This window comes from Gossypium hirsutum, chromosome D06 (assembly GCF_007990345.1).
Source record: "Gossypium hirsutum isolate 1008001.06 chromosome D06, Gossypium_hirsutum_v2.1, whole genome shotgun sequence".
NCBI lineage: Eukaryota > Viridiplantae > Streptophyta > Magnoliopsida > Malvales > Malvaceae > Gossypium > Gossypium hirsutum.
In genome coordinates this window covers 15485396-15557484 of record NC_053442.1, presented here as the reverse complement: position 1 = coordinate 15557484, position 72089 = coordinate 15485396, and the positions used below count along the sequence as shown (strand labels likewise).

Sequence of the window (72089 nt, the reverse complement as noted above, 5' to 3'; positions counted from 1 at the left end):
GTGAAACCCGGAGCTAATTTTTTTCATTTTAAAACAAGTCAGAGAGTTACACAGAAAAGGCACACGGCCGTGCGGGAGACGCGGTCGAGCCACACAGTCATATGGATGGTCACACGAGCGTAGGAGAAGTGAAGGAGGGTGCATAGGGCCATGCGACACGGCTATGTGAAGACTGGACTGGTATTTTTTAACGCATACGGGCTTTAAAACATCCATAAGGCTGTGTGGCCCAACACGAGCCTCTACACGACTGTGTCACCCTTAAAAAACCCTACCCCCAATTTTATTTTTTACTTTTGTCTTCTTCCCCAACTTCCCCAACCCTAGCCACCGTTGCTCCCCTACCTCCACGCTCCAGCCACTATTGTCACCCCCTCCCTCATCTTGCCAAATCCTCTCCCTAGGCCCAGTCTTGTTGCACCACCCCCACGACCTATCGACCACATCTCTGCTCCCCATCTCATCTTCTTCTTTTCTTCCTACCTTCGAATCACCTACGCGGCAACCCTCCTCGTCGCCTCACTCCTCCCTCGGCCTTTCCCTTCTCCCGTCAAACACCAACACCCCCTCCTTTTTCCTTTTCTCCTCTACGCACCCCCTAACCCTCTTGGCCCTTCCCTTTTTCCCTGACGCACAACACACATCCATCGTTCACACACCCACGCGCAAGACCCGACCCAACCCACTAGCACTCCACCGTCGTGCATCTTCGGCTAACCATCGTCGGTCCCCCACTGATTGCCCATTCTTTTTTATTTTATTTTATTTACTTTATTTTATTTTATTGATTTGTTTATTATTTTTACTTGTTTATCATTTATTTTTAATTTTCTATTCCTATTATTATTTATTTGCTCTATTCTGCTTTGATTTTAGTTTTCGTTTAAGTTTATTTCTTATTTCGTTGCATTTTATTATATTGTGTTACTATTACTTTTTTTATTCTATTTGTTTTTGTTATATTTATGAATACTATTTTTAGTCTAGCAAAGTTGGTTTCAATTGTTATTTATGATTTTTCTTTTTTGCACTACTATTTATTGCTCTGAAAGTTTTTTAGTTTATTTTGATTCTTACAGTTCTCTTATTATTTTTAGTATATTTTTCTTGATTGGTTAATACTAAGTCCTATGGTATTTGAATTTTGAATTTTTGTTTATAGTCTGTCCACTATTGCTTTCTTTAATTCGTTTAGTTATTCGTCTATCTGTTTTGTTTTGTTTTAATACTTGATTGCTTGATTTTCTTACAGGCACACCATGACAAACACTCGTGGCAAGTCTAAGGTCGCCATCCTTGCTTTGAAAAAGTGGAAGACACCTGACACGACCTCCTCTTCAAGCGCTTCCACTGAGGCCCGCTACCCTTATCTCCGATTTTCAACGGGTCCCCAAGAGGATTTATTTTAGCTACTTCAATAGCGACCACTCGGCCTAGGCCAATGTATTGATTGAGCCGCTTTGGAGTAGGTCTTCCTAGCTGATGATATTTGCGCTTTTAATACTACATTATTATGGGAATAATTCTTTTCCATCATCAAGCCCACATACATGGAGCTGACGTTGGAGCTTTGCACGACATTTATTCTACAGCAAGTCATGACGACTCATGACAAGCCAGGCACCATCACTTTTCAACTCGGTGGTTTGGTGCGCCATATGAGTGTCTCCAAGTTCGGCGCTGCTATGTGACTCTACACTGAGGAGTTTGTGAGTGTTGAGAACTTCATCCACCTACATCAGCACATCCATTACTCGCCATCTTGTTGTTGGACAGATCTTACGGCGAATACGACCCTTTATGATGCGAGTCGCTCGAAGGCGACTTCTCTCCTTCCGGCTTTGTGATACATTCATGCTTTTTTAGCTCATACTTTGACGAGTAGGAGAGAGAGCACCGGCGTCGTTAGTACTACCGATGCTTATTTTATATGGAGCATGACCACCGGGCATATCTTTGACTTGGCCTATTTTATCGCCCTAGCCTTCTGCCATCAGACAGATCGCCATAGGAAGGGCCCTATCTGTTTAGGTCCTTACGTGGCTTGACTTGCTCGACACTTCGGTCTCCTCAACACACTGGAGCAGTCCTCTACACTTCTACAGGGAATCTCGACCATGATCCATATAAGGATGATAGAGCGACTTCGTGGAGTTGATCCTCCTCAGTACTGTTTACTTCATTCTGACTTTTATTATTAGTTATGAGTCTGTCAATATGATTTATTATTCTAGAACTTGCATCGAATATACATGTCGAGGCCACACATTTTGATTTGATATACTGAGATGATAAAGACATTTAGGTTTAACCCACTTATCCCATAAAAAGTCTACCTACATAATTAACCCTTAGTTAACCCCGTTAAGCCTAACACATCGTTTATTAAATTACCCATTAATGTTAACCCATCACTCATTCTTTTTAATTCATTGAGAATTTCTCTCGCTCTATTGACTCCCTTTTTATAGAGATTTGATTTGGTTAGTTACCTCACTATGTTCTTTTTGTTAATTTGCTAAGTTGATTCTTGTTCTAAAAAAATATTGATTATTATTTAGTTTTATGATTGAGTTTGAACAGTTAAATTCATATTTTGGAAAGAAGCTCGTGTTATTCTTAAATAGTTTTCAATTAATGTAATTGTGTTTTAATTCAGCATTTGTTTATTTTTCTAGTTTGATAATTTATCAATTCGATCTCGATTTTAACAAAATTTTTCAGCCTTTCTCCACACCCTTAACCTAAGCCCCATTACAACTTTTTAAAGACCTTTTGGTTTCTGTATCATCTCATTTTATAGTGGTGGACATTTGATTTTCATGCAAGCCTATGGTAATAACTTTTCATGTTTGATTATTGAGTGCTTATTCTTAAACCTTAAACACTTTGGTAATTACTTAGATAAGGGGAAATACCTATGTTTTCATGCTTTAAAAATATTCGACTTGGATTGTTTTAATCTTTAGTGCTCTTTTAGTTGAATTATCAATGTATGATTATTTGTGAATTATGACGAAACATCATTGATGAGAATTATGATTTGAGGAAAATTAATTTTAATTGTAAGTTGAGGATTTTGCTTGAGGACAAGCAAACGCTTAAGTGAGGGGATATTTGATAAGCTATAAAATTAACATATTTAATCCCATTCTTAATGCATTTTTTGGATGATTAATGATGTAAATTAGTGAATTTGATGTTCCTAATCCCTTAAATTCATGTTTCTATACTTAGGAGAGCATTTGAGAGTGAAAGGAGTGAAAACCGAGCAAAAATCAGATGACTAGAGCTGTTTTCAGGATCCCATAGCCTGGGTACTTCCACACAGGCTGGCCACACGCCCATGTGCCAGCCCGTGTCGATATCGCACCTCATTTCCCAAACACGCGGAAAAGCCCAAATTTTAGGCTTTCTGAGCATTCTAAAGTCTATAAATATCAACTAGAAGAAGATTTAAGGGGCACGTAGAGTAGATTGAAGAAATTACTCAAAGAACGCCATCGGAGCCAACCTAGAAGTAGATCTCCTTCAAGATTGAAGATCTTCTTTTAACTTCTTTCGAAGTTTATTTGAATTTTTTTATGTCTTGTAGTTTTTTGACATCGAGATGTTTTCTTTTCAGATTATGAACTAAATTCCCTAGATGCCTAGGGAAGATGAAACCTATGATGAATCTTATTATTTGATTTCTGATTTACATGATAGATACTTGATTCTTGTTCTTAATTATGTATGTTTATTTTGTGTTTTAATATTTTCAGGATATTAATTCATGTTTAATATGCTTATTTCAGTGGAGTAAAAGTCCTTTTTTAAGAGTAGATCTATCATAATTGAGTGGAGTTGCATGCAATCTTAGAAATATGACGACATAAATCTACCAGATTAGAGTCAAATCTAATAGGGGAATCCATAGATCGAATTAATGCGACAATAAGGGTTTTAATTTGAAAGATATTTTAATTAATCAACCTAGAGTCAATTTTTCTTACTTTCAAAAGAGATATTAACATAATTTAGGGATTTCTACGGATCAAGACACAAGTTAATAAATCGTTTAATTCAGATTCAGAATAATAGGTGAAGTCTAGGTGGATTCTTACCTGGGTATTGTCTTTCTCATTGGTTGTATTCAGTTATTTTTCCCAATTCATTCTCTGCTGCGTTCGTAGTTAAATTAGATTAGTTAAATTAGATTAAAAATAATCACTTCAATTATCAGTTAAATAATAGAAAAATGATAATTACTAGTACTTTTAGTCCTCATGGATACGATATTCCCTACTCACCATAGCTATATTATTGTTCAATAGGCGCGCTTGCCTTTGTCGTAATTATAGTTAGTTTAGTGACCATCAATATGGCTCACTAAGAAAAGTGTTTGCACTTGAGATGCTTTAAATGACAAGTGATATGAATGTGAAATGAGTGTGTGTGCATAAACTAGAAAGCTATTCTGTGAATTGGATATATTGGCCTTGTGAACCTTTGAAAACCATGAATATAGTTGGCATGTCATAAGATTTAAGTACTCATATATGTGTTTATTGTTTTGGCATGTGGAGGGACAAGGGAATATAGAACATTGCTCTATTCATGGTCATGTTGGTGCATAGGAGAGTGCTAGCTTCGTGCTACACTTTATGGGTCTGATATAGACTCTATGGGTCAAGTGCGGGGTAATGGAGATTCGTGTATCCAATGAGTGTTTTAACATGTATTTTCATTCTCACAAGTAGCCAATGTATCAATATGATATGATGTTAATGATGCCATGTGTTAATTGTTTTTAAATATTGTATTTGTGGATTATTGTAGCATCTTAAATACTCATTGAGCTTGGTTAAGCTCACACTCTTTTGAGAACATTTTTGTAGTGACATAAATAGAGTGAAGTGGTGGAGTGAGAAAGTTGATGATCCAAAGGCAATGGCATCTTTAATTGTGTTTGTGAGATAAATATGGAAATGTGGGTGCAAACTTGAAAGACTAGATTTTACTTTTGATTTGGATTTGTTATTGGAGTTTCTATGGACTGTTTAAGGACTTTTATAACTGTTTGTGTGTTTATACTGCCAGAAATATGCTTGAAAAATGCTGCAGTGTTAGATAGATTGTTAAATTTTCAAATGTAATAAGGGGTCCGCCATAGGGTTCGCAGGTATTTAGTGATAGGGGTTTGCATGTGTCCGATGATAGGGGGTATTTAGTGATAGGGGTTCATAGGTATCTAGTGAGAAGGATTCGTAGGTGTTTGGTGATAGGGGTTCGCAAGTTACATGTTACGGTTCGAAGGTGTCTATATGTTTGCTTCTTTTACTAGTATAAATTAATTTTTGTTAATATGATTAGAAAAGCATGTTTAGAACTTTCACATCTTAATTTAATCCCTTGAATTTTAGTAGGGTAGCTTCAATTTCTTAAAATAACTTTTTCAAATATTTTGGAAAAATTACGATTTAGTCATTAAGATTCCTTTTAGAAGTAAGTGAGTTTTAAAGATCGTTTTAAACCGAAGTTTTCACAAATGCTTGAAAATAAAATGCTCAGGATATTGGTTTATTCAAGTTTATGATTCACGTATTTAATGTTTACGATGTGTAAAAATGACAATTTTACCCCTAATGTTTTTTTGTTGTATTATGATGATCGAAACATGATGTATGTTGTTTGTTTAAAATTACTTATGTAAGCATGTTTTAAATTTAGTATGATGGTTGGTTTGTGGTATGTTGGTTGACCGGTAAGGAGAGTCACTTCGGTGGCTAATGTGACATTCGAAATTTGGGTCGAGCCATCTCAGTCGGGTTTGGGGTGCTACAGACATTATATCGAGGTTACCCGTCTGGGCTAAACCTACAATATGTATAACCCGAGAGTTTGCAACAAATCTAAAATATCATAATAACATGTAATATCCCTGATAAAATGTGCGTATAACCCTGATGGCATGTCATACGCATCCTAACCTTTTACTAAGTTCACACAGGTATCATTTCCTTAAATATGTCAATGCCAATCCCTGTACATGATTACATATTTCATTCACGAGTCCTATGATCATTCAACATTCATATTTGCACATTTTACTATTTCATAATAACCAATATTCACATGACTATTCAATTAGTCCATTTAAGTCATATGTGTCAAAATTATTGAATTCTACTTAATTCTAACATATAGATAAATTGAAGCATAATTCATAGATAAAATAAATAGGGTGGTAAGTTCCATATGAACCTAACTGCTCAAAATATGTAAAGTGGATAGTTTATGGGCTAATCTGTAATTTTATTTTTCACCCAATTAACTCTACTTCGATCTAATCTTGATCTAAATAATCATTTTATATCATTTTTTATGATAAATCAATACCAATTATTTCCTTTCTATGTTATGATATGTATGAATCTATATGAACTTGATTTTTCAATATCCCTAAAATTTTGCATTTTATTCACTTTAGTACTTGAACTTGGGATAGTCATAACTTTTGATTCTAGCTTCGGATTAAAATCCGATTTCATATATTCTTATTAGGGACCTTAAACTTTCTATTTCTAACATAACTTTATGACAAGTTTTACATTTATTCAATTTGGTCCCTAATGTAACAAATTTAATAAATAAGCTAAATTAACTTTAGAATCTAGTCTTTTTTATATTCTAAGCTTAAAATCTATCAATTTTGAGTCTAATTCTTTAAGAAATCAAAAGTAACAACTTTTTAAAACTTTAACAGTTTTACAAATTGATACATGGTCTAGCTAAATCAAGCTCCCATGACCTTAAATCTATAAAAATTTCATGAAAAATGACCTAATTACCTTAGTTTCTCCTTGGTCGAATGCTGCAATGCTTGGAAGGGTTTTTCTTTGGTTTTATTAATGGTGGACGGTGCTTGAAGAAGAAGATAGTGGAATTTTCCATTCTCCTTGGCCAAATGCTGCAAAGCTTGGAAGGATTTTTCTTTGGTTTTATTAATGGTGGATGGTGCTTGAAGAAGAAGATAGTGGAATTTTCCATTATCTCAAGCTTTTTATATTTTAATTAATCTATGTAATTTAGTTTAATTACCTTAATTTGGTTTAATTAACTTTAATTTAATTATCATTTATTCATAATAAGACATGACACTCATTTCCACCACTTTATGCATTGTCTAATTGCTATTTTGGACCTTTGGTTTATTGTTATTTAGGTCCCTAAACCTTTGACCAATTAAAAATCTGTAACGGTTGGAATTTTATAATTTATTCATTGGGCCTCAATTAACTATAAATTTGGCAAAATTATTGGACCAATATTTAATAAATTTTTATTTTATCTTTGTAAATATTCATATTTAATATTTGCAGACTCGTTTTATGAAAATCTGTTTCCGAAACCATATTTTCTGGTACCATTAAAAATTGGATCATTACATTGGCATAGTTAGCAAAGATTGAGGCTCAAATCTTGAAAGTCCGGTTCTTTTCATATTAGCTTAGCATTTGTTTGTTGTGCATTATAGTATTGAATTCTATATTGTAATTGGTTGAACATGATCAGATGCATTCATAGGAAGTAAGGTGACAAGGAGTAAAAGTACCATAAAAGCCTCTGCACTAGAAGATAGACAGCATTTTGCCCCCTTTACTCAAAAAATGAGTAATTTAGTCTTTTTATGTTAGATTAAAAAGCAAGTATGTCATTTCTGTTAAATATTTCATCCATTTACATTGTTAAAAATTGGTGTCGCTGACAAAATAACTAGATAATTACATGTGGCATGCTACGTATACCTTACACTGATGTATAAGGACCAGTTTTTAACAGTGAAAACTGATGTAATTTTTAACAAAAGGACTAATTAGTTATTTGATCTAACATATGGTGTTAGAATTGTGTGACCCAAATTCTAAGAGATTGCTTGCAAGTCAAGTTAAACAAAAATATATTTTCTTTCTAGAAGATTTAGTATTTATTAGTATAATATATTTAGCATTTATTAGTATAGTTTATTTGACTTACTAATTTAGCCTATAAATAGGATCTTTTACAATCTTAGAATAACACACCCATTAGATTAGAACTCATAACACATTTAGAGAATTTTGTGTTTACATTTTGAGGGTTCTTTGTTTTCGAGTTTTCGGGGTTTAGTTGTTATCTCCATCTTTTATACTCTTCGTTCTTTTTCCATTATAGTAAAATTATCTTTACCCGTGGTTTTTATCCTCTTTGGAGGGGTTTTTCCACGTTAAATTTGTGTGTTCATCTTCTCAATTTCTTCTACTATTTTTACTTGTTCGTTGCTTAATCGGGACGATCCTAACAAGTGGTATTAGAGATAGTTCAATTTTCATAGATCAGCCTGTTTAGATATGGCAGCAACAAGGTTTGAAATTGAGAAGTTCGATGGTGAGACAAATTTCAATCTATGGCAAGTTCGGATGATGGCAATTTTAGTTCAAAATGGCTTGAAAAAGGTTGTTACAAGGAAAAAGCCTGAGAATCTAAATCAAATAGAATGGGAAGAGCTTGATGAAAAGGCCTTATCTGCAATCCAGTTGTGCCTCGCGAATACAGTATTGCAGGAGGTATTGATGGAGAACACCTCATCCACCTTGTGGAAAAGGTTAGAAACTCTTTATGCGACTAAGTCTCTGGCTAACCGTTTAGTGTTGAAACAACGTCTATTTACGTTTCGCATGAACGAAGGTGAGCTTCTTAGAGATCACATTAGTCAATTCATTGCTCTTTTAAATGATTTAAAGAACGTTGAGGTTCATATTAACGATGAAGATCAAGCTATGCTATTATTGTGCTCTTTACCCTCTTCATACAAGTCTTTCAGGGAGACCTTGATTTATTGCAGAGACAAACTCTCGTTCGAAGATATGAAGGGTCATTTGTTGAGTAGAGACAAACTCGACAATGAGTTTGGTTTGAATAGCAAAGTAGATAGGCAAGCTTCCATTTTGGTAGCATCAAAGAAACGAGACAAAATGTGCCGCTATTGTAAAAAGTTAGGTCACGTCAAAGTAGATTGTTATAAACTGCGAAATAAAAGAGCTGCTGAGAGTAACGAGGAAGATGTAGTTGGTGCTAATTTGGTCGATGAAGGTGGTGATTTCTTGTTAGTGTCAACGAGCGATAACTCCAAGCTTACGTCTGAGTGGATCCTAGATTCAGAATGTTCTTTCCACATGTGTCCCAATAGAGAATGGTTCTCCACATACAGTTTAGTTGAAGGTGGAGTTGTGCACATGGGAAATGATTCATCTAGTAAGATAATCGGTATTGGTACTGTTAAAATTAGGATACACGATAGGACAATTAGGACACTCTCAGATGTCAGGTATGTACCTGATTTACAAAAGAATCTCATCTCTTTGAGTATTTTAGACTTGAAAGGATGTAGAATCAACATCGAGTCGAGCGACATTAAAGTATCTCATGGAGCTCTCGTTTTGTTAAAAGGTAAAAGAACTGGCAGCCTTTATATTCTGGAAGGTTCTACAATGACTAGTGAAATCGGACGTCCCTCGTCTGTTACGGAGTCAAAGTCAACTCATTTGGAGCGGAGGCAACTTGGTCATAGGAGGGAAAAATGTATGACCGTTTCGTTGAAGAGAGGTTCTCTTTTGGATGCAGGTTTTGAAAAGTTAGGGCACTGTGTTCGTGAAAATCAGACCCAGGTTAGTTTTGATTTGTCAGTGCACAAGTTGAAGGCTAGAAGTCTTCCAGCTTCTAAGCATAGATTTGACTCAGTTAATTCCTTGCATAGTTCAAGATAGGCCCATGGCGGGTTTTGGCAAAGATGGCATTGAAAGAATTCGTGTCAAGGTGGAGATTGTTAGAATTGTGTGACCCAAATTATAAGAGATTGCTTGCAAGTCAAGTTAAACAAAAATATATTTTCTTTCTAGAAGATTTAGTATTTATGAGTACAATATATTTAGCATTTATTAGTATAGTTTATTTGACTTACTAATTTAGCCTATAAATAGGCTCTTTTACAATCTTAGAAAAATACACTCATTAGATTAGAACTCATAACAAATTCAGAGAATTTTGTGTTTACGTTTTGAGGGTTCTTTGTTTTCGGGTTTTCGGGGTTTAGTTGTTATCTCCATCTTTTGTACTCTTCGTTCTTTTGCCATTATAGTAAAATTATCTTTGCCCGTGGTTTTTATCCTCTTGGGAGAGGTTTTTCCACGTTAAATTTGTGTGTTCATCTTCTCAATTTCTTCTACTATTTTTACTCGTTCGTTGCTTAATCGGGATGATCCTAACATATGGGGACTAATTTTGTAATAACCTGATTTTTAGTAGTGCCGAAAAAGGCGATTTTGGAACCCCATTTTTGTAAATCAAGTTCGTAAATACTAAATTAAAATATTTATTGAGTTGGTATGAAAGATTTTCAAGGTTCAGTCCTTCAATTGTGTTTATTAATTGCTTAATTAAGGTACATGGACTAAATTATAAAAGTCTTATCGCAATAAGTTTTTAATTAGAAAAAGACTTAGAGACTTAAATTGCAATTAGCCAAAGGTCCAAAATGGCAATTAAACCAATTTCTAATATATGTTAGTGGATGTTGGTGGATTAAAACATTAAAATGTGATTATTAAGTTAGTTAACACTGTAGCTTAGATTTATTTACATGTTTAGGACCTTTAACTTGCTTGTAATGACATTTTCATCTCTAGTTTAATACAATTTCAGTTTGTTCTATTTTCATCCATTAAAAATCTCATCTTTACATTTTTGCTCATTTACTTTGTTGTTAGTTGTTTCTCTTTCAACTTTTTTCAAGTAAAAACCACAACTTTCATCTTTTTATTGAGTTTTATGTTAATGGCTTTCTTAGTTGCTTATTTGATGGTTGATAGCTTTAGTATTGTAATGGGTAACTAAACCCTAGAAGGTTGGTTGATGGAGATGTGGGTAAACTAATTTTTAGGTCAAGGACTAAATTGTAATAAATTGGACTAAATTGAATGAACCTCAAAACTTAGGATTGACACCCCTAATGGTAAATCAAGACAAGTGAGACCGAGAGGTAATCTTATTGGGCATCAATTCATTAGCCTCAATGTTAACTAGTGAGATCGAGAGATAAACTAGACTAATTTGTCTAATTTGGTAAAATTGAGACTGTGAGGTAAAATGGAGCCATTTTATGAGTTTAAGCAATTTAGATCCCTAATTCGATAATTAGTGAACCACATTGAAGCCATCCAACTACTATTCATATTTGATTTAATAGTTTTATATCTTTGTATGCTTTATGATTTAGTCATTTTATTAATTAGTTAGTCAAACAATTTTCTTAAGCTCAATTTCATGGCCTGCCGTACTATGCTATTGAGCGAGTAGCTATCTAGACTCTTCATTTGCATGTTTGAAGCTAGAATTTGCTCAAATAAGAAGTACTCCTGTATCTCGTTGTACAAATTATATTACAATTGACCTGTCACACTTGTAGACACCACATGTAGTATTTCTTATTTGATTGTTGTATTTTTGTTGATTTCTTTCAACCCCAATGTTCACGTGTCGCGCGTCAAGAGGCGGTCACCCAAAGTTTTTAAAACTTTACAAATTGGTCCTATTTCGAGTTCAGGTTGATAAAAGAGCTTTCATAAGCTCGATTAATACTTGATTTTGATTGTTTAACCATAAATGAATGTGTTTCGCATTGAATTGCATGTACATATGAATATTTTACAATAAGTTGACTGTAGTTGCTCCAGCAATGAATATAGCATCCTGTAGCTCGAACACGATGATCGGGTCAAATGAGGGGTGTTACAAATTTTCCTATTTTAAAGTAGAAAAAGAAAAATACAATTCAACTCGTAAGATAAAGAACTTCATGATACTTTTACCAATAAAGATCCCATTGCAATTGATACATTGATTTGAAGGCCATATCAAGTTGGTAGCCCAATCTCATCTTAAGGCCAACTAATCCACTTTGTAAACCTACATCAACTATTTTGGTCGATGTTATTAAGCTTAAGACTATCTCAACTGTAGTATTCTCAACCATCGTTAGAGATTTTAGCACTATAATCTATTAAACTATATATAAAAGGAAACAAACTTCCTTTTTATTGACAATGGGAACTTTCATATTTTTTTATAGAAACAAATGTTAAAGTTTAGTTTTGATCCTTTTAATTTTCCTATGTTTGGGATTTACTTTATATAATTTAATTTCTAAGTCTTTATATTTTTATAATATTATATAATTAGTCCAAATAGGTAATATTGTTAACTTTTTATTAAAACATGACATGGTTTTATATAATTTAAGGGTTAGTATTCAGTACACTGGCAGTGTACTTTTTTATTCCACAAGTAGCCTTAAAAAACTGTCATGTGTCTTTTGTTAAAAAAATATTTATTTATTTTAATTTTTTACTATAGCCCTAATAGACTTGATCATGGGTCGGACCAGGTTGAGTTCGGATCAGGCCAATGCAAAACTTTAGGCCCATTTTTTAGACTTGGGCCAGGATAAAAAATGCTAAACCCGTGCCCGACTCACCCGCATTATTTTTTATATTAAAACAAAATTTAAAAATACAATACATAAAATACACTAAAAACATTAAAATAAATGTTTCCCAACAAATTGAAAATACATTAAAAATTGTTTTTACTTAAATAACACTAAGATAGTTTCAATTTAGCAAATAAATACCTTTAAAATAGTAGCAAAAGTAATAATAAAATAAGAGTTATATAATATCCAAAAAATAACAATAAAATAGTAGCAATATAAAAGCAAAATAGAAGTAAAACAACTTCAAAATGGCAACAAACAACAACAAAACCACAACAAACAGCAATGAAAAACATTTAGACAAATTCGGGCCTGACCCGTTTACAAAAACGTGCCTTATTTTTTCTCCAAACCCATTTTTCAAGCTTATATTTTTTCCCAAACCCTCCCACTTTTCGAGTGGACCTTGGGGCCTAAGTGGGTGGCCCAACCCATGATCAGGTCAACCTCTATAGGACACTTGTCATCCCCTAACCCCATTTGTGGAGTTTAAAAATTCTATTGGTAGTTTATCAAACTTAAATACCTTAAAAGTCTTAGAAACTAAAACATGACTTCTCATTTCTTTTAGTTTTGCATAAGTTTTTTTGACATTATAAGACAATGGTCAAATTTCAAAAATTGACCCTTAAACTATGTTGAAACTTGAAATTTAATCTATATATTTTAATTTTTGACATAATTTATTCCCTTTACTCTTATAATATCATTAATTAGTCTAAATAGTTAACATTGTTAACTATTTCAATCAAAATGCTAAGGTCAATTTTGTGTAAGAACACTATTCTAATAGAAAAAAAAGGTAAACTATAAAAATAGTCATTTATGTATAGTTTAAATTACAGTTTGGTCATTGAACTTTAATTTGCTAAATTTTAGTCATTAATGTTATTGATTTGTAGTATTTTAATCATTATGTCGTTAAAAAAATTACGGAAGTTAGACATGACAAAATTGTGTGATTAAAATGTTAAGACTCTAATGATTGAAGGCACAATTACCCCTTATCCTTCTCTTTCTTTTTCACCTAAGATCAGATAGGTTTTGTAATTTTTTTTACATTTCATTTTTCACTTAATTTTGGTTCTTTTTATTTCTTCTTTTTTTTATCTCTTCTTCTCATTTTCTCTCTATTTCTTCCCCCTTCACAACCCTAGCCGTCGCCCAACTATTGCCACCGTCGTCCGGTGATATTTCTGACCAAACTCACCTCCAAAATGCTCCCCTCTTCATCATCTTTCACTTGAGAGCTTTGAAAACATAAAGCCAAAGATCGGGAAAGAGTGACCTGATATGCCTTCCACTGTCGTCCAACCGCCACGATGCTTCAACTGTGTCTTATTATTATAACAACGCCTTCTTTCACAATAGGGATTCTTCGACAGATACCCCGAAACTTATGAAACCCACAAACCCAAATGGGTCTTGGATTTACCTTGATTCACTTCTTCTCTTCTCTCTTATTTTTTTTCCTAATTTTCGATTGTTGATTTTTTTTTTGGTTGTTGGCTTCCTTCTCGGTAGGTTTCAGGAAAACCTCCTTTTGTTTGTTTGTTTGTTGTTGTTGAGTAGTGGATTGAGAGATTTTATTTCGGTTATAGGTGTTGTTGACACCTTTTTTTGTGAAAACGGGTCAAATTGGGTTTTGAAAATGAAAACGAAGATGGGAGTCGCCACCAATCCTTTTTGATAAGGTGTGATCGGGTCACCTTGAAAAGTGATTGTTTTTAATAAACAATTTAATTTTATTAAAACAACGATTTTGGTCCACAAAATTCAGAAAAACAGGTTCGGGAGTCGGTTATGTACGAGGAAGGATTAACACCCTCGTAACGCCCAAAATTGGTACCTAGTTGATTAGTTAGTGTCTTAATGTTGAAAATTGAAAACTTTGAAGAATTTTAAAAATACGATCCTTGTATTGAAATGTTGAATTTTTTTTTGAAAAGAAGCATATTTCACATTAATCGAGAAAGAGAATCATATCCAGTAAGTTAGGACACAATGTCTCGAATTCCCGATACGCGAAAAAAATACTTATTTAAAAGATATTTAGTTATCTCGGATTTTAGAAAAAGGGGATCAGGCCCAATAAGTTAGGACTTGATCTCTTCTTAATTTTCGAGGTCGTTTAAAGCTTAGGTTTAAAAAAAAATACTCGTGTAATAAAGTTTAAAAGGATATTCAATTGTTTAAATCAGATAAGAAATCGCAACCCAATACGTTAGGGCACAATTTCTCAAAAATCTAAACATTGAATATTGCCTTTATTATTTTAGAAAAATCTTCATCTCGGGAAAACAACATGTCATATCTAATGCGTTAGGACACGACGTATTGAATTCCCGATAATGAGCTTTTTATTTATGTTTTTATAAAAAAGAGTAGTCTTGATTATTTAGATTCAACGAAGAAAATCGAATCCCAATACGTTAGGGCTTGATTCTCTCGAAGATCCCAAATACCGAGTATTACTTATATCTTTAAAATTTCTTTTTTGAAATAAAAATGGGTGTAATGGAATAACAATGATAATGATGTAAATAAAATAATACAAGCAAAAACAAAAGATAAATAAATAAGAAGTCACACATATATATAAATAAAATCAATCACGTATGTACAATAACAAGTAATAAACAAATGAAAATTCTAAAGCATAACAAATAATAACGGACATGTAAATAAATAAATAAATGAAGAAAATAAATAAAAGATATATATATATATATGAATTATAAGATATTAGAAATATAAGTATTTACATATATATGTATATAGATTATAAAATACAAAAATATATAAAATATAAGTATGTACGTTATAAAAACGTGTGTATGTACGTAAATTTATAAAAACATGAAAAATATATGTATATGTGTATTCTAAAATTATTATATAAAAATTATATATAAGTAAGCATGTACATATATACCTATATAACTATCATAGAATATAAAAAGTATGTATATAGGTATATATATGAATTATAAAATATGAAAATATAAAGAACATATATGAAATACATATTTTAAAAATATGAAGAATATGTAAGTATGTATATACACGTATATGTATATAAAATGTATATAAAAAGTATAAAATATAAAATATATATATGTATATATATAAATAAATAAATTATAAAAAATATGTACGTATAACATAAAAATGCAAGCATGCACATATATATAGCAAAATTGGAAATTGCAAATATAAGTATATATATAAATGAGGAAATAAATAATAATAATAATAATAGATTTATTAATAAAATAACCAAAATAACGAAAAAGGATCGAATTGAAATTTTAAAACAAAATTTGAGGTCAATCTGAAATAAATAAATAAAGGAAGGGCCACATCGAACGCGCTGAGAAACTAGGAGGGGCAAAAGGGAAATAATCCCATTCTTGCAAAACGCAGAGTCTTAGTAGGAATTAAATTGAAATCTCTGTAAAATATCGAGGTAAAAATTAAAAATTTAGAAATACCTAATTAAAAAACATTAAAAAAGCAGAAGGGCTAAAGGTGAAATTAGCCCTTCCATCTTAAAACACGCGAATCCCCTGGAGCAGGCGTGTAACACCTCTTACCCGTATTCGACACCGGAATAGGGTACGAGGCATTACCATAACACATACACTTGTAAACATATTGAACCGAATTATAAAATTTCATCCAAATTAAAATTTTCAAATTATTAACATACTTTTATAATTCTTCACAATATTTATAATGCAACATTTCCTACCAACCACGATTTCAAATAAGGAATTTACCCAATCGAGCTCAATATCAGATGCCAACTTATATTCCAACATTTAGCTTCACTTGCACTACAAATACTTGTCAAATTAAGGATCGTCTTATAGATTTGAGTACATCGTTTGCCCGGCACCACGATTTGCTTGAATATTTCACAATGCTATAACTCAGTATGGTTTTCTTCATGGAAATACCATACCTACTTTTCACAACTCAGTATGGTTTTCTTTACTGAAACACCATACCTACTTTTCACAACTCAGTATGGTTTTTTTTACCGAAACACCATACCTACTTTTCACAACTCAGTATGGTTTTCTTCACCGAAATACCATACCTACTTTTCACAACTCAGTATGGTTTTCTTTACCGAAATACCATACCTACTTTTCACAACTCAGTATTGTTTTCTTCATTGAAACATCATACCTACTTTTCACACTTTGTCATGGATCCACCATGGACTTATTCGTCAATTCATCACTGGCTACTGAACGCACATACTCAATCCTGTGTATTCCTTAATTTTAACTAACAATCTCATTTTCTTCTCATTTTTACCATAATCATAATTCAACAACAATATACGAATTGTTACATTATATCATTCACATGTTAACAATTAATTATAAAAGTTCAGCCGTATGAACTTACTATTTCATTACCTTTCCACACCCGTTTTCTATGCACATCACACAGAATATAAACATATCATTCAACCATGGTCGCAAGCTAGTGTATTTAAACATAACTCTTTTTGGGGCTAACCACATGATAAACCATTTCACTAGAGATTACATAATTTAAATCTTACCGCCCTTTTCATGATCACAAGCATATTTCCAATTAGGCACTTACCATTTCAGTGCATAACTCATAAATTTAAAGTGGCATAATCCAACCACTACTTGGCCAAAGCCAACATGTGTTAATTCATAAACCATTCATGACATTACTTCATGCCAAATTATATACGGAGTATACCATATACACATACTATGAAACTTTATTTTCACACATGAGCTTATATCATGACCAATAATGCCCAAATATAAGCATCATTTCTATTTCATCGTTTATCAATTAAAATCAAGCATATGACCAATTTACACAAATCATTCATATATTTTCCAATTTTCCTCCTCCTCCTCTTCATTCCACATCCTTAATGTATATAACACACTTAAACAACATTAACTATAATTTCACTATTCACTCACATGTATATTCAAAGCTATTTATCCGAGTCAGAGTCACTAAATTATTTTTATCTGGAGTTAAAGAGCTCCAAATTAAGATCCATTAATTTTCCATGAAACTAGACTCACATATCTTATTACCATAAAATTTTCAGAATTTTTTGTTCAGCCAATTAATACAGTTTATTCTTTAAAGTTTCCCCTGTTTTGCTGTCTGACAGTTCCGACCACTCTTCACTAAAACTAAATTATCTAATTGTACAAAATTTAGATGATTTTTCTGTTTATTTCCTTTGAAAATAGACTCATCAAGGATTCTAAAAATATAAATTATAACTCATAATTATTTTTATTCAATTTTTTATGATTTTACAAAGTCAGAACAGGGGAACCCGAAATCATTCTGACATTGTCTCACAAAACTTATTATATCTCATGATTTACAATTTTATTGCTTACACCGTTTCTTTTCTAAGAAACTAGACTCAACAAGCTTTAATTTCATATTTTATTAATCCTCTAATTAAATCTCTATAATTTTTGGTGATTTTTCAAAGTTATACTACTGCTACTGTCCAAAACTGTTTTAGTGCATGATGTTAATTACCATTTTTCCCCTAAGCTTTCAATAAATGATAATTTCATCCCTGCTCAATTAACCTCTCAATTGAGCTGATTTTTCTCAATCAACACTTTATTCTATCACTTTAAACTACTTTATAACTTTTGGAAATCAAAATTTTAGCACTAGACTTTAATTCCAAACCTTTTCACAATTAGGTCCTACAAATCAATTTCTATTGAAATTACCTAATAAAATCATCTCTTAAACAAATTAAAGCTTCAATTTCATTATATATCATCATAAAATTCCATCAAATATTCATAAAAACTTTCAACTTCTTTCATAGAATCAAAAACTAATGAATTCAACAAGTGGGCCTAGTTGTAAAAGTCACAAAAACACAAAAATTTCAAGAAATAATCAAGAATTGAACTTACTTGCAATAAAAATATGAAGAACCAGCTTGAAGAAACCCTTCTATGGTGTTTTAGCTGATGAGAATGCAGAAAAATGAAGAGGAATCTAGATAATTCCACTTTGGTCCTAACTTTATTAAGTAAATTTTGCAATATTCCAAATTTGCCCTTAATTCTCCTGACTTTGTTGCTGATTTCATGTCTTTGCCGTCCAGCCCAAATAAACTTTGGGTCTATTTGACTTTTAAGCCCTCTTCCTTTTATCATTTAAGCTATTTAATCATTTCCCAAAATTTTACATTTGTTACAATTTAGTCCTTTTTGTTCAATTAATTACCGGAACTTTAAAATTTCTTAACGAAACTTTAATACTAAATTTTTAACACTCCATAAATATTTATAAAAATATTTATGGCTCGGTTTAAAATCTCTCAGGTTTCGATACCTCATTTTCGATTCTAATTATTTTAATATTTATTTCTAGTGCACTATTCACTATTTCAAAAATTTTCCTAATTTCACATCTAACTTATACTCACTAAATTAATAATATTTTCTACCAATTTTTTGAATTTAGTGCTCTCGAATTACCGTTCTGACACCTCTGAAAATTCAGGCCATTACATTTTCCTCGTCAAATTTGTGGTCCCAAAACTACTGTTCCGACTAGACCCAAAATCGGGTTGTTACAAGGCGGGTCGGATCTCGGGTCAGGAGCCCAAAATGACGTCGTTTTGGGGCTTTCTTGACCCTACCAAAATGGCGCAGTTTCAAATGTCTTTATAAATGAATTTTTTTAAAAACTTCATTTTCTGTTTTCTCTCTAAAAAAAACCTAATATTCTCTCAAAAAACCCCTCCTCTCTAAAATGTCTGGCCGTTGGGTCTTCTTAGCGTTGCCGTTGCACTCGCCGCACCGCCACTGCATCCGACGGCCGACGAAGCGCCAGATCGGTGTTTGAACCCCGTCACAATGAGCTTTCCTATTTTTCTTTATTATATATATATGCGCAAATAAATAAACAAAAATAAAATAAAGGAGTTGAAAAAACAAAATAAAGGGACCCCAAATCACCTTTGATTTTTTTTGCTTTTTATCTTTGTCCAAATGTTACAAAAAGGAAAGAAAAAAAAAGAGAGAGGCCCCCCCAAAGTTACATTTTTTCGGCTTTTATAGCCTATTTCTATTGTTTGTTTCTGTATTTGCTTGCTTTTTCTTCTTTGCAGGTGGCGGTGCAATTGGATAGGCGGTGATGGACACGGATGGGACGTCGGCGGCGAACGAGCGGCGATGGCGGCTGGCAGAGGGCCAAGGGTCAAAGATGCGGAGCCTAGGGTTTCAATTTCTGAAACCCTAGGCTGATTTTGGGGAAGTTGGGCCTATTGTTATTGGGCTTGTGGGTTAAGTTAGTTGGGCTGATGGGTTAATTGGGTAGTTAGGTCTGTTTTGTAATTGGGTTGAGGGTTAATTGGGTTTATTTGTAACAGGTTTTGGGTTTTGGGCTTGTTTGGGCCCGGGCATAAAATTGGGCTGTACAGGTGTAATAGGCAAAAAGGCAATCAATATAGTGGAGGCAGTGGGACCGAGAAAGGTGGAGATGATGATGATGAATGGTGGTGATGTTGAATTGTGGGGTGTGTGGATGGTAGTAGTGAATGTATTTAGGCTTGGGGAAAATGAGCTATTGGAGAGGGTGAGTTGGAAGAAAGTGTGTTGTGTGTGAGTTTGGTGTTGCTGGTTTGAGTGGGGAAGCTAAATGGTGAAGATGGTGGTTTAAGAATCTCAATGGCTGAGAGTTGGGTGCTGGTGTGCATCAGTTGAAGGCATGGCGATGACTAAGAATAAGGAGTAGGGAGAGAGGGGGGAAGAAATAAAGTAAAAAATAAAAAAAGGTTAAAAATGTATATAATTATGTGACACTAACCCGGGTGACACGTGAGCCTTTAACGACATAATTTCTTCCATATCATATTTTATAATGTTTTTAAGTTAGAATAACCGCATGATGATTAAAATTTTATAAATAAATAATGTTTTAATCAGTTAAAGTTCAGTAATTAAAACGTAATTCAAATAATATATAAGTGATATTTTTGTAATTTATTAAAAAAAAACATTTCATCTTGACGATTTAGAATAAGTATTTTTAAGAAAAAAATTATAACTAATGTTTGATGTTTTTATTGTGTGAAATTTTTTCAATTTCAAAATGTCATATTAAAAAAGATTAAATTTCTTCAATAGAGAATTTAATAGAAGAATTTTAACAATAATAACAACTAGTGCTGAAATTTTGAATCAAAGTAGAAGACTATATTTTTAAAAATAAAAGTAGAGACTAAATTTTAAAGGTACAAAATGTATAAGGACTTGAACATATTTTAACTTTTAAAATTTTAATTCTATAATTTAGAATAAATAAATAATTACGATAAAATTATAATTTAATCCCTAAAAATAATAAAAAATGAATTAATAATAAAATAATAAAACTATATTTTTACTATTATAAAAATATACCATTTCAGAGGATATAAAACAAATAGAGCAGGGATACAAAAGGAAAGAAAATCATTAGCGGAGTCGTAAAATTTGATTGGAGCATAAAGCCCTTGTCTGATGGGAATTATAAAAACAAAAAAACAAAAGTAATTTTCCCAATTGGATGAATAGTAAAATAATGTTAGAATTCCATCAAAATCATTGACTTGAAGAAGTCGTCGGTGATGACGACTTTGCATCATTTCCATCCAACCATCAACCAATACAACTGATAAACGTAAACGGCAGGTAAGTTGCCGCCTCGCCTGGTTGTCGTGCGCCATGCTGAATCCCATTCCCACCGTAATCTTCTTCACCTTACATATCCTATTAATTCAATCCCAAACCCACACCTCCAATCACAGTCGTTGTCCTCCTTTCCGTTGTGACCACATAGACTTCCCTTTTCCCTTCTCCGATCAACGCACTTTTGGCTCTGGCACCATAGACTGCGGCTTCCCTGGCTATCAAATCCTATGCGACGAGGAGGAGGAGGAGGAGGAGGAGGAATCCACCCCAGTTCCCATCCTCATGATCTCAACCCAACCATATCAAGTCAAAAACATCTTCCTCAACCAGTTCTACGATGAAGGCGTCGTCAATCTCATCACCTTGGTCAATACCGATCTCATCCGGGACATTAACACCGCTTCATGTCATTCTTTCCGCAACTTTACCAGTCCTAGCTCTGGTCTCCTTCTCCCTGACTGGAATATTAACTTAACCTTCTTCAAATGCCCATCTCAGTTTGCGCCTCCTCAAGATTTCCTGGACCAAACCGCCTTGAACTACACTTGCAATGATGAACAGTCCAGGCTTTATCTAGGGAGATATGTTAACAGTAGTCCAATGAATCGAACCGAACGAAGCTTCAACAATTCCATCACTCCAAGGGATTGCAATCTGGTTATGCTGCCGGTATCCAGTGCCGACATAAATGTTAGTAGCGTTAATAACGGTGATATTGAGCGGAGTCAGCTCAGTAAAGTATTGGCTGCTGGATTTCCATTGCAATGGAAGAGTGATGTGGATTGCGAGAATTGCATTAAGAAAAAGGGGCAGTGTGGTTTTGACAGGACAAAAGTTGTTTGCCTTTGTGACGATGGCTGCAACAACACCAACTCCTCCAAGTAAATTTCTCCTTCCATTCCCATTCTTTTATTTCTGAATTAGTATAATTTATCTTTCTTCGTAAAACAAGTACTATCTTAAATCAATTACTATAACTCTATGTTAGTAATTTTTAGTTTTCTTCCAAGTATTCATGATAGCTACTGTTTTGCACCTGATATTCTGTAACCATGTCAATTTGTTTTTAAAGTGTTCGAGTCAAGATAATATAAATATATAGAAAATATTGATGCAAATAAGCAACCAATTTATTTAGATGAATTAAGCAAAGGGTTAATACAATTTTTAAATTTAGACTTGGTAATTAGTTTTACTCGGGTATTTTTACTCCTCCTTTTTTCTATTTTGATATATAGCAGCTAGGTTTATTTTAATATTGAACCTAGATTCTATTAAGATTTGATGAAATAACACATCATCAACCTTTTACATTTGTTAAGTTTAAGGACCAAAATAGATGAATTCATGTACCAAAATAGACCAAAAAAATATCGAAGTTGACCCAATTACCAAGTCAAAACACTAAAAGTTATATTAACCTTAGTTAAACGGGAGAAAACATTTTCAAACCTAGAAACAACATTATTGTTGGGAGGAATAGTCACATGTCCTTGAAAGAATTAGTGTTCATAGACAGTAAAAAGGATAAAGAGATGTTATATGTCAATAACTTGAGACCTGAGTCCTAGAAAGGATCCAAACCTCTGACCCACGACCCAACCACGAGTAGACAACAAGGCATACCAGCTCGCAAGGCAAGGCTATAGACCCAACTCACGAGAACCTTGCACGAGCCCACAGGGCAAGGTTGTAGGACCAGCCCGCGGATCCAGCTCGCAAGGCAAAGTTATAGACCCAGCTCGTAGGAACTTAGGGAAAATCACAGTCTCACTTTGCATACGCCCAAAGGACTCACTGAAAGGGCCACGTACTCTGCAGGCCATCCAGACACGTGTCCAGTAAGTACAAAGCCCACTCAGAGTACCAGTCCCAAAACTAAAAAGGACCGCATGCTCCGTAGACACGTGCCCAACAGACCTATAGTTCGTAGAGAATGTCAGTACTGGAGGCAATAGAATCAAGACAAAGTAGTAAGGCCCTACTATGAGCTGTAATAGTACTTATAACCACATGTATAAATAACCCAACATTCCTATCAATAGGATATAAGAAAAACATTACTTAACAATTGGTATGGCAACAAGGATTATCATTCGGGTTCCAAACATCGAATAACTTCGACGAATATGAAGCATTGATCTTAGGATTACAAATTGGCACGCCAGTTAGGATCAAGGGATCTGATCGTCCACACAGATTCCCAATTAGTGATGAAGCAAATAAATGAAGAATGCGATGTAAAAGAAGTAGTGCTGAAAAAATATCATGCGATGGCAACTCAACTGCTCGTAGGATTCGACAAACCCGAGGTTAAACAGCTCTCAAGAAACGACAACACACGCGCCGATGCTTTGTTAAAATTAGCATCCTCCATCATTATTTAACAAAGAGGAAAAATCATGCTCGAGCATAAGGAAGCCTCGAGCTATGATGCGCCCCAAATACTCTGTATGGCCCAAGGGGAGACATGAATGGGGCTAATAATCCGTACACTGCAAGGTGAACAAGAAAGCCAAGACAGGAAAGAGCTCGCAAAGCTACAAGGCAAGGCTGCGAGGTATGTATAACTATGAATATTTACTAAACTCTCTTTATATGAATTGGATACCTAGACATTGCAAACTCATTACGTGCTAAATTAAAACAATATGTTTCATCCTATGTTTAATAGATACACCATTCTGGAGGGTGTACTATATAGAAAAAGATTTTCCCAACCACTGTTGCGGTGCCTGTCAACGACTGAAGCCGAATACATTATGAGAGAGATCCACGAAGAAATTTACGGCGACCACTTGGGAGGTAGATTGCTCGCACAAAAGATTTTTAGACAATGATACTATTGGCTTACCATACAAAATGACACCCATCAGTTAGTTCACAAATGCGATGCTTGCTAAAGGAACGTTAAAATCTAGTTGTAACCAGCAGATCCCCTTCAGATCATGTCAGGTCTTTAGCCTTTTGCAACTTGGAGGGTCGATATCATTGGTCTGTTCCCTATAGCCACAACACAAAAGAAATTCATAGTAGTGGTTGTGGACTACTTCACCAAGTGGACCGAAGCCGAAGCTTTAGCGACCATCACAAAAAAAAAAAACAAATGAAGTCTTTCCTATGGAAATTGATTGTTTTTAGATTTGGGATACCTCACACAATTATCATGGACAACAACACACAATTTTAGGGAAAATTCAAGTAGTTTTGCATTGAACTCCAAATAACTCTAGCTCAAAGTTCGGTAAAAATGCCACAAACCAACGGACAGGTGGAAGCTATGAATAAAAAAATCTTGACAATCCTTAAGAAAAAAATGGGCGAAGCTAAGGGAGCTTGGTTGGAAGAACTACTAGGAATTTTATGAGCCTTGAGAACTACACTTTACATAGTGACGGAAGAAACAACTTTTTCTATCGTTTATTGCGTAAAAGCTGTAATCCCTGTGGAGATTGGTTTGAGGTCACACAGAATACAATAATTCGATGAGGAAGCTAATCAAGAAGCTCTCAGGCTCAACCTCGATCTGATCGACAAACTTAGAGAGACAACTGAAATTATAAATGCAACACACGTCCAACAAATAACTCGCTACTATAACTCTAAGGTAAAAAAAAAAAGCAGTTTCAAGTGGGTGACCTCGTCTTAAAAACCACCGAATGCAGCCTACCTTCCTCCCAACGTGGAAAAATGGCTTTAAATTGGGAAAGACCATACAAAGAGATAGAAAAGATATGATATAGATCATATAAACTAGCAATAATAGAGGGCACAATTGTACCACGAAGCTAGAATGGCCGACATCTCAAAAATTACTATGTATGACTCCTTACCCTATGAATAAAAATCTTTTTCCAGTAGCATTTTTTTCATATTAAGATTCGCAGGTAAAGAGCCACAACCTCCAAAATAGTTAGTGAGAGCAAAGCTCTTAACTGTCATATTAAGGTTCGCAGGCAAAGAGCCACAACCTCTAAAATAGTTAGCGAGAGCAAGGCTCTCAGTTGTCATATTAAGGTTCGTAGGCGAAAAGCCGCAACCTCCAAAACAATTAACGAGAGCAAAGCTCCCAGCTGTCATATTAAGGTTCGCAGACGAAGAGCTGCAACCTTCAAAATAGTTAGCAAGAGCAAAGCTCCCAACTGTCATATTAAGGATCGTAGGCAAAAAGTCACAACCTCCAAAACAGTTAGCGAGAGCAAAGCTCCCAGCTATCATATTAATGTTCTCAAGCAAAGAGCCGCAATCTCCAAAACAATTAGTGAGATCAAAGCTCCTAACTATAATATTAAAGTTTGCAGGCGAAGAGCCACAACCTCCAAGACAGTTAGCGAGAGCAAAACTCTCAGCTTGTTATCTTTAAAAACTTTCTTAATTATAAAATAACTTGCGAATTAACACCCCCAGTTGTGTTACCTTTCAAAATTATCGTCAAAGATCGCAGCTAGCAATCTTCGAAGGTTCTTCATAAGTACCGACATAGTTGTGTGATAAAAATAATTAAAGTTTCAAAGACACAAAAGTAATAACTATAAAAATATATTTTCATTAAAAATAAACGAGATATAAAATTTTCAAAAAATCAAGGCATGTTATCCTTATCTACGCCTCGACACACATCATTAGAAGGAGTAATGTCGTTGTTCGCAGCAGAAGGAACCACATTCTTGTCCGCAGAAGGATCATCCTCTCTATAAAAATCTAGAAAACCTTCCTGGTAGACACAAAGGAGTCCCACGCAGCACCTGAGGGACGTAGCACGTCAAAGCCTAGCAAGCTCATATCCATCCATTCGAGAGCATCAAGATTTACCTTGCGAACATCAAAAAGACCAGCAGCGACTTAGGCGTGAATCGGAATGTTCATCTTCAACTTTAAAATAGAGCTTAAGACATCTTCAGCTGTCTTTTTCTTAAAATCCTCAAAAACTCGAAGATGTTCCCTGATCATGCCCTCTACTTGATTTTGACATTCGCGGATAATCCTATTTATTTCCGCTGCGTGCTCTTCTGTAAGCTCGTCTAACTCAGCTTGCAGAGCCTCCTTACTTTCCTTTTCAATAACCACAATACGCTTTAACCCCTCTACTTTAGTCACCACTATGGCCAGAAACTCAGTAAGATCTTCGTTTTTGCTTAAGGATGACCTCATTTTCCTCCATCATCTTGCAATGCTACTCACTAACTCTCGCTAACTTCGCCTGAAGATCCGTGAGCTCTTTCTGACGGGCCTTCTCATACCTTAGTCTGACCACATTAGCTCCAGAAAATAGAAAATGCAGAGAGGAGTACAAGTTTGAGGCTGAGGGTAGTAGCGTACTGCTTGGCTCAACAACTTCTGGCACTGAGGCTTGCCATTTAAGGGCTACGATATTAGGGTTATAAAGGTAATCCTATGCGCTCAAGTCCCCACGTGAAGGAAATAAACATCTATTACCCTCGATTGACGTTCCTCTAACGGCGAGTGCAGGAGGAGAGACACGAGTAGTAGAAGGAAGAGTATCACCAACAACGACAATCGACGAACTAGCAGGAGGAGTAGAAGATGGCAAGTTCATGGTAGAAGACGGGGAAGACTCAAAGCTTCAACAGCAACCCCAACAAAATTTACTCTTTTTTTACTACGACGCTCAAGTTGTGCACTTTTCCTTTCCTCTTCATTTACAGAGCCAATATGCACAGCCCTTGCGGTGGTTTTATGCTTCTTGCGAGCACCACCAACCAAGGAATCGATGTCCATTGTCTCATCAAGTTCACGATAAAGGTAATCAATTCCACTTGAAGTATCCTGGGAACCCCAACCAATTCTTGCACCAGTAACAACCCCGTGATTAGTGGGAGCAGTTAATAAATTAATATCTAACCCAACAACCCCCTTGTGTGAACTCAGCAAAAGCAAACGATCAACGCTTCATCTTGTAGAAGTGATAGAAGAAGTTAAAGGGCTTTGTCATGCGACTCAACAATATCTAGGCCAATTAATCAGAATAATCATGAGGCCATGTAGCACTCTCAGGCAACGCCTCAACTGACTGAGCAACCTCTTAATTATCACCAAGCCTTCGTCCATTAGGGTTAAAACCCTTCAAACAATATCTGAAGACATTTATTATTGTGATGGAAGTCTTCAGAGTCAGCAAACGACTAATGGGAAGCCTCTAAAACTGGGCAACAACTTCATCCATAGCAATGCTTCATTGAAATGCATACATATCCTTACTGGGTGAGGTCCATCTTATGGGAAATTTGAAGTCCTCGCAAATCATATTGTTAACTTGAACGTACATCCCTCGGTTTAGATGAAGATTGGAACAATAATTTTGAATAATTGTTTGCACTTTTTTATGAGGAGAAAAATAGTAGAACCTTGTTGAATTATCTGAACCACAACTCTTCAACTGATACAAATTCTAGAAAATAACGAGTATATGTATCTTGCCACGCTAACTACAGTCAAGAAAATACGCCATAACGAGCCACCAGGAAAAGCTCGAAAGTTGGTCGGGAGTAATATTGTAATTATTTAGAAGGCTGTAGAAGAAAATGTGCAGCGACAAATGAAACCCAACCTCCAGCGTGTGCAACGGAAGCAGAAAACTATCATTAGTGGTCTTACACAGTCGATGTGACCCTTCTAGAATGGAAAACTCATACGCGAAATTGGGAAGTTTTATTCCCTACACCGATAAGACCGTTCTAGCTCCTCCCATTTAGTGGTGCTTGCGTAAGATTTCTCCGTTACTAAAATCAGAGTCAACCAACAGATTGGGATGATACGGTTACCAACTCTTCTCATTTTTACCATACTATCGATCAAAGAAGGAAACATAAATGTTAAAAGAAAAATCGAAGTTTCTAAAAATTACCTTTGTTTTGATGGAAGAAAACATTAAGAATAGAGGATTTAGGGTTCTGAAAGATATTTTTTCAAAGAAGAAGTTCCCTTCTCGCTTGTTTGACGATTTGCATGACTCAGGAAAATCAACGGCTTAGATGCGAACAAACGAAAATAGTTCAATTTTCAACAATCAGATACACACACGCGAGAATCGCTCATGCACGTGGCAGAGCAACAATCATGCATCACAATCCGCAGTGTACCCAGCAAGTTGCATTTAATCCTGATACGATGGACCTAAGGAGCGCCACTTTATGACACCTTTTAGGCCCACTTGGGGGGTAGATTGTTATATGTCAATAACTTGAGACTCGAGTCCTAGAAAGGATCCAAACCTCTAACCCACAACCCGACCACGAACAGACAATAAGACATACCAGCTCGCAAGGTAAGGCAATAAGCCCAATTCGCAAGAACCTTACGTGAGCCCATAGGGCAAGGTCGTAGGACCAGCCCGCGGATCCAGCTCGTAGGAACTTAGGGAATATCGCAGTCTCACTTTGCATATGCCCAAAGGACTCACTGAAAGGGCCACGTACTCCATAGGGCATCCAGACACGTGTCTAGTAAGTACGACACTTGCCCATAATGGTAGTCCTAAAACTAGAAAAGACCGTGTGCTTCGTAGACACGTACCCAACAGACCTGTAGTGTGCAGATATTGTTAGTACCAGGGACAGAGAATGTCAGTATCAGAGGCAATAGAATCAAGACAAAGTAGTGGGGCTTTGCTTTGAGCTGTAATAGTACTTATAACCACATGTATAAATACCCCAACATTCCTATCAATAAGATACAAGAAAAACATTACTCAACAAGAGACTATCTTAATAATAATAATAATAATAATAATAATAATAATAATGGATGTTGGTTGATGCTTATTATTAGTTAAAATAGAACAATTGCTGGTGAAATTAAAATAATTATATAGACTTGTGTTTGATAAACTAAAAATTTAAGTGTTAAAAATTTAAACATTGAATTTTTAATATTAAATTTGATAAGTTTGACTTCATGTTAGAAGATTGTTTGGTAAATTAGTAAATATAAGGATTGAATAAAATTATGTTGTTTGATAAAAGTAAATATTAATCTTTAAAAAAATTATTTATTTCTTAGTTTTAATTTTATTAATATAAATTTCACATTATTGTAAAAAAAATATGATAATTTGAATATTTTATTTTTTAAAAAGCAATTTATTTTAATTTTTTTAATAAAATAAAAACAACTTAATATTTTCTATATTAAGTGATAAGTAGTTACCTATCTATCTTATTCAACAAATGGAAATTTTTAATAATTTATTAAACACACACCCTTATCGTGGAATATTTTTTTTATGTGCAGGCCAAAACTGTCGCAAGTGCACAAGATTATTATAGGTGAATGATATATTAAACGTTTTGAGATGGTATTATATAATATAATTGATTTTTGAAGTAGTTCATCATCTAAAGGGCCCGTGGGAAATGTTTTCCTTTAACCAATCATCAAAAAAAAAAAAAAAAAACCCAGTGCTTTCTTTTGTAATCTCAACGTGTAAGCATGTACACAGGTGTTGCATGTGGAATCTTCTCAATTGTCGTAATTGTAGCCCTACTTGTGTACAAGAACAGAGCTTCATTAATCTCAACTGCCTATTTGAAGAAGAAGAAGAATCAAACCACTTTAGATGGACCAAATGCCGAAGAGTTCATCAAAACTTATCGCTCAAATCTATTGAGCAACTATTCCTACAATGATATCAAGAAGATGACAAATGGATTCAAGGATAAACTAGGTGAAGGTGGATATGGTAATGTCTACAAAGGCAAACTATTTGATGGTCGCATCATTGCTGTCAAATTGCTCAAGTCTGCTGACATTATTATTGGCGACAATTTCATTACTGAAGTTGCCACCATAGGTAGGATACACCATTTCAATGTTATTAATTTGTTGGGGTTCTGTTGGGATGGCTCTAAACAAGCTCTTATCTACGAATACATGCCTAACGGATCGTTAAAGGATTTACTGTCGAAAGAGGAGGCAGAGAATTCAGTTGGGATAGCTAAGCTTCTCGAAATCGCGATCGGGGTCGCTCAAGGGATAGAATACTTGCACAATGGTTGCGAATCAAGGATTTTGCATCTCGACATAAAGCCTCAAAATGTTTTGCTTGACCAGAGTTTGAACCCCAAAATTTCTGATTTCGGATTAGCCAAAGTATACTCTCGAGACCATAGCTATGTGACGATGACGAGTGCAAGAGGGACTATTGGCTTTATCGCTCCTGAGATATTCATGAGAAATCTGGGAAACCCTTCGCATAAATCCGATGTGTATAGCTATGGGATGTTGCTGTTGGAGATGGTAGGTGGGAAGCAGCAGTTCAAACAAATAACCAGCTTTAGCACAGGTGGTTCTAGTGGCACTGAAGCCTACTTCCCTGAATGGATATATGAAAAGGTAATGGAAAAGATGGATAATGTGGTGGATGAGAGCTATGAAATAGGAAGGAAGATGAGAATGGTGGGATTATGGTGCATCCAAATGAAACAGAGAGATCGACCCTCAATGAAACGAGTTGTGGAAATGTTGAGTGGGCGTATGGAAGACATTGAGATGCCCCCTAAGCCCTTATTTATGTTTTCTCTTCCTCGGCAACATGTATTTGAGGACCAAATCAATACATTAGGCAGTGATTCCAATGTTTTGCCCTTTACGTGATCAAAACCCTTGGGATGCTTTTCCATTTGTATTTTGTTTATTTTTGGTCTGATCAAAAGCCTTGGAATACATTTCAAAACTATAAAACACCTTAGAACCACTCATGGCGACTAAGTTCAGTTCACCATTATATTTAACATTGCTCTAGTTTGACTTTATTTTTGAAGAATTTACTTATTTATTTATAATTGAAAAGAAATTATATCAAATGTTGGAGACAAACTTGTCCTATGAAGAAAATCATTGAATGAAAGTGTTATTATTATCCTACAATAAAAAAAAGTCACAAACGAGCTTCCAATCAATTTTTAATTAGTATTATTTCTGACTCTTAATTGTTCTTTTAATTTTACAATAAAATTTTAAATTTTAAAATATACTATGCAATTTAGTTCTTATTTTTATTTTTAAAAAATCTAACATTTTTATTTTTCAGATTTAAAAATACATATTTAATTATTACTAATTCAAAAAAAATTCATTTAAATTCACCGGATGCTTATTTAAATTTTTTCCCACTTGAGCTCGTTATGATAAAATATTTTTTGTTAAAATAGTGTTCTTAAGAAAAAAAATTGACGTCGACATTTTTATTGAAATAGTTAACCATATTAATTATTTAAACTAACTAATGATATTATAAAAATAGATGGACCAAATTATGTAAAAATTAAAGTATGTAGGTTAAATCTCAAGTTTCAGCATAGTATAGAGGGCAAAATTGAAATTTTACCATTGTCTTCTAATGCTAAAAGAAATGCAAGACAATCTCAAAAGAAATTAGAAGATGTGTCGGTGTCTAAGACCTTTAGGGTACTTAAATTATATATTATCATATAACATTTTAATCGAAAAGTTAACTATATTAAATATTTGGACTAACAATAACATAATAAAAATATGGAGATCAAATTATGTTAAACATTAAAATATAAAGATTAAATCTAAAATTTAGGAATAATAGAAATACCAAAATTAATATAAAACCATATTTTATAATGTTAAAAAAAGTAGAGCAGAAATGGATTAGTGAACACTTTGTTAGGGTCTCCTGTGTGTAATGATTTGGTCATCTTATTTGTAATTTTTTAAACTGATTTCATAGTTAATTTGTCAATATATGAAGTAAAAAGGATTTGCCTAATTGCTTCCGATCCAACTATGGTCTAGTTTAGTAATGCTTTTAAAAAGTTCTTTTAAAAATTGTTGTAAAAAAATATTTTTGAGAAGTACTTTTGAAAAATTTGGTTTAAGATTTAAGCGTTTAATATTACTATAAAAAATTTAGATGGTGTCACCTATGACGTTACATAGACTTATTTCATTGATCGGCGTTTGACTGACGGTCAACTCACGTTTATTACTAAAATTGAGTTGATTTGTGAAAAAATCATAAAGTTGAGGGTGTCAATAAAAAAAATCAAAGGCACAAAACCTAAAGCCCCCAAACATTGAGGGTTTTTTTTTTTTGGAATTATGCCAAAAAAATAACGGAAAGTGCTATGTTGTCAGAGAGGTGAAAAAGTAATTAAACACTAAAAGTATTTTTAGGAGAGGAAAAGTTAAAAATTTTAGCTTCTCTTTTTCAAAAGTGATTTTCAAGAGTGTTTTTAAAAAATCAAAAGCAGCTTGTTTAGTATAACTTTTTATTTCAAAAATGTTTTTCAAGTCTAAAGTGAATTTTCTAAGTATTACTAAACAAGCCATATGTTTCCTTTACTATTATTTTTATTAGGATATTTAGAGTTTTATTTGATTTAATTCTTTAGAAACTTAGGCTATATTTGGTTTTTAAAAAATATTATTTTCATAATAAAAATATAAAAATATGTTTGATGACTACTTTTCTATAATAGAAATTTGAGAAATAAAATAAAAAATTACGGATATTTGAAAAGCCATTGAAGAAAAAGACTATTTTTGAATTCATGTGAGTTTGAATTAGGATGAATTGACTTAAAAGTTAAAAATTTTTAATTTTACAAATTATTTTTAGTTTCTAATTTTGATATTTCATTTTCTAAATAGTTATTTTAAAAATTTTTAACCAACTTCTTGTTCTCTCAACTTGCTTAATAAGTACTTAGGTTGTGAGCTTGATTTTGTTGTTGTTGATGATACCAATCATATAATTTATATTAAAGATATATAAAAACATTTGTCAAATTCAAATGCATTATTAAATAAGTAATTAACAAACCATGAATTTAATTAAAATGTTTATTCCCTAAGACTACATGAAGAATTCATCGCAGTTTAACTTGCCTAATTACAAGGATTAATTAAAGGTTGTTAAGAGATTACCATTGGTGTTCAATTTAACAATCCACCCTGCCATTCTTTCATAATTATCAGAATTATAAATTAGCTTTATATATATATATATATATATTCACAGTTTTCGCTAATCACATTTACCAACAACATTTTCAATGCGGTATTATTTTATGTTTGCTTGCATATTGCTGTTATTTCCTCCTTCTTCTCCTTTTTTTTCAACGTGTATAATTGAATAAAAATTAGATTTTTATGTATATAATTGAATAAAAATTTAAATTTTATGTGCATAATTATACTAAATCTGTAACATCCCGATTTATGGCTTAGTCGGAACAGTGGTTTCGGGACCACAAATTCGATGAGGAAAAATTTATTTTTACTATATTTTTATGCCCTAAAATTTCACGGAATGATTTCGTGAAAATTTCATTCAAAAATTTTGACGTTTGAGCACTCAATTTAGACAAAAGGACTAAATTGTAAAAAGTGCAAAAGTTGAGTTTTATATGTTAAAGGTATTTAATTGTTATGGAACTATAAATTAGGGGTCCTTATATGGAATTAGACCATTAGTTAGTGATGGACAAAAATGGACATGAGATAAGTGAAATAGGATTTTTTTTAAGTAAGGGTATTTTAGTCATTTAGTAAATAAATAGAATTAAAAGGGAAAAAGATGTAAAAATTGTGTTCATCATCCTTGCTTGCTGCCAAAACTTGAAGGAAGCCATAGCTAGGGTTTCTTCACTTTCTCAAGCTCATAGCAAGTGATTCCAAGCCCCATTTTTAATGTTCTTTACGTTTTTAAGCCATGGTAACTTGATTTAGCTTATTCTAGCAATAATTTAACCTAGGGTTCATATTTGGAAAAATACTCATAGGTGAAATGTGTTTATTTTGATGTTTTATGGTAGAATATGAAGCTTGGAATTATGTTAAACAACTTTTGCTAAGCGATTTTAAGTGAAAACGAGTAAAACGACATAATCGGCAAAAATACCTAATGTTCATAAGTAAGTGTTAGAGTAAGAATTTGATGTTGTCATAAAAGGGAAAAATGTACAGCATGTTATAAAACATAAGAATAAGAGATGAATTTAAATTTCCGAGCTTTGGGGCAAAAGTATAAATATGCAAAAGTTTAGGGGCAAAACTATAATTTTTCCAAAATTGAGTTAAGGACTGTTTTGATGAATGTGAGTATTAAATAAGCTAAATTTTCTATCATAGATCAAGAAGAATGAAATCCGGAGCTAGACCGGGGAAAGAAAAAGATTGAGGACTAAAGTGTTAGATTTGATCATATTTTTGTACCGAGGTAAGTTTACGGTAAATAAATGTAATATTTTAATAATTATTATTAATACTGCTATTTTCCAGCAATTATGTATTTATTTAATGAAATTATTTAATGTTGACTTAAGTATGAAATGACAGAGAATCAGTGATAAAAGCCCCGTTGAAACATTAGGAGTGTATTGGATACAAATGTCATGACATTTGGGTAAAGAGATCCCATGTAAGACCATGTCTGGGACATGGCATGGGCACCAATATGAGAACTCCCATGTAAAAGCATATCTGGGATATGACATTGGCAGTACAAGAAACATCCCATGTAAGACCATGTCTGGGACATGGCTTTGGCATGTTATTATCAGAAAAGATACCCAAGTATCATTATAATTCCAATGTGGCTCAACGGGCTAGTAAACAAATTATGTTCCATGAAAGTTCAAGTAAAAGCATAAATAGCAAATTCAGGTGAGTTATAAGAGTTAAGAACATATTATGTTATCAATTGAGAACCAACATTTCAGCAAGAGAAGAGTAAGTTATAATCATGAGTTATCTAAGTAAACAAGTAAGTGAACGAGTAAGGGATTAAGTAAAGAGGAAATTAGAGATCATGACACTTGAGTATATTTATTTGTGTTTAATGTTGTTATTTATTTGCTTGTAAACTTACTAAGATTTATGCTTACTTCTTTTATTTCTTTTTCTTTCATATAGTATTATCAAGCATAGTCGGGATCTTGAAGACGTCAGAGAGCATTCACACTATCAACCACAACAACTTGGTATTTTAAGATGATAAATGTTTCGAGCTATGACATATATAGGGACTTAGTCATTTCGATTGTATATTCTTAAATTATGACCAAAAGATGATATGTAAATATTTGATGATGAATAATTATTAAAATGGCTAAGTATGAAGGTGTTTGTTGTTATAAAAGTCTAGGTGATAAATTATGCATAGAAATAATGAAAAAGTAAAAATTGATAGTGAATAAGTTTTGAGACAGTAGTAGTGACGTGATTTTGAAAAATCACCAAGAATAGTATAAAATGAATTAGAGGGTGGATGAGATATAAAATTAAATCTTATTGAGTCTATTTTCATAGAAAAATAACATGTAGACAAAGGAATTATGTATTCTGAGATATTTGCATTTTAGTTAGACAAGGTCAAAGTGGTTTTCGGAATCTCTGTTCTGACTTTGAAAAATCATTAAAAATTGTACAAAAGTAGTAATGAGTTGTAATTTATATGTATAAATTCCTTATTGAGTGCATTTTCTGTATAAACAAGTGAGAACACCATATGAAGTCTGTACAATGAGATAGTTAAATTTTAGTGATGAGAGGTCAGGACAGTTGATCAGTGAAACAGGGGAGATATTAACTAATAAAATGTACTAATTGGCTAAACCAAAAATTCTGAAAATTTTATGGTAAAAAGATATATGAGTCTAGTTTTAGGAAAAATTTACGAATCTAAATTTCAAGTTTCTTAGCTCAAGTTATAATTAATTTAGTAACTGCTGCGCAGGTGGACAGCTTTGTTGTGAATAGTGAAATTAATTTCAAAAGTAAAATTTTATGCCCTGAACTTTTAAGTTAAGTCAAGTAACGCCTCATGCTCGACTCCAGCAACGGTCTTGGGTAAAGGGTGTTGCAAAATAAAAATATATATATCAAATTACACATTAAATCAAAATTCAATATAATTTTAAATTTTATCCTCTTCAAACTCAAAACTTAAATACAAACATCATTCAACAGAAATTAAAACTTTATTGCAATCAATGGGACCAAACCCAGAGTTCAAAACATTCCAAGGGGAAACCCCAAAGTTGAAATTAAACATTTACGAAATTGAAAAAAAGAAGCAAAAATAAAACTTCAATAGCAATCATTCTTGGAAATTCCTTGGTTTCCAAGCAGCCTTTTGCTTTTTCTTTACTCAACAGCTAGTGGAACAGTCTTGACCTGTAAAGCACACAATTAAACAAACATTCAGAAACATGAAAATTTCAGTTCAATGAAAGAGTAAAATGATGTTTGATGTAATAATAATAATAGACATGATTGTTTTACCCGATTGTTATACATCCATGCATGCAACATTTCAATGTAACGCTTGCGCCCACGTTGCTCCTGGTAAGCTACATGTTTCGAAAAGCCATAAACTCCGGTGAGAGTCAATAGCTTCTCGGAGTAAATCTGCCATGTATACTTCTCCTGTATGCGTTTCAACCCTCCCTGGGAGATCTCATCCCAATAAGATGGATCCGCTTTGCACTTCTCGAAGAAATTGGCAAGGGTCTCGGCAGCCAAATCACCGTTATAAGGATCGATGTTGAACCCCGATTTTCCGTGAACTATAATCTCAGCAGGGCCCCCGTAACATGTTGCAAATGTTGGTAGTCCACAGGTCATTGCCTCAACAACAGTCAAGCCAAAAGCCTCGTATATAGGAGGCTGAACGAATGCTCCCTTGGTGTCGCAAATATAACGATAGAGTTCACCATTTCTCACTCGGTTCATCTGGGACGATATCCATCTGAATTGTCCATTCAACTTGTATTTTTCGATAAGTTCATACATCTTCTTCATTTCAGCCTTTTCTTCTAAGTCCTTGGATTCCTTTCTCCTATCTCCACCTACTACAACCAAGTTAACCAGTTCCCTCAGCCGGCTGTTCTTGGCATAGAACTCTACGAGCCCAGTTAAGTTCTTCACTCGGTCCAACCTTGCCATGGTAAACAGAATCGGCTTGTTGCGGTCTTTTAGTACACATCTGTGAGACAACAATTTAAGACATTGTTAACACTGAACACAAAATCTAGTGAAAAGGGTGTAAAAATAGGACCAAAATCTCACAAGTGCTCTGTATTCTCAACAGGGCTGTAAAGAAGCTCTTCAATCTCCGGGTGGAACTTCTTCAACCTCCGCTTCTCTTCCGTGTAAGGGAAGTATATGCTCATATCAGCACCAGGGGAGACAATATTGAATTTGGGATCAAAAACATCGATCCCATCAACAACGCGGTAGAGCCCTGGAAGAGTGAAAGCAATGTGACTCTCGTATTGGCCGAGAGTGTCCTTGCTGAAAATCATGGAATGAAAACATTGTTAGGGACTCAAATAGGTGGCAACATTTACAACGTACAAGGGAACCAAATGTAGTAAAGTGGGAGATAGATTACCTTCCAGCAATCTCTTGGAAGGTGCTGGTGATGATAAAATCAGTATGGTTCATAGCAATAAGATCAGCAGTAAACTGACAGGAGAAGTGATACTTATCCTCAAGCTGTTTCCAGTTAATGTCTGAATCCGGGTATTTCGTCTTCTCGAGTGCATGAGCAATAGTGCACTGCATAAAACATTGAAAACCAAGTTTTTAGATTGCACGGGGAACATCAAAATACAGCAAGGAACTTGTTCAATTAATTGGTATTTAACAAACCTGTGTAACATCAAACTTATGTGCCAATAAAGAAGCAACAATGTTTCCATCACTGTAGTTCCCAACAATCAGATCAGGCTTGCCCTGGAACTCTTTGGTGATCTCAGCTGCAACATCCTTAGTGTAAGTCTCCAGGTAAGGCCAGACTTTGAATCGTGAGATCCATGGACGTACAATTCCCTTCTCAGTTCTGAAGGGTACCCGAAGAATATCAGAATACTTGGTTCCATACACTTTCTCAAGACGCTGACCGCAAGTTGTTCCTACAGCATCAGGGAGGAGCCGAGTAATCTGGTACACAAACAGCCAAATTAAGCATTAAACATAATGATCGAAACTGAATTAACATTCAGATACTCACGACTAGGATACGTGGGGTAATGTCGAGTCCTTGCAGCTTGAAACGATGAAGCAACTCTTCCTCCAAGGCACGAACTTGATCTAAGATATAAACAACCTGACCACCTGTGTCAGGGTATCCCAAAACATTGTCTTGGGCAAAGTATCCATGGGGAGTCATGATTACAACATTGGCGACCAATGGGATTCTTCCAAGGAAGCTTTCAAGTGCGACAGGATCAGGTGCCTGAAGGAGATCCAATAGAAGATGGATCATCTCAAGAACATGCTCAGCATTATCACCCCATCCCTTCTCCAAACCAATCCCCAGAAACCTTTTCTCGAAAACTGAGTACGGGGTATCCGAGGATAGAGGAGTCAGATACTCCTCGGCCTTCCTTAATGCATGTTGGAGGGAATTCACATCTTGGATTCTGTCATTCAACAGCATACCCTGTGGCATAACATTGAACGATTCTTAAGTTTTGATGTATACAGAAAGGAAAAACAAATAGTGAAAGTGAAACTTTTACCTTTCCCTTCTGGCAGTGAATTTGGAGAAATTCAAGCAACAAGTTCAAGTTCTCCTTGTCTTGAAATAGCTTGGCAGAAAGGTGGCGGTTGAGGAAGTCCATGCCATTACCAATGGACTTTGAAAGAGATGGACGAGGAACAGAATTATTGAATGCACCAAAGTCCAATTCCAACATAAACTCGCCATTGGAGCTGAACCACATCATTGAGCATTGTTCAACATAAACTCAAACATAATATAAACCAGGAGCTGTAAGAGAAAACTACCTACCTTCCATCAACAAGTTCTTCCTTCAACCGTAGATACTCAGCAACGGGCATTTCCTCCACAAAAAGCTTTTGGACCTCCACAGCAATGTACTCCCAAACTCCAGGAGCTGAACGAATGGCAAGGGCAACCAATGGAGACGACACTACAGCTTCCTATTAGATAACGGTAACATATCAGTCCAATATTCTCATCATGAAACATAACCAAAGAAAGGGTTTGTTTTATTGTGACCTGAGTGGACCTGAGGACCTCCACCACCATCCCATCAAGTGCTTGATTTCCGGCCTCTTTATCGAGAACCGAGAGCAGCTTTTGAGACTTATGAATACCCTTTCCGAGGCTTTCAATCCTGCAATATGACATATATAAACAATGTAATAAAAAATAACGAAGAAAGACCAGAAATTTGAAGGCAGCACTTATTTACATTATACCTTGACAAGATAGACTTTGCCTGCTGTGGATGAGTAGCTAGAGATTCACCCAAACGCTCACAAACACTGATTGAAGCCATTGTTTTTTGGGTTCCTGAAATGGCAGAAGGGAAGGAATGTATGAAGAATTAGGATATGGATAAAAATCAAAGACACAAAAGATCAGTTTCAAAGGCTATGTTATATAGTACTGAAAAAGTTGGACACTGCTAAATGGAGATACCTAATGGTTGCAGTAAATTAGATAACTTGAAAAGAAAGTAGGCACAGATTTAAATCTAACTACAAATAGTACTTTTTAAAAAGAAAATACAAAAATTCAACTTGTTTTTGTATGAGGAATCGCTTAATAACAAAATATCAAGAAAATGATTTATAGATAATTTTGGGTATCTAAAAAGAAAGAAAAAAATCTCAAATTCGATCCCTCGATAACCCTACTCCAGTGGAGGTGAAGATCCAATACCATACCTAAAAGAAAAAAGTATGAATGAGTGAGGTCTAAGGCAGCAACAATTGCATTGAATATAGAGAGAGTGACTATTGAACTAAATATGGTAACCTCCAAATGCTCTGAATCGACTCTACCAATAGACTGAAATAGAATCACCAACTTTAATGAAAAAAAAAATTAAAACTTGTTGCCCAAGAAATTACTATAAGTACGTAAAGCTGTAGGAAAATCCAAGTAATTTTTTTTTAAAAAGGAAAATTGAAGAAATTTGACAAGGAGCTTCCTTTAAACGGATTTGACTCTACGTTTCTTTACAAGGAAATGTTATATGGAGAGATTTATTATGTATAAAAATAGAAGGCCTAATCAATGCATTAATTTTCAGTAAATATATTCTAAACATAAATTTTAATGAATACATATGTTTGGATTGGGAGGGGGAGGGGAGTTGGCTTCTGTTTTCAGTTATGTAAAAGTGGCCCTTGGACAGGTTGGCTTATGTGTTTTGGTCCCACCTCAAGCAACCGACCAATCAACCATCACTTTTTTATTTATCGCCATTAATAATATTAATATAGAAACTTTTCTGATATAAAAAATACTTAAGTTTTGCTTCCAAAACAAGTTTCAATCTTGGGTTCTTATTATTGTGATTTCTTTTATGAAAATTATTGTAATTGTTGTATTTGCTGCATCAAACCAGACTTGAGCATCAAGTTGTAATTCTTATTATATTTTAAAAATATTAGCTTAATGAAAGAATGTTAATGATTAGTTATTAGATTCGCTCAAATGGATACTTCAAGAAATCGAATTAAAAATTTATTAACTTACTTGTATTTTTTTAAAATATTTTTTTTAAGAAAAGTTATATCACTTTTTTTTAATTAAAATAGTTTTTTTATAACAATTATAGAATTCTTCAAAATAAATTTTTTTAAAGTTTATGGTTATCCCTTTTTAAAAAATCATATCGAATTCTCTAAATATGATTTACCACACATCCAAGACTAATGGATTAAACCATAAATGAAAAGAAAATCCCAATGGTTAGATTTAAGATGTTTCAATATTATTTTTTAATATTATTTTATTTCCTAAAATATAATTTAATTATTATTTTTACAATAATATTTATTTACTTAACTAAACTTTGTTTTCCTTAATAGGAGTGAGTATTCGATCAAGTCAAATCGAATCAAATAAAAAATTTTCGAGTTAACCTAGTTGTCCATTACTATTTTATCATCCTATCTCGATTTGAATTTTTTCGAGTCGAATCGAGTGAAATGAAATTCAAGTCGAGTTGAATCAAATGAAATTATTCAAGTTAAATTAAAAAAGTAAACATGTTAAATTAAAATCTTGTTACAGTATAACTAATTTCATACTAGAGTACGTAATTTTGAAAGCATATATATTTGAAAACCTTTTCAAAGAAAAAAAAAGAAAAAAAAGAAATATTTTGTATGATAAACTTGAATCATTAATTAATTTGTTTAGGTTCCAAAATTATTATATTAGGAAATTTTTAAAAATTTAAATTTCTTTATATATTCTTTAGATTTATTTTTTAAAAATTTTTACAATTTTTTTAAAAAATATATAGGTTTTGTAATTTTTATAAATATTTTGAATTTTTGAAAATTATTTTGATTTTTTTGTATTTTTTGTTGAGAGAGAGACAATTTTGCTCATTTTCAAAACTGGCAAGGACCAGAGGGGTATTTACACTAATCTGTTATTTGAATTGTAAAATTTAACTCAAATCAAACTCGAAACTCAAATTACTTATTCGAGTTGACTTGAAAAAATTGAATAACTCGAAATTCAAAATTTTTTTTATTTTAATGAATTCAATCGAGTTTTACTCACCCTTGCTCCTTAATATCATTCTCTTATATGATTTTCTAAGTAATTATGAATATAATTTTATCTAATTTCCCCAAAATGTGTTTTTTGGTTAAAATACGTCGCCAATCTCTCTATTTTGATCAACTTTGATATTTAGTCCCTAGTTAGAAAGTTAAAAAGTTAAGGTATTTTATTTTTTCAATTTGAAAAATTTCTATACAATCATTAAAATATTTAATTTTTTCTGTCAAATTTTGTCAACTTGGCATGTCGATTAAATTATCTTCATATGACATGAGATATAATTGATATAAAATAAACATGCCAAGTTGATAAATTTTGATGGAAACTACTAACGTTGTTAATGATTGAACTAAAAATTTTAAATTAAAAAGATAACATAGTTTAATTTTTAAAATTTAAATTAAAAAGATTAGATTTCAAAATTTTTAAAAGTATAGAGAGTAACAACATATTTTAATTTTTTTATTTATCATTTTAATCCTAAAAAATAAAGGGAAACCATAGAAGTTAAAGTAGATATCTTAATATGCTCTCTTATTGGAAATTTTGCATTCTGGTTTTGCTTGTGTAAATAATATAGCGAAAGTTAGACTGCTCCACACTTGGATTGCTAAAGATTGGCAAGTGAAGCTTAGACTTTTATCGAGAGATGGCAACAAAATCGCTGATTGCTTGGCTAAGGAAATTTTGGGAAGCTTGAACCAATTGATCATCCTGGATAAACCTTTAATCTATGTGCGACGTCTATTGGAAACTGATGGTTATCACACAACGACTGATGTAATCGACGAAAATTAGACTAGTTTTGTTTTAGTCTAATACTTTTCTTCTACCAAAAAAAAAAAAAAAGAGTAGATATCTTAATTGCTCTTTTTTCATTTTGATAGAAATATATCTTAATTGTTGACTGTTCAAAACTAGAGAGAAACCAGGCAAAATAAAGGAGTGCATTTTTCTAAAAAAAAAAGAAGAAATTATTATAATTTTTCTTACTTGTATAATTTTTTTTGGTAACACGTAAAAAACATCAATTACATGCTAACAGTAGGAACCAGGTTGGATAACCAAAAACATCTATCAATTCGTATCTGATCATCAACCAATGATGGAGCTACATAAAACATTCTCGCGCCAATGGGGGAATCTTTCATCAGATTAGCTAAGGTATCAACAGCAAAATTCACCTCTCTAGGTACTTGCTTTATGAGCACTCTCCACTCGCGCCTGCACAGTTCTTGGATACGCAAAATCAAATCTCTATTTGAATGTCCTTTATGATCACCGTGGATATCTTTGATAGCCAAAGCATAGTCTGTTTCAATAAACATTTGCCCATTTATCCTCCCAAGCTATTTGGAGGCCATCATAAATGGCCCAAAGCTCAGCTTATAATACACTACATTTTCTAATATTTCTTCCTAATCCCTACATCAATCTACCTTGCTCATCTCGAGCCACTACTGCAGAATAAGTTATACCCAAATTCGGATTATAGGCACAATCTATATTAAGTTTAAAGAACCTAGTAGGCGGGGGAGCCCATCTTTGATCCCTGCTTCGATGCACATTGTTTCCCCTATATCAACATGCCCCTACTTAATGGATCTCGCCCACCACCACGACGATTCGATCACACTAAATATGTTAAAATGGACATCTTGGAACACACATAAATTTCGCTGTTTCCAAATCCTCCAACAAACAATCCCAGAAAGAGAAGGCCAATTTACATCCAAAAATACAACATCAACTTCATTTTTCAAATTACCAAATAACCATTCATCCAACAAAGAAGAGAAGAACCGGGTTGAAATCCTCGAAGAAATTAACTACTTCCACACTTCTTTTGCTTGACAACAATCTCTCAACACGTGAAGACAAGATTCTTCAACGCTTCCACAAATCTTATATGATGGGTCATCAAAAAAGCCTCTTCTACAACATTTCTTATTAGTAAAAATGCGTTCCTTGAACATCAACCAAATAAAGTGACGAACATGTTGTGGAACATTTAAAGACCAAATAAGCTTTTATTTTACCTCTGGTGGGTTTAACGAATTTCTCAGAATACCATAGGCTGCTTTGATATTGAAATTTTCATTAGAAATCTAACTCGATATAACTTCATCAGGGCCTACACGAGAGTTCGGGGTCGAAATGCCTCCTATATAGGATAAAATATCTTCAGTTAAAAAACACCGCATATACTCCCAATTCTAGTTACCCTCTACATTCATGGCCTTCCGAAGAGTGATAGACTCATCAATCAAGGAAGGAGTCAAACAATGGTTAATAAGAGGACCCACCTCTACTATCCAATTATCAATCCAAAAATTGACAAGATTCCCATTACCAACTGACCAAAGAAAACTTTGACGCAAAAGGGGACAAACAACACTTAGAAATATCCTCAGGGCATTCTTTCAAGAGTTTATACGTAAATCGAAGCACCCTTACCCACAACACTTGATCATTAGTCAGGAGATAAAATCCTAACTTTAACATAAAAGATTCATTCTGTTCTTTAAGGCATCAGATACCAAGTCCCCCATTAGATAGAGGCTGACAACAGTCTCCCCACCTAACCAAAGTCGGTTTCTTAATGGCTTTAAAACTCCCCCATATAAATCTCCGAGCAATTCTTTCAATTTTAGTACAAACTCTAGACAAAATTTTTACAGTTCGCATAAAATAGTTGGGAATGGATAAAAAAACTAATCGAGCTAAAGTTACTCTTCTCACCATAAAAAGTGTCTTAGCATTCCAGTTATCCAACTTCTGTCTGACCTTGTCTACAACAAATTTGAAGGTGTTTGTTGTTATACATCAATAGAAAAGAGGCAATCCCAAATATACCCCCAAATCATCAGTTTGGTGAAAACCACTAACACTACAAATAGCATTAAAATAGTTGGAATCAGTATTACTAGAGAAAAACATTGTAGTTTTGAGCCCATCAACTTTATGACCCAAGGCAGCTCCAAACGTGTTAAGCGCATCCTTTATATTCCTTGCCTGATCTATATCTGTTTTTGCAAATAGGAAAAGATCATCAACGAAAAATAGGTGCGATAAGGGAAGACCATTCTTACCTAACACAACAGGTTTCCAAATTTTATCCTCCACACTTTTGTGAATAAGTTGACCCAATTTCTCTATGCATAACACAAAGATATAAGGAGACATCGAACAGCCTTGTCTAATACCCTTGCTTAGATAAAATTCAACTGAAGGCTTTGCATTCCACAGAATCTGCATGGACGCCATTGTAATACATTCCATAATAATCTTAGACAGATTTGAAGGAAATCCAACATCCGATAAGGTATCTCCAATAAAATCCCACCTGATTTTATCATAGGCTTTCTCCAAGTCCACTTTTATGGCCATCCAACTTTTTTTTCTCTTTTTTTGTACTCATTGAGTGAACAACCTATTGGGCAATAACAATATTATCAGTAATCTGCCTTCCAACCACAAAGCTAACTTGATTTGGGGCGATAAGTAAAGGGAAAACTAGCTTGAAACGATTCACAATAACTTTTGTGACAACCTTATAAAGAACATTACAAAGGCTGATTGGCCGAAACTGAGCCATGGATTTAGGAGCTTTAGTTTTTGGAATCAACACCAGAAAAGTCTTGTTCATGCTACTATTGATAAACCAATCTGAAAAAACTCCACAAACCTACCTACACACTTTTGCACCAACTGTTTCCCATTAACTCTGATAGAATAAAGCATGAAAACCATCTAGACTCAGAGTCTTCAAGGAACTCATACTAAACAAAGCACTTCTAATTTCCTCATTAGTCACATCCGCCTCAAGAATACCCAAAGACTCAAAGTCCAAAGTCAGGAAATATCCATATAAAGGGGATATACCAAAAAAATAATCATCCAAGGAATAAAGTGAAGAGAAGAACCTGACTGCTTCCTCTTGAAGGACTTCATTGTTATAATGCCATTGATCTTCAACCTTCAAAGCAAAATTTTTTGTTTAAACTTCTCATCGCAATGGCTTTATTATGGAAGGATTTCGTATTTCGGTCACCAAGATCCAATCCACTCTCGACTTTTGTTTCCAAAGTAATTCTTCCTCGTCAAGAATATTCTCATATTTAACACACAACTAACAACAAGTTCCATGAGAAATCTAGAATACCTTCGGTCTAAGGCAGCTTGGATCTTTTCAATTCGAAGAGCAAACAACCGCTTCCTTCTAATGATATGACCAAAAACCTTTGTATTCCATCTTTTCAAGTTCATAGTGAGAGTACCAATATTATCAACTAAATCCACCTCATTACTCTAACTCTCTCGAACAAACTATGCAAAAGACAGATGATTAACCCAAGGCGCTAAGAAATGAAAAGTCCTATCAACTTGAGCTTTTTTGGGAGAATTTGATGACAATAAGATAGGCCTGTGATCCAATTTTAGATGGAAAATTGTTACCTCTGGGAAAGTCCTGCACCATACACTATTCCCAATTGCCTTGTCGAGTCTCTCAAGACCACCCTCTTCTCTAAGTGACTTGAGGTCCCTTAAATCCAAGATCCCTTAGCTCATTATTCTACACAAAATTAAATAACTTGCATCTAGAATAAATAGGTCGCCTCTCTTTCTTTTCCTCCGGTAGCAGAACATAATTGAAATCACCAAGTAAATCCCAAGGTTCCACAATAGATTGAGCAAGAATACTAAGTTTGTCCCATAAAATCTTACGTCTCTACTTATCAGGAAACTCATATACAAAAGTCACCAAAATATTCGAAGAACCCATCACCTTTTTCAAGAGACAATGTACAAATTGTGGATCATTCATGAGAATATCAATAAGAGCATTATTATTCCAACAAAGCCACACTCCCCCAGTGAAACCACGAGCTTCAACCCGATGGGATCGATCCATTCCAATTTTCATAATAATACCATCAACCTTTGCCCTAATAATTCTAGTTTCAAAAAAAGCAGCAACATCTACTTTAAAGTCAGCAAAATAATCATTAACAATACTTACAAATTTAGGATCCGCAAAGCCTTGATAATTCCAAGTAAATAAATTCAATACCATCCCAGTTAAAGAGGAAATTAAAATCAGACTCACTTCAAACATCCAAATTGTCCCTATCATTTACTGATGAACTACTCCTAATATTACAGTCGGAATCAACCTTCGAAATTCCCTCTTCAATTATGTTTGTTACCATACTCATGGCTTCAGTGACAGGAATTCGGTTTGGAAATCGAATCTTAAATCTGCTCCATTTCCTTTTTAGTAGATTTATTATTTTTTAACCCTATTTTGCTCACCTATTTTTGAAGAGGGACAACTAATTAGGGGTGATTCCAGTGGCCGCGTCTCAATACTAGAGGACACAACCTCTTTAGAAATGTTAGGGTTTTGGTTTTCAATAAAATTTATAACCGCATGGGCTTTCGAATTTAAGGTGGTAGCTCCAATTTTTCTACCAACATAGGAAATTTTCCTTTCTTTAACAGTGCGGGATTCTCACCTAAGGGTTCTACCACTGATGCCTGCAATTTTCCTCCATCATTGCGCTCCCGATCTTTGGACGATGAAGAACCAACGTTTGGGCCTGATTCATTAATTGGTTCAACAGAAAAATCTGCTAATAACAAGGCTAGCTTAGAGGTAGATAAAGGTGGGCCCACTTCTTTTAATTTCTGTTGGGCTTGTAAGTAAACAACTCCCTTTTTTTCTCTTAGCCCAAGTCTGCTAGCCAATCCATCACCCAAGCTCGATTCTGAAATAACAACACCATCATTCAAGTCCCTTTTGCGCATTGTGTGGTCTTCTCCCAAGGGATTATTATAGATGGCAACTCTTTTGCCTTTAAAACTAGTCGAATTAATGGGATTATAATCACTAATTAACTCACTTTTGTTTTCCTATAAATTTTGTAAAATATCAAACCTAGATCCCGACGAATCCGCCCCTTTCTTTGCTTACTGGTCATCACTTTATTTCCGACCATTCCTCTTTCTTCGGTGATCAGCTAACATCCATGGCTCAAAGTTCTCATTTTCAACATTCTTATTTGCATAATATAAATTTCCACAATCCACAGAAGGTAACGTTCCCTCATCTTTTTGGCCTTCTTGTCCCGATTTAAAATTGTACATATCTTTCAAATGCCTGTAGCATCCACATGAGAAACACATGTTAGGTAGGGATTCATACTCTACCCTTGGATACATCCATCCACTTTGATTTTAAAGATAAAGGGTTTATTATGATCCAGGAGAACAACCATCCTAACAAAACGAGTTTTTTTGTGCATTACCAGTTTGATCATCCAATTTGATGACGTGTCCCACCATTTCTCCAATGTTCGTTAAAACACTCTTTAGGTACATGAAACCCATAATACCAGGAAATCGAATCCAGGCAACCACATTCGATGGGTAAGTCTGAGAAGTAGAGAAATATTGTGACCATGGTTGAATCGTTAGGTATTTCCCAAATACAATCCATGGTCCTTCTATTAGGGTCCGAACATAATCAACTTCCTCCTGAAATTTCACCAAAAAATAATCATTCTCTAAGTCCAAAATACTTATGGGTGTAGATGGCTTCCAAAGGCGGTAAATTCTATTAGATAAAGTCTGAATTCCAATTTTCCAACCAAATAGCTTGATAACAACGGTCCGAACCCTGCTTTTATATAAAGCTTGGTGAATCCGCTCAGAGAACCTAATCGATGGTAATCCATCCTCCGTTCCAATGGTAACATCACCCTCTAGAATCTATAAATCGTCATCAACTCTTCCTTGCACATCCCTTCCTAATGGTTTCATAGATCCAACTAACATATCTTTGAAAGACAGTCTCTCATTAAATTGTTCATTAATCCCTTGAGGATTAAACCTCCATTTCCATAATTTGATTCGTAAAATTAGACTGGTCAATTCTCATTCAAACCTTTTTGGTCGCTTTGTCCTCCACCATGGAGGACAAAAAAAGACTAGGAGAAATGCTGGACATGTATTATTTATTTACCATTAACTTTAAATTATACAAAAGTTTGAACTTTAAAACTCTTAAATGTACATTTTTTTGTAAATAATAAATTTTTTTATTTGCATATTTTATTCATTAATTTATTTAGATGGTTCTAACTAAAATTTAAAATATAATCCATTTAATTTGAACTTAAATTAGGATAATTTAATTTGGTTATAAAATAATTCAAATTTAAAATAATAAAAACTTAAAATTACTCCAATAATTCAAATATAAAATTTTAATATTTAAACTTAAATAATATAAAACCAAAATAATCCAAACTTAACATTATTAAACCCAAAATTCACTTAAAACTTGAATTAATTTCACACGCGGACTTAATTGATTTTCATCGATTTGGTTCATGCATGATTAAATGCTAAAAGTTACATATTTTATGTAACTAAATTGGTTAATTTATGAGAATGCACCACTAATTTTTTCATATTTATTGAATTTTGTGCAGGAATGTAATTTGGGGCTAAATAGAAGAAAAAGGAAACAATTGGGCCAAATTAAAGAAAGAAGCAAAGAAGGAGGGCCAAAGTAGAATTTTTCCAATATTAATTAGCTGAAAATTTTGTTGACTTAGTGGGGGAGATTATTTTGGGATTTATTTTATTATGGGATATTTTTTTCCTTAATTTCCTATGACTAGTTGGCTCCTAATTTAGTAAATCCACTAGTATAAATAGAGCTTGTATTGTTCATCAATTCATCAATCAAAAAATATTAAGTTCTTGTCGTTCAATACATTCTCTCTTTTCTCACGTAGTATTGTTGTTTCTTTAGTTTCCTTTCCTTCAATTTTTAATTTCCAGTAGCTAATCACCAAATCAAGCCATTTGCAATTCCTTTTTTAATTTTTTTTCCAAATAGTCAACCACCGTACTTTAATATATTCCAACCCCCATACTCAATCACATCACCCACCTTTTCACCCATTTACCTTAATTAATTTATCAAATACCAACATGTCCCAAACCTTAGCCAACTAAACCCATTTTCAGCTTTAGGCCGAAATTAGCCTCGTAAAAACCCGTGAGTTATGAACCTGAGCCATTTAACTCCTAAAATTCTAGTACTTATTACTTCTCCGGATTAAGAGTATGATTTTGTCAACTCATAAAGTCAGATCAACACTAAGTCAAAAAAGATGTCGTTTGATTTAGTGTGGTTAGACGTATAGTTGGAATTCTGAAAGGAACGTTTCTAATCGGTTTTCTGTGAACACATTGGCGTGCCAAGTGGAGATTGCTGTTTGGTTCCGTCAAGGGAAGTAGTAACCGGATTTAAATGTCTCACGCGGTTGAGGGCATTGGTTCGAGCTAGGCTCTTCTAGAACGCAAAGCTACCGGAGTTCTAAATCACGAATGTTTCGTGGTTGTTCGATCGGTAAGGGTTAGTTATTGGACGTTCCATAACTAATTTACACAAGGAAGAGTTGGTGTCCAAGGCGTCCTTGGTAGCTATAACTAGCTTATTGGAAAAGAGGAGTTCATCCAATTTCGAGGATCGGTTCAAAGACGAGGAAAATTCGTGTCTAAAGCTGAGCTCATTCTAATTAATTTTTCTTAATATTTATTTCACGGTTTTTATTATTCTGTTTTCAACCTTTACTTTTGACATTATTTTTTTGTTAATTTTAGGTTTTCAAATTTTTATCCCCCCGAACGTCTTGGGCACGACAGCTGGCCCGACATAAATCTGGTCAAGTGAGCAACAATTTACAGTAAACCAGTCTCTGAGGGATCGACCCTATTCCTTATACTGCATAATTTGCAAATTAAGGCGTAGGTTTATATTGGTGGATTCAACACCCATCAGTTTTGGCGCCGTTGCCGGGGACTGGCAACACTCACAATTGTTTAAATTATCTTCATGACCAGATCTTCATCCGGAGATCTCGAATACGACCCAGAGATCGAAAAATCAGCACGAGCACGAAAAAAAGAGACGGAAGCTCTTAAACGTGCAAGTAAAGCAGAAGTTGAGCTAGGACAAGGGCTCTTAGAAACCGGCATTGAAAAATTGAGACAAGCAATTCGTGCAGAGGAAATTCGACGTGGGAAACAACTCGAAGTGGTTGATCCTGAGACCGAACCATTTCCTGAAACAAAAGAAGCAGAAGACAACCTCGGTGAACTAGAAAGGATGGCGAACCGAACCTTTCGTTAATTAGTCGCTGTTCCCAATGAGCAACACCGTTATGCATTAACTATCCAATCGGAGAAACCCCGTTCTAGTTGAAGTCAGGCCTGATTCACCTTTTGCCCACTTTTCGAGGCTTGAAGAATGAGAATCCACATACCCACTTGAGAGAATTCCACATGGTCTGCTCAAGCATGAAACCACTGGGAGTAACCGAAGATGAAATTAAACTTCGAGCCTTTCCTTTCTCTTTAGTTGATACAACAAAAGAATGGTTATTTTACTTACCTCCAAGTTCTATTACAACGTGGGATGACTTATCTCGTGTTTTTCTTGACAGGTTTTTTCCAGCATCGCGAGCAGCTGAACTTAGGAGAGACATAGTGGGAATTCGCCAAATGGAAAGCGAATCACTCTATGACTATTGGGAGCGGTACAAAAAATTGTGTGCAAGTTGTCATCAACACGGTTTGACCGAGCAATCACTTCTTCAGTATTTCTACGAGGGTTTCCTCCCTATGGAAGTGAAAATGATTGACGTGGCTAGTGGGGGGCGCTTGTCAATATGACTCCTCAAAGGGCAAGAAAACTGATATCCACCATGACGGCAAATTCTCAACAGTATCGGCCGAATTCAGAACCCACAAGACGGGTTAATAGGGTAAACATTTCATCCTTAGAAGATAAATTGGATAAGCTCACTAATATTGTTCAATCTATGCTTACAGAAATGAAGAATCAGACCCAACTGTGTGGAGTTTGTACTACATTTGAACATCCGACGGATTTGTGCCCAATCCTTAACAAAAATTCAACGGTAAATGTCGACGCTGTCGGAGGTTTTTCGGGACCTCCACAAAGACGATATAATCCTTTTTCTAACACCTACAATCCCGGGTGGAAGGATCATCCCAACTTGAATTACGGAGCTAATCTCCAATATAATCCATCATACCAATCGAGACCTTTGCAACCATTGCAACCGCCACCCAAGCCGAGCACATCTCTAGAAGCTATTATAGAAAGACTTGCCGTAGATGTTACGAAGTACCAACAGAGGACGGACGCATCAATACAAGAGATAACTAATCAAGTTAGTAAACTCTCGATGGCGGTTAATCGTTTGGAATCTCAAGGTAAATTACCTTCCCAGACAGAGCCAAATCCTCGGCAGAATGTAAGTGCAATAACTCTTCGTAGCGAAAAAGTTCTGGAAACAGTTCCAGACAAAAGTCATTGGCAAGACAACGAACGAGAAAAATAGATCTCTGATCCAAAAGCCAGACCGGAATCAGAAATTCAGAAACCAGTTGTGGTGCCACCTCTTTTTTCAGGGAGACTCGCGAAGGATAAGAAAGAAAAGGAGGAAAAAGAAATCCTCGAAACGTTCAGGAAAGTAGAGGTGAATATCCCTTTGCTCGACGCCATCAAACAAATCCCTCGTTATGCGAAATTTCTCAAGGAATTGTGCACTAGCAAGAGAAGGTTAATAGGTAACGAAAGAGTAAATGTAGGAGAAAATGTCTCTACAGTACTGCAAAAGAAAGTTCCGCCCAAATACAAGGACCAAGGTATGTTCGCTATTTCCTGTGAGATAGGTAATGTAGGCATTAAGAAAGCCATGTGTGACTTAAGGACTTCTATTAATGTTATGCCTTATCCTATATATAAGTTGATTAACGTGGGTCCTTTGAAAAAGACAGGAGTAATAATCCAGTTGGCAGATAGGTCAGTTATCTATCCCGAAGGGTTGCTTAAAGACGTCATTGTTAAAGTTAACGAATTAGTTTTCCCTACAGATTTCTACATTATTAATATGGAGGACGATAACTCAACTAATTCGTCTTATATTTTGCTTGGAAGGCCATTCTTAAGTACCGCAAGCGCAAAAATTGATGTTCAGAGTGGAATATTGACAATGGAGTTTGATGGCGAAATCGTGAAATTCAATGTCTACAAAGCCATGAGTCATCCTAACTCATTGTCAAATATTTCCAGTATCGATAGTATAGATTGTTTAACTCAAAATTATTCTGAATATCATGACTTTGATGAATTGGAAACTGTCCTTTACAAAAGCATTGACATGGATGTATTGAGTCGTCTCGAGGAGTTAGCAGTTATAAAAGATCCGTTGCGAGAAATTGTCAAACACTTGGAGACGCAACCATCATTGACGAATCAAGGTAACCAATTTGAACTATTACTTTCCCAAATTAAAATGTTACCTTCGATTTTACAGCCACCAATCTTGGAGCTTAAAGCGTTACCAGACCACCTCAAGTATGTCTTTTTGGGAGAGAAAGACACCTTACCAGTAATAGTGTCAAACAAACTAACCAAAGACGAGGAGCAAAGTCTATTTCAAGTTCTGAAGGATTATAAGGAAGCTATTGGTTGGACAATAGCTGACATAAAAGGGCTAAGTCCATCTACCTGTATGCACAGAATTTCCATCGAAGATAACACGAAACCAAAGAGAGATGCTCAGAGGCGCCTTAATCCACCTATAATAGAGGTAGTAAAGAAGGAAATCCAGAAACTGTTGGATGCTGGAATGATATACCCAATCTCTGACAGTGATTGGGTTAGCCCAGTTCATGTCGTGCCCAAGAAAACTAGCGTGACAGTGGTGAAAAATTCATCAGGAGAGCTAGTTCCTACCCGAGTCCAGAATGGATGGAGGGTTTGCATCGATTACAGAAAGTTGAATGCAGCTACCCGGAAGGACCATTTTCCACTTCCCTTCATCGATCAAATGCTCGAGCGATTAGCAGGTAAGACCCATTATTGTTGTCTCGATGGAATTTCAGCATTTTTCCAAATTCCGGTGGCACCTGAAGATCAAGACAAAATAACTTTCACGTGCCCTTTTGGAACGTTTGCGTATAGACGAATGCCGTTTGGATTCTGTAATGCTCCGGCCACTTTTCAGAGATGTATGGTGAGCATATTCTCCGACTATGTCGAGAAAATCATTGAAGTCTTCATGGATGATTTCACGGTGTATGGTGACTCTTTTAACGAATGTCTCGATAATCTTGCTAAGATATTACAAAGATGCCTAGAGTTTAATCTTGTTTTAAATTATGAAAAATGACACTTCATGGTTGACAAAGGATTAATTTTAGGTCATATAGTTTCCTCATAAGGTATTGAGGTTGATAAAGAAAAAACGGATATTATTAACTCATTACCTTACCCCACATCTGTGAGGGAAATTCGTTCATTTCTTGGGCATGCAGGATTTTACAAACGATACATAAAAGACTTCTCGAAGATCGCGCAACCGCTTTGCAGTCTGTTACAGAAAGATAAAGAATTTAAATTTGACCAGACTTGTAAAGACGCATTTGACGTGCTGAAGCAGAAATTGGTCTCCGCCCCTATAGTGCAACCACCAAATTAGAACTTCCCGTTCGAAATCATGTGTGATGTAAGTGATCGAAGTGTGGGAACTGTTCTTGGCCAAAGAATAGGGAAAGAGCTTCATGTGATCTACTACGCTTTGAAAACCTTGGATGCTGCCCAAAGCAATTACACAACCACAGAGAAAGAATTATTAGCTGTTGTGTTTGCTTTAGATAAATTTAGATCTTACCTATTGGGAACTAAAGTAATTATCTTTTCTGATCATGCAGTTTTGAAATATCTGATAGGGAAGAAGGAGGCAAAACCTCGACTGATCAGGTGGATTCTACTTCTGCAAGAATTTGATTTTGAAATTCGAGATAAAAAGGGATGCGAAAACTTAGTAGCTGACCATCTGAGTCGATTACCGATTCTAGTAGACGACACACCATTGAAAGATAACTTCCCAGATGAAAACCTATTTTCAGCAAATGCGGTTCATCCTTGGTACGCAGACATAGTAAATTATCTCGTTACAGGTACTGTTCCTTCAGAATTACCAAGGTCTAAAAAAGATAAGATCAAAAAGGATGCACGGTACTTCATTTGGGACGACCCTTACCTTTGGAAGCATTGCTCCGACCAGGTAATTCGACGGTGTGTAGCAGAAACAGAGGTACAATCTATCTTGACTTTTTGTCATTAGGGGACACTTTGGACCTAAACGCACCGCACATAAAATTCTCGAGTGTGGACTATTTTGGCCAAGTATATTTCGTGACGTATTCTTATTCTGTAAAACCTGTGAAAGATGCCAAAAAGTCGATAATCTTAGCCGTCAAAATGAGATGCCCCTTACTCCCATCCATATTTGCAAAATTTTTGATGTATGGGGCATCGATTTTATGGGTCATTTTATTTCTTCTTTCGGTAATTTCTATATACTCTTAGCTGTTGATTACATTTCTAAGTGGATAGAAGCAAAGGCTACTCGCAATGATAATGCTAAGACTGTGGTTGACTTTCTTAAAAGTTCTATTTTTTCCAGGTATGGCACCCCACGAGCATTAATCAGTGACAGAGGAACTCATTTCTGCAATAAAGCTCGTAAGTGCACTTATGGAGAAGTATGGAGTAACTCAACGAATTTCCACTGTTTACCATCCACAAACAAACGGACAAGTTGAAGTGTCAAATCGAGAAATCAAGTCCATATTGGAGAAGACTATTAAACCTAACAGAAAGGATTGGAGCTTGAGACTAAATGACGCACTTTGGGATTATAGGACAGCTTACAAGGGACCAATAGGCATGTCACCTTATCGACTTATTTTTGGTAAACCGTGCCATCTCCAGGTCGAATTAGAGCACAAAGCATTTTGTGCAGTTAAGCAGTGTAATATGGAGATGGAGACCGCAGGAAGAGCTCGAAAGTTGGACATTCAGGAACTCGAGGAAATTAGAAACGATGCATATGAAAATGCTCGAGTTTATAAAGAAAAGACGAAGGCGTTCCACGATAAGATGATCACTTGGAAGCAGTTTTCAATAGGACAAAAAGTTCTCCTATACGACTCCACCTTAAAAATTTTTGCTGGTAAGCTTCGATCCAAATGGATAGGTCAATTTACTATCACTAATTTATTCTCAAATGGTGCAGTGGAAATTCAAAGCGAAGAAACCCGGAATTGCTTTAAGGTGAATGGTCAACGATTGAAACCCTTCTACGAGAATTTTCAAATGCACACGATTGAGGAGATTGTTCTCGAGGAGTCCAGAATTTGAATAACAAGTCGTCGAGCTAACGACGTTAAGCAGAGCGCTGTTGGGAGGCAACCCAAATTTTCTTTTCCTTTATGTAAATAAAATTTTTGGTAAAATAGAAAATGAAAATGCATATCGAGGATTAGTTGGTGCTTAAGTATGTCCATTGTGACTCACCTCCCTTTCTTGGGAACTTACTTAGTGCATTTATCTCGACTATTTTACCAAATATCTTAATTTTAATTTATTTCTTGAGTTTATAGCTTAGTTAATAAATTTTAAAAAAAAATAAACTAAATTTTCCTAATATTATTATTATTACTTATTATTACTGTTTTATTTAATTTTTATTTCTATTTTTTTGCAGGGAAACATTCCAATACAAAGTTAAAATTCCACATGTCACCCACAAAATTCTTTTTATTTTTCAGTCAAGGCCCACTCAACATATCCACCTTTTTAAAATTAATCCAAGCTAGCCCATTAACCCAAACCCAAACCCATCGTACCTACCCAAAACCAAAAAGAGAAAAAAAATCAAAATTTAAACCCAAATTTTCCCACCCCAACCGTCCAACCCTTTTTCCAATTTAAAAAATAATAATAAAAATAAAAACAAAAACCCTTACACCCATCACATCCTAACCTTTCACCCATCAAATCAAACTTTTCACCTAGAAAAAAAACAACCCCACTACTCCATATTGAACCCAAAATCTTTCCACCCCAACCGTCCACTTTTTTCAAATAAAAACAAAAACCCTTACACCCATCAAATCTTAACCTTTCACTTATCACATCCTAATTTTCTTTTCACCCTAAAAAAACCACACAAACACATTACCCACTATTTGACCGGCTAAAGAAAGAAAAAAATTCAAACTCTTCCTTTCTTTTATTTCCCTTCACCTTCAACACTGCTATTTCTTTTTCTTTCCTTTACCATCTTCAACACCACAACTCCAAATAGCCCTCCAAGAAAGACATGGTACGTACTCGCGACCGCGCAGCGCAAGAACCACCTTCCGTGGTAAATCGACGTCAACATCGTTTTTCCGCTCCAACTTTTGTCACCATCAACTCCGACGAGTCCCCCCATCTTCACTGCCGCAACCGCGCCGCCCTAGAAGAAACCGTAGCGCAACTCCAATCGCTGTAATCTACCCGACCCATGAGCCGCCCGTTTCGACCAGCCCAGTCGAACCACCTAACTCGTCCGACAGCCAAGATCGCCCCTCTCCCTAACCAAACGTCCATGCACAACAACCACCACAACCGAGACCTTCGAGAAGAACGCTGCGATCCCCAAACGATGGTGCTGAACCACATTCAACGCAAAGACAAACCCGAGGCTGCCAACAGCCACCTTTGGCCGGTTCATCAACTCCAACGGTAGACGATGCCAAAAATTACGAAAATGAAACGGAAAATCAGGACACTGAATATCATCTACGTGAGCGAGGTCAATTTCGACAAGGAAGAGGATTCATGCCCCCGGAGAACAGATTTCACGGGAATCTAACATTTACGAATCCGGTACATCAAGTGCAATTCGAACAAATTCAACATCGCCCTCTTCCAGTATGTAAGCACGTCGACTCATTCTCATTATATTCTTTAGATATCGAAGAATCTGTTAATCAATATTTTGATGCTATTGGGTGGACTGATTTTGCTGCTATTGATGAACCTGCATATTATGAGTTGGTTTTTGAATTTTATTCTACATTTTACTTCAACCGTTCTGCCAACACCATAGATACGCTCCATGCTGTCAATTTTCGCTTATTAGGTGTACATTATAATCTGTCTATTTCTGAGTTTAATGTTGCTTTGGGATTTGTTAATGAGGACTATTTAGCAACTGATGACTATTATGACTCATTTCTCGACATACCATCTGACTTTGATGCTAATAAAGCTTTGGCATTGTTAACTGAGATGAGACAGATTTCGTACGATCCGAAACGTTGCAAAGACATAGGAATTCATAGTTCTACACTTCGATATATACACCGATTCCTTGCTTTTAATTTTTCGGGACGTAATGATGCGTCTGCTTCTTTGACTAGGACTGAATTATTTTTTCTGTGGTGCATGAATTCAGAAAAAAAAGGTAAATTTAGGATATTGGTTTGCTATACAGTTTCAGCATGTTTTGCGATCAAATCGGCCACTTATTTTGGGTACTTACATCACACGTTTAACCTCTAATTTGAATCCATCAGCTGTTAATTTTAGTTCTTTGAATTTGGCATACAAAACGGACTCTTTAGATACATACTGTTTGGATTCTATGGGGTTACTTGCCAGTACCCCATCTTCCTTTTATTTTTTTCCTCTAGGTACAAGAACAGATCGGTCGCATAGAGTGTTCAGACGAAGACACCAGCACGAACCAGAGCCTCCAAATTCCGTCGAATCTCGGTTAACCTGAATCGAAGAAGGACTCGACTCGTTACGTACCTTAGTGACAGACGTTCTCACACATCTACGAGACCACCCTCCACGACGTTGAAATACATGGGAAGTTTATTTTTCTTCTTTTGTCTACTTACTTTTACTTTATATCCTTTAATATTACATTGGGACAATGTAAAATAAGTAGGGGGGAGGGAAACATAAATTGGTTCTAATTTGCTTATCTGTCATCGCTATTTTTGCATGTTTTTGGTAAAAGGTAAATTTTTCTTTTAATTGGGATGGTACACTTATGGTTTGACCGATTTAGCTATTTAATTCTTTACACATGAAACTTTTCAATAACCTAAACTTAGTGGGTAAGAAATTTTTGGAAATTATGAGTTTGCTTGATTGCCTACCTTTTATCATAAGCTTTTATCTTTCAAAAAAAAAAGAAAAAAAGAAAAAATATAATACTCCTCTAGTTGAATGTTAAGAGTGAACAATTGGGGTTGTGCATCGGGCTGAGTAACCGGAACGTGGTGCTTGGGTTGTCATCCCATCTCGCGTAAAAAGGTTCGTGTGGCTGTCCAATTTCTTTGCACTCACTCCGCTAACAAGTTATCAGTAGGGCGAAATAACCTGCTTAGAGACGTCCGAATTGAGTAATCGGAACATGGTGCTTGGGTTGTCATCATGTCTCGCGTCAAAAAATTCGATAATGTCCTAAGTACAAAAATAAATAAATAAAATAATAAAATGAAAGGTAAGTTTATCAAGCTCTAATAAATTTTGAAATATATTTACTTACTTCTTAGGCTAGGATATTTGAGATGTTAATGTGCTAGGATTAAATTGTTGAATTGTGCAAACCATGAGGGTCAAGTCTTATTTTGGAGAAAATTTTTCCTTTTGCACATACATACAAAATGCTCAAGGACTAGTATAAGCTAAGTAGGGGGAATTTGATTAAATGCTAAAAGTTACATATTTTATGTAACTAAATTGGTTAATTTATGAGAATGCACCACTAATTTTTCCATATTTATTGAATTTTGTGCAGGAATGTAATTTTGGGCTAAATAGAAGAAAAAGGAAACAATTGGGCCAAATTAAAGAAAGAAGCAAAGAAGGAGGGCCAAAGTAGAATTTTTCCAATATTAATTAGCTAAAAATTTTGTTGACTTAGTGGGGGAGATTATTTTGGGATTTATTTTATTATGGGATATTTTTTTTCCTTAATTTCCTATGACTAGTTAGCTCCTAATTTAGTAAATCCACTAGTATAAATAGAGCTTGTATTGTTCATCAATTCATCAATCAAAAAATATTAAGTTCTTGTCTTTCAATACATTCTCTCTTTTCTCACGTAGCATTGTTGTTTCTTTAGTTTCCTTTCCTTCAATTTTTAATTTCCAGTAGCTAATCACCAAATCAAGCCATTTGCAATTCCTTTTTCAATTTTTTTTCCAAATAGTCAACCACCGTACTTTAATATATTCCAACCCCTATACTCAATCACATCACCCACCTTTTCACCCATTTACCTTAATTAATTTATCAAATACCAACATGTCCCAAACCTTAGCCAACTAAACCCATTTTCAGCTTTAGGCCGAAATTAGCCTCGTAAAAACCAGTGAGTTACGAACCGGAGCCATTTAACTCCTAAAATTCCAGTACATATTATTTCTCCGGATTAAGAGTATGATTTTGTCAACTCATAAAGTCAGATCAACACTAAGTCAAAAAAGACGTCGTTTGATTTAGTGTGGTTAGACGTACAGTTGGAATTCCGAAAGGAACGTTTCTAATCGGTTTTCTGTGAACACATTGGCGTGCCAAGTGGAGATTGTCGTTTGGTTCCGTCAAGGGAAGTAGTAACCGGATTTAAATGTCTCACGCGGTTGAGGGCATTTGTTCGAGCTAGGCTCTTCTAGAATGCAAAGCTGCTGGAGTTCTAAATCACGAACGTTTCGTGGTTGTTCGATCAGTAAGGGTTAGTTATTGGACGTTCCATAACTAATTTACACAAGGAAGAGTTGGTGTCTGAGGCGTCCTTGGTAGCTATAACTAGCTTATTGGAAAAGAGGAGTTCATCCAATTTCGAGGATCGATTCACAGATGAGGAAAATTCGTGTCTAAAGCTGAGCTCATTCTAATTAATTTTTCTTAATATTTATTTCACGATTTTTATTATTATGTTTTCAACCTTTACTTTTAACGTTATTTTTCTGTTAATTTCAGGTTTTCAAATTTTTATCCCCCCGAACGTCTTGGGCATGACAGCTGCCCCAACATAAATCTGGTCAAGCGAGCAACAATTTACAGTAAACCAGTCTCTAAGAGATCAACCCTACTCCCTATACTGCATAATTTGCAAATTAAGGCGTAGGTTTATATTGGTGGATTCGACACCCATCAATGGGATGATAGGAGTAGGTTTATGGGCCTGCCATAGAATTGCTTTTATCTCTCTTTTATTTTGGGCTCTCCCTTCCATAGCTAAATAAAATAAATAAATTACACCGGTAATAACTAAATTATAAATAAATTTTCGTTTTGATAACATAATTAAAAAAATCATAATTTAATCACTAAACTAAAAATTTTCATTTAAGTTACTGAACTATTTAAAAGTTTTCATTTAAGTCACTAAACTATTCAAAAGTTTTTAAGTCACTAGGTTATTAAGCTTTTTTTCTTTTTTTCTTTTTAAGTTCGGCCAATGAGCTCCAAGTGATGATTCGACGATCGGTACCCATCGACAGGTAGAAGAACATATTTTAGGTCCAAGTCGATTTGACAGTCAGTGTCGAAGATCAAAGAAAAAAGCTATTTGAATTTTGATTTGCATATTCTTAATGTTCAAAGTTGTTACATGAAAAAAACTTGAACTGTAGAAAAAAAGGGGAAAGCGAACTTTCAATAGGTACAAGCAGCGCAAATAGTATAGCATCGATTTTAGCAGCCCAATGACTTAAATGAAAACTTTTGAATAGTTTAGTGACCAAATTATAACTTTTTTAATTAAATGACCAAAACGAAAACTTATCCACAATTTAATGACTAATGATGTAGCCTACCAAAAAAAAATCTTTTCAAATCATTAAATCAGGTGTTACTTTGATTAGTACTCATATATTTTTAACATTTTCAACTATGACTTATTTTATTATGATTGTACTAAAGCTAATTTTACAACAAAATAATGATTTTTTGGATAGTGTTTGAGAATTAAATTTTGTATTTAAATTTAGGTTTGGATTTTAAAATTTTAAAATTTTAAGATCCAACCTAGTACAAGTTTGAAAGACCTGAAATCGTATATAAACACATTAAATACAATCATATCCATCACAAACCAAAGCATTCAAATCAAATTATTCTAAATTGGTACTTCCAAATACAATCAAACTCCCAATTTCTAACATCAACTAATCAATCTAACTTATATCATTCATATTTCCAAAAACAAACCAAAACACATATAGAATTTCATAGCCTTTAACTCTAAGGCTCCAAATTAACTTTAAAAACATATTCAAAGATGATTTCTAAACATTTACATAAGATCACAACTTGACAACCTATCCATTTGAGACATTAAACCAAAATACCTTTAGGTACATGCTAAATAACCAAAATGAACCACAATATACAAACTTTGTTGGGCCGAAAACAGTAGTCTGGATGCCGTCTTCAAGTCCCGCAGCTTCGAGAAACACCTGAACTTGTGCACAGAGAAAATGAACCATACGTTAAGTAATAGACTCAATGATACATTTATGAATCAATACATCAATAATAAGCATTAACAATACATTTCATAATAAACATGCTTATATACACATAATAATTTACCAATTCATGTTACTAAATGACAAGTAATTTCCAACCATCACTGCATATGGAACATATTTATATTAAGTTCAAAACAACCTTATCAATTTTTCATCATATATATAACTACATTTAACTCATTTAACCATTAGAAATCATTTATGCAATATACAATATGCCGTTAGTATCATATCATTTGAGGAACAAGACAATCATCTCTTATGCTTTAGTCTTTAAACCATTCGAATCGGTTCTTGAGTTTGATGACTCATTCATATTCATTGCGGCCCCTAGGGCTCGTTTACAACTAAATCACATTATGAGCATGCATGATCTTTAATTAAATTCACTACCATATCTAGATTATTTATTAGTTTATAATCCGTAACCCCTATTAACTTGACTCGAACTCGGGCGGATGCTCGGATCGTCCAACCAACACACCAAATTGGCACCGAAGTACATTATCAGATAAATCGAAGGGGGGGTTAATTGGCACGTCAGTGCATAATGGCGCTCAAAGTGCGTACTGGCACACGCAGTGCATCCTGGTACGTAATCGCATAGTCCCGTATCCTATGGCATGCCAACTATATCCGACTCAGACTCACTAGTTAATAAGGTATCAATGTTTAATTACATTTACGATTTAGTACACATAATTTTTTATCATATCCAATCATATCCACCTCTATAATTCAATTAATTATCATATCAAGTATAACATATCATTTAATACATAATTTCATTCAATTCCATAATACATGTCATATTTCAAACAATTTCTGATATTTTACATGTTATTCATTTTAGTCATTTATTTCAACAATTCATACTAAAACTCAATCCAACAGTTCAATTTATCATTAAATGGTCACCTTGACATTTCTGTATGCAAATAACATGAAAATGAAATGTAACCTCCCAAAACCTGGTCCGAACGTTATGATCAAATCTGGAAGTTTACATTAACCACCGGAGTGGCCAAGAAGGCTATTTGGGTCGAAAATCGTTAATACTTGATTTTGGAAAGGTTTGAAGGGTTGCGTTGAAACTCGTAAAACATCATTCTTGGTTTAAATAACTAATTAGACCCGATTACATAATTATCGCATCGCTTTGAAAACATTAGGTTTACTTTTAGAAGTTCATGCCATAACACTTAATTTTATGCAACAAAATATGCAATGGTTGCTTAGTAAACTCGTGCAAGTTTTTGAGTCCAAGTTTATATTTAATCGGGTTACATGCATATTGGGCCCGTTATCAAATCCTAGAAAGAATACATGCCTATGAAGTTAATGAAAACCATACAAAGTGTTAAAGTCTTGAAATTAGTACCACAAGTCTTAGTCCATAATCATAATAGTATTAAATGAAATTAAAAATCAACCCATTTGAATAAAACAATCTGAGACATACCAAGTTGAGCCAAACCTTAGGTCTGCGGGTTACCTGGAAGTGTAGAACTAAGGGGTAAGCTTATAAAGCCTAGTGTGAGACTAAGCATACATAAAGTGAAAATACAAAATACATCATAAACAAACATATAACCCATTTGAGTCAAATTAATTAAGATGCATGTCATGATGATGTAAATGATACAAGTCCTACCCATACAATCCGCTACACACCACGAGTGCCCAGAACTCGTTTATCGAATGCCAAAATAGTGGGAGTCGTAGCTCAGTGTGGATAAACCACCAGTTAAGTCATCCCGAGTTGCCTAAAAATGATGGCTTACCAATATCAAAATGCAGTTAAATTGCCAATAATTTAAACAAGTTCCCAAAATAGTGCGGATAAACTGCCAGAACTCTAACAAAACTATAACATCCTATACCCGGCCTGGTCGCCAAGCCTGAATATCAGGATACCACACCACCGTCTCATGTCATAACCAACAAGTAAAAGCTTATTCCAACAAAACATCCATCAGTTTGCTATTCCCATCAGTCTTAAGTCAATCATACTAGCTAATTATCATTATCACGTGCTAAACTTACATTAAATAGTCTTATAAACATATTAATACATGCATAAGATCCAGTCAGCAAAATTCTCAAACCAGGTCTGTAGGTATCGGTACTGACTCTAAGGTATTGATATTTTCTTTAAGTGGTATCGATATCACCTGGAAAAATGATACCAAACTTGTATTTTTTTCTCGATTAAAAATCAAAGTCTCAAAAATTAACAGTACTTATCGTGAAGTATCGATAAATTTACCCCGAGTATTGATACTCGAGCAAAGGTATCGATACCAAATCTCTATTCTGACTTCCTGCACATTTCAAAACACTGAGGTATCGATTTTAAAACCTGCTCCAGACCTAAAAAATGCAGCATAATATGCAATTGGTCCATTCCAATTTAGTTTCTAAACATCATACATCAATTACTTCGACAAATAATCATTCAACGACCTAATTAATAGTTCAATATCGCAAAACCATGTTCGAACAAGCAACGCCAATCCATTATCATGTCCATGAACTCAAGCATAATAATGACATGTAATCCTGATTAACCGAACTAAAAACCAGAAAAATGTCTAAAAGTTAACATGGCTATAAACAAGTCTACCACATTGCTTCATTCCCCAAAATGTAAATAAATATAAAACACCTATGAAATAATGCAAAAGTCTTGCTTGGATCACCTAACGGAACCACACCGGTCACACCGGTACACAACTAGTCTGCAATGGTTAAAGAAGGGAGTTGGTGAGATTAACAAGCTCAGTGAATGCCTAGAACAACTACCATGCAAATAGTTCATCAAGCATTAACGAAACAACCATATAGCATAGTTTTAACAATTCCAACTTTTGTGTCATAATATACTTACTAGTTTATTATTATTAGTTCTTTTACATGGCAAACATATTCAATTTTAAGCATATATCCTATTACACATATAATCACCTAACATTCAAGCATATATCACTATATTCAAAAATAGGTTTATAGATAAATTGCATAATGGTCACACGTCATATAAACACATATCACAATACACACATATTCATAATTTAAGATAATTTGACATTTGAGCTATGAAACATAAAAGTGAGCTCTATCATCACTCATTGGATACACGGATCTCCAACACATCAAACATAGACTTATAGAGTCAAACATGTCCCAAAAGTGAAGCATAAAGCTAACACTCTCCTTATTTCTCCTTACATATCCTGTTGAATGGAGCTTAGCTCACATTCCCATATCCCTCCAACATATCCCAGGGCCTCAACGCCCAAAATCACTATACATATAAGTGAGTACTCACAGTCCTATGGCATGCCAACTATATCCAACAGTTTCAAGATCACAAGGCCAAAATACCTGAAGTCAAACACTTATCACTTACCAATTATCCATGCACAATCACTACATATTTCCATATTTAACAAAACACTATCACTAACATTTAACATACACATAACATGTACATATTTGCACTTTCACAATAGTTATCATAACCACATATCACATGTTGTAGCATCTCATCTCAATTCACATATTCACAAACACATAAGCACTTTATTCACAATATAACATAGGTATGAGAAAGCTTACACTCGAAATTTAGAGTAGGGTTTAGGCTACTACTCAATTCCAAAATAATGCATTGAATCATGTCCACAAGTAATTATTCCAAACACACACCAATTATGCTTTAAATGAAAAGCCAAAAGCTCAAACTAGCTTTTCGTTACCTTTATCTCTACCCGCAGAAGGTTTTATCGAATCCAAAACTTAAGCACAACAAATTCACACAACAATACATCCAAAAATCAGTCAAGGACTCATTACAAACATACAAAACATAATCCTAAACTAAGTTCTCATGTAACCGAAACCTTTAAAACTCAAATATCTTGGTCTATACTCAATATTTTCACCTAAAACCAATTCCGTTCATCTTATAATTCACCTACGACTAATTCCCAACCTTTAAACTATAATAAAATACTCAATTCATGATATCAACTTTTTTGACATGTTTTATGGTTATTTTCTAAAAATTCATTAAAGCTCAATAATTCTTTAACGAAACTTCAAAGCAAGTTTAGAAACCTTCTAATCATGTCAAAACAAGTTGAAAACACTTTGAAATCATGTTTTTATACAAAATCCCGAAATCCACCATTAACAACCCAATTTTTGACTTTTATTTAAAACATGCAATTTAATGGCTAAAAATTTTGTTTAAAAGACTAGATAACAATGAAAACTAATAGAAAGATGAATGGTTACCTTATATGATGAAAATCCAAGTGTTTGATAAAAAAACCCAAAAAAATGCACAAGCTTGACAATGGAGAAAACTATGGTGATTTTGGGTGTTTTTCTTAGGATTTAATAGAGGTTTAAGGATGATGGAAATCAAAAGGCTTGAGTTTGGAATAAAAAAATCGAATGGAGAGGCTGAGAGAAAACAAAGGGACGGCAACAAGAATGAGAGGGGAAGTATTAGTTTGAATTTTAAAATTTGGTTTAATTGCTTCATAAAGACTTACAATTTTGACTCTTTTGTAAATTAGTCCTATTTTCAAAATTAAAGGTATTTAATACTCATTTTCAGAAATTGATTTAATTTTCCAAAAACCATAATTGAAAACATTATAAATAAACCATGTCAAAAAATTTTGATCACTCTAAGGCTAAAATTCCTAAAATACCCCTAAAACTCCAAGGCCTTATTTTAGGGTGTGACAAAAACTCCAAGGTGCAATATCTATAACAACTCATTTTTTAGTGGTGTCAAAAATAGTGGTTTTGGGACCACAACTCTGACGTGTCAGTCCGTAAATATTAATTATTTAATATTTATTAATTATTTAATATTTACTAGGTCATTAATGTTGTATTAAAATTTGGTTATAAAATTTTATCGTTTAGATAGTTAACTAAGTAAAAAGGACTAAATTGTAAAAGCTAAGAAATTTTATCTCCATTAGTTAAAGTTATTAAATAGCTACAGAAAAGTAATTAAAATGACTAATATGGTGATTGAACCATTAGGGGTTCTAATGGACAGTTCTAGGTGTTAAAAGATATGAAATTCAATTATATTTTAAAGGGTAAAATAGTAAATAATCAAATAAGAAATATAAACAAAAGAAACACGTTAAAAATTCATATAATGTTTTTCGTTTCAACATTAGAATTGAAACCCTAAAGGAAGCTTAGAGAAAATTCGGTCAAGCTTGGGTCTCTCAATAGATCAAGAACGAGTTGATAATCGTGGAAAATAAGAAATTATGGAATAGTCCTTGTACCTTGTCATGCTGCAGTTTAGTCAGGTAAGTTCGATTATTTTAATTCTAATACATTTTTAAATGCATATTAGATTAAATTCAATTTTTTAATGTTTATTAATGTAAACAATGTCTTGTAAATGAGAATTGATGTAATGAAACGATAGCACCATTTTCTGTTGATAAATCTTGAGCCAGATGAATGTAGGATAGAGTATGATTGGCATGCCAATAGGTTATTTTGCATGTGGTACAAGATTGATATGAGAGGTGACGATAATTTCTGTATATCCTCTGTTCACTGAATATACCGAGGTCTTGCATTTTTTGTGAACTATCGGGTTATATTATAATGTTTCCAATGTGTTACGGGAGCAGATGTAGGCCAACGAGCTAGGCACTTAGCGCCGAGGTGTGTTATTGGTTGGTATGGCTTGTATGAGCGCCTACTATGTTGGATGGTTAACCATGTACTCGTATCAGTATATCATTCATCAGCATCATTTTATTAATCTCTGAATGTTATTGAAATGTACATAAATGATTTGTACTGTTGTTGGGCATTACTCGCCTATTGTGAGCTGTGATTGACAGGAATTCTATTAAGAACCTTGCTGACAGGAACTCTATTCGTTAATATTGTTAATTGAATTATTACATTTGATTCGGTAATCTTTATCATTAATCGACGAACTTACTAAGCTTTATGTAAGTTTACTCGTGTCCTTGTCTTTTTCTTTGTAGATTACATTTTTGTGGAAATCGGGAGATTAGATCAACTCAAAGAATCACACTATCTGAAGACCTCTTTGGTATTTTTTGAATGTAACTTGGCTTATATAGCATGTAATAGGATCATTTGGTCATGATTGTATGGTTCATAAATATTTTGTAATGTGTTATGTGTGGTACTTTTGATATGGTGGAATAAGTAGCTAGTGTGGTATGCTTGTTAAGTTCCAAGTTTAAGCATGAATGGTCAAGCATGAAATGGTAAGTTTGATATGAATTAAGCCAGGCACATTATAACTGAATGCAAGTTATTTTGAATGAGTTGAGACTTGTGTAATGTAATTCTTGGTAGGTGAAAAGGTTAAGTGTTTGAAATGTGGTGTCATTGGTGACACATTGGTTAGGCTTTAGGATGTTTGGTTTGGCATGTTTTGGGTGTCATTGAAATGCATTTTAAAGTCTTATAATCATGAGTTGAGATTGGTTTATGTACTTAAGCATTAGGATATTAAATGACCACATTTTGGGTCATTTTTTGGCACACATAACCTAGGACATGGGCTGTCACACGATCGTGTGTCATACACAGGCAACTCACACAGGCTGGCACACAGCCTGCGACACGATCGTGTGACCCAAGTCAGTAAGTTACATGGGTAAGTACACAGGCGTGTGGAGTAACCACACAGTTTCATCTCTGTCACACGGCCTGGTTTGTTTTGAATTGGTCCTTGATTGCTCCTAAACTATTTTTAAGGCCTCGTAGGCTCTATTTAAGACCCGTGAATGTATGTCTTACTTTATTCTGAATTATTTATGAGTATTGTTAATTAATTTGATGAATTAAAACCTATTTTTTTGGAATGTTTTGAATTGTTCGGTAATACTCTATAACCCTATTCTGGTAATGGAAACGGGCTATGGGTGTTACAGTATCTCTTCCAGAACTCTAGATTTTATAACACGGATGAAGCCGTTAGAACTTCACAGAACTCCTCCGTCACCCGCAAAAGCCCAACCCCATGCAGATGCGATATGTCATACATAGTCATTGCTTATAATTTTTCCCAAGCATTTCAATATATTGGCATGGTAATCATGCTTTTGGAATACATGCCTTACAAGTGCACACTCAGTGCTATGCAATCATCAGTAGGATGTCACCAACCAAATGTCATAGTTGATACGCGATATTATACATATAAAATAGTAAATTACATGGTGTGTATGTGGCAAATTGCATGAAAAAAAACATAAATATAGTAGTCCCAAAATAGGATTATCAACAACATATATGACACTTATACTCGACATTGTACTAAAAAAAAGCCAAAATGCATGTATGCATGTGGTATTGATCATGGGAAATGACATCCATACATGCGATATTAAATGTGTAAAATAACAACCCTATATTCAACATTTTTGTGTAAAAAAAACAACATATATGCTTCGTTTTTACGTAAAAAAATAACCATTTATGCATATTTACGCGACACTAGCATGTAAAAAGAACAGCAACATTAAACATGTAAAATAATAGCCACATATTCAGCATTATCATGTAAAAAACTAATAGCATATATGCGATGTTATTATGTAAAAATCTGTAGCCAACATTAGAGTTTTTAATGTAAAAAAAGCATACAAACATGACTAGGTAATAATCACCTATTAATGTAGAAAGGGAAGTAAAGTATGGCTTAAGCGTAGCACACACAAAAATACGAAAAAGGTTTAATGAAGTCTGTAACAACCCGGTTTTGACCCTAATCAGAATAGTGGTTTCGGGACCACAAATCTGAATCAGAAAAATATTTTAATATTATTTTGTGTGTTTATTTTGTGTGCATTCGATGGTGTGAAATTTTCGTGTTTTAATTTCGTCGTTTAAGTGTCCGATTTAATAAAAGGGTTTAATCGCGTAAAATAAAAGTTAAAGGTTAAAATTTAAAAGCACCTATTTATAGTTGTCTTTTTAAGTGGGAGGTCTAAAGATGTAATTAGACCAAGATTTAGTTAGTGGGTGGTATATGCCAACATTGCCCTTAAGTTATGTAATTTATAATTTATTTAATTAAGGTTAATTTAGTCATTAATTAAATTATAATATTATAACTAAAATAAGTCATAAAAAGATGAATATATTCATCTTTGTTAGCCGAATATTGGAAAGGAAGAAACCATCCATGGTTTCTTAAGTTTCGGCACTTTCATAGCAAAATTAAGATCAAGGAACGAAGAAAACGAATTTGGATCGGGGGAAGTCGAAGGTAATCGAATAGTCGATCGTGTTTGCTGATATCCGAGGTAAGTCTATTAGCTATTTAATGTCATAAAATCAGTATATAAATAAGTATATGAGCTGTTTTTGGATGAATTATAATTAAAAATATGATAGTTGAAATAATTAAAAGTATGAGTGAATTATATATATATTATGCAAATCTACATCTATATGTTCTCGTATTGAACTTAGGTATGCCATTTATACAAGTTTATAAGGGGTTCGACTATGCAACTATGCATGTATATGTTCTTGTGATAAATTTAAGTATGAAACTTATATATGAAAGAGGGAGATTCGATTAGGTATGTATGTTCTTGTAAAGGTTCTTGAACGGGGTTGAAGAGATGAAATTATTAGTTTGGATTATCTTAATGTGTTCGAAAGTACGATATTAATAGTATGCTTCAATGTGTTAAGTTATATATATATATATATATATATATTCAGATGTATAATTTAGATATTGAGTTGAATTTGATGACTGAACTTTTTATACCGATGTGGGTTAAGGATATAGTTTATAAATTATTGAGCTGAATTTTTATGTGAATTCTATATACCATTATGATATACAACTCCTATGAATTGAGATTCTTTTGTTAAAGCTCAGTATCATTCGGTTTATCGTTAGTGACATAATTCAGACTTTACGTCTAGCAGGCTTAATGCCGGTGAAATTATTCAGACTATAAGTCTAGCAGGCTTAATGCCGGTGACACATTTCAGACTATAAGTCTAGCAGGCTTAATGCCGGTGACACATTTCAGACTATAAGTCTAGCAGGCTTAATGCCGGTGACACATTTCGGACTATAAGTCTAGCAGGCTAAGAGCCGGTGTATTGAATCAGGTTTTAAAACCTAGCAGGCTAAATGCCGGTGAATCCGTTTAAAGCATGTGATAATATACAATTGATACCTCTATGATTTTGATTATATGAAATCGATGTATACATAAATGTTCAATCACATGATTTTAGTCATATTAACTTGATGAGCATATATATATACAAATATTTGGTCTAAGCAATTGATAGATATGTATATATATATATGTTGCATTCGGCATAGGTGGATATATTTATGTGTATGCATTCGGCATAGGTGAAAATAAGTGTATGTATCTATGCATTCGGCATAGATGGGTATAGGTGCATATGTGCATTCGGCATTTATGGATGATAAGCATAAAAATTTGGCTTTTGATATATGTAGTTGAATAGTTGTAATTAAATGGATTCGATGAAGTGCGAACAATAAGTACTCTAGAAATCAGTATATGCTGTTAAGGATTATGCTAGTAACTTGATTATATGCATATAATGTATATACATTTGTCCGTTTATGTGTATTAGATAAATATACATCCTTTTAGACTTAAACAAAATGACT

General features: G+C 34.2%; 2 protein-coding genes and 1 pseudogene across 4 annotated transcripts; 2 read left to right on the top strand and 1 right to left on the bottom strand.

The window, feature by feature from the left end:
- Window positions 1-21144: 21144 nt before the first annotated feature.
- LOC107901029 (LEAF RUST 10 DISEASE-RESISTANCE LOCUS RECEPTOR-LIKE PROTEIN KINASE-like 2.1) lies at window positions 21145-31079 on the top strand. Its single transcript, XM_016826852.2, has 3 exons — window positions 21145-22190; window positions 29560-29594; window positions 29768-31079. Exons 1-3 carry the CDS (start codon window positions 21343-21345, stop codon window positions 30919-30921), a joined length of 2037 nt encoding a protein of 678 aa, XP_016682341.1. The 5' UTR covers window positions 21145-21342; the 3' UTR covers window positions 30922-31079.
- A 5207-nt stretch (window positions 31080-36286) lies between these two features.
- On the bottom strand, window positions 36287-40030 carry LOC107901030 (sucrose synthase-like). 3 transcript variants are annotated; one of them, NM_001399828.1, is made up of 11 exons: window positions 40006-40030; window positions 39535-39628; window positions 39332-39449; window positions 39101-39252; window positions 38829-39021; window positions 38318-38749; window positions 37957-38247; window positions 37697-37863; window positions 37372-37596; window positions 36586-37288; window positions 36287-36477 (listed from the first exon to the last, which is right to left on the bottom strand). In NM_001399828.1, the coding sequence occupies exons 2-11, from the start codon at window positions 39612-39614 to the stop codon at window positions 36448-36450; spliced, it is 2391 nt and encodes a 796-aa protein (NP_001386757.1). In that variant the 5' UTR covers window positions 39615-39628; window positions 40006-40030; the 3' UTR covers window positions 36287-36447. The 3 variants fall into 3 exon arrangements, with proteins under 3 accessions (NP_001386757.1, NP_001386758.1, NP_001313827.2); NM_001399829.1 differs by lacking the exon at window positions 40006-40030 and adding an exon at window positions 39758-39829; NM_001326898.2 differs by lacking the exon at window positions 40006-40030 and having other exon boundaries at window positions 39535-39688.
- Window positions 40031-51651: 11621 nt separating this feature from the next.
- Window positions 51652-56186, top strand: LOC121218381 (uncharacterized; annotated as a pseudogene).
- Window positions 56187-72089: the final 15903 nt, after the last annotated feature.

What these genes read in the sequence shown, in the direction of transcription:
- LOC107901029 (XM_016826852.2), top strand. Translation starts at nt 21,343, where the DNA reads ATGCTGAATCCCATTCCCACCGTAATCTTCTTCACCTTACATATCCTA. An exon ending in AACAACACCAACTCCTCCAA is followed by an intron (nt 22,191 to 29,559) that starts GTAAATTTCTCC and finishes TTTTATGTGCAG; the next exon opens with GCCAAAACTGTCGCAAGTGC. An exon ending in AGTGCACAAGATTATTATAG is followed by an intron (nt 29,595 to 29,767) that starts GTGAATGATATA and finishes GCATGTACACAG; the next exon opens with GTGTTGCATGTGGAATCTTC.
- LOC107901030 (NM_001399828.1), bottom strand. Translation starts at nt 39,614, where the DNA reads ATGGCTTCAATCAGTGTTTGTGAGCGTTTGGGTGAATCTCTAGCTACT. An exon ending in GAAGAACTTGTTGATGGAAG is followed by an intron (nt 39,022 to 39,100) that starts GTAGGTAGTTTT and finishes GATGTGGTTCAG; the next exon opens with CTCCAATGGCGAGTTTATGT. An exon ending in TTCCAAGAGATTGCTGGAAG is followed by an intron (nt 37,597 to 37,696) that starts GTAATCTATCTC and finishes CATGATTTTCAG; the next exon opens with CAAGGACACTCTCGGCCAAT.